A 72,089-nucleotide genomic window follows, 5' to 3' on the forward strand; every position below is an offset into this window, starting at 1 on the left:
AACAGAAGCATATCCCCCCACCCCTTTGTCAACCTGGCAGTACCTTACATTTGATTTTTCCAAGGTGGTGCAAGTTGTGAAACACTATTGCTTTCAGAGCTTCAATCATTCAGCCATTAGTACATTGACCAAAGGAGACATGACCATATATCTCCTGTTCTCTGCTCACTCCATTGGCTACCGGTCCATTCTCGCATTACTTTCAAGATCCTACTTCTGACTTACAAAATCACATGTAATCTTGCACCCACGTATCTTCAAAACCTTGTCTCTCTTTGCTCCCCCTCTTCTGCCAGACCCCTCCGTTCATCTTCCTGTACTCTCCAATTACTTCATGGCCCACGTACAAAAACCTGTTATGGTGACCGAGCCTTCTCCTCCATTGCCCCCACTCTTTGGAATAAACTCCCTCTTCATATTCAGAATGCCTCATCTATTGAATCCTTTAAAATCCTTCTTAAGACTCATCTGTTGAACCAGTTGTATTTTTCTTTTCTTCTGGAGGCACATACAGTGAGTCATTAATTAATGTATCACTGAATCACATGTATTGTTTTTTCTTCTTCTTCTCTCGTGACTGTAATTTTGGTTTTGCATTGCCCTAATGTTATTGTGTCTTCTAGTCTTTTTGTATGAATAGCACCAGTGCGCTTAGAAACACCAGTATAAAGTGCCAAATTACAGTGGACTCGTGTCATAATGAAGTCCTCAGGACTAACGGTTTTCTTTTATTATTTTGAAATTGTGTTACATCCGAACAGTAAAGTAGGTGAAGGTACGTATATACATGTATACGATAATTTGGGGAACTGAATTTTTACTTCATTGTAATGAGAATTTCGTTAAAACCATGTTTGTTATAACAGGAGTGCACTGTATAACAACAGACTGTAACATCATCACTGCTGTACTCCACATGTAAAAAGCCTGAATTGGAATCATCATGCCCAGCATGCACAGAGTAAAGTAACTGAAAGACCAAGCTGGGGTTCATCAACCTATTAATAAAGGAATTTTAATGGCTAATGCAATGGAGGTGTTGGTACATGACAGGCTTGAGAAGTCTGAGGCATACACAGAGAGGTGTTGCCCCCCCCCCCCCCCCTTAAAATCACTGCGCAGTACAAGCTCAATTAGCAAATCATGACAGCTGTCTTTTAACATATTACATGTTTGCAAACTAATTCTGCTCCTCAAGCATGTCATTTATACTTTCAAGACTTTCAATTTAATAGAAAAAAAAAACCAAAACATTGTACGTGATGAGCTAACTTCCAGACACAAAATCCCACGAACCAATTAGAACTTCAATTACCCATCTGCATAATACCTCTAGGGAAATAAAAGAAGGAATAATGTTGGGAAACATAAGCAACAACATATATATTTATATTATTACCTTCACTTTCACTGGAGACTTATGTACTCTATAATTCACACAGATTTTGACCAAAATTCCCTGAATATATTCCCAATAATTATGTCTTGACAGACTTACAAGCTTCACAATTTTTAATTTGAGGCAAGAATCAATAACTTCCTAGGACTCACTATTCAGGCTTGGCACAAGGATAAAAATAGTGTCTTTGTGACATACCACACTACAGCAGGGATCTTACAGAATATTCTTACCTATAATTCCACACTTTATTCAAAAGAGAGATGTCACTCTGTTGAGAGCAGTGTGCAAGTAATATAAATGTGACGACCAATGATGAAAATGTCTCCATGATCATATGCTATCTGATTTTTTTCAACAGTTTTGACAGCTCAAAGGGGCTTTGGTAGCTTCTACTTAGAAAGCACATTTCAGTTCCAGACCATATCAACAAATGGTGACTTTATGGAAACACGAACACTCCCCCTCAGCACACATACACAAACACAGTAATGTATACAAGACCTTCAAACATCTTTGCAATGTTTTACCATTCAAGATATCTTTGAGGAAATCAGCTATGGATCTGGCAGACACATGGCGAGTTCATAGGCGCAACAATAAGCTCATTAAAATCTGTTCCCATCAGATACACGCCTCTTCTGCTGAAATTTAACAAAATAGACACAGCACTATAGGGCCCTCCTGGATGTTCCCACATGCAATATAATTGGAACATTGCATCTGATCTCTTCACCATGAATACCAACCAGTGAGGACACAATGTTAGCCTTGCCCATTCTGTGTGGGCGAAGAAGGGTTACGATCTCTGTCGCCCTGGAAGCATGCAGAGGTAGCCTTTAAAAAAGGGGTCCCAGTACAGTCCCAGTACACACTCCCCTCCAAACTAACCCATTGCACACCATCAAATTTGGCTATTACACACACTTTCCATAGACACCAGTCCCCAGTACAGGTGGGGCTAGCCCTTAAGGGGTTAAGATAGAGAGAGAGAGATAGAGATAGACATGGGAGGTGAGGTTGTCTGCGAGGAGACATCATAGACCCTTGTTGAAGTAGACATACTCAATTCCTCCACCTCGCTTGGCGATCTCCTCTTGTAGGTTCGTCTCCAAACTGCTCACAGCAAGGGAGCTAGAAATGGTAGCAAGATGAGAACATTCACAACACATTACAAAATCTGTCACCTTCCTTCCGCTGGTTCTCAAAACAACTTCAATTCCAATTCAAGAACGATATTTGATGGTTAACTCTTTATGTGCCATGTTCGCACGTCCGACTCAGTCGACGGCGTGCCAACTTCGCATATTCTGCTCAACAAACAAAGCCGCCAAAACCGATCAATAAATCGCTAATCCCGCGGTACAATCAAGCGTTTCTCGCGCTTTTGTTCCTCTAACATACCGGCTTGCATTCTATGTGGTGAATGACTATCAAGCGGTGTTCCCAACTAGATTTTGCATGCACACTCTAAGTTTCTGTCACTATTTTATGTGCAAAAGTAATTCTTTTACAGTAATGTAGCAACTGGTAATTCAAAAGAAAAATTGAAAATAGAATTGTTATACATTGTATATGAAAGCAATAATGTTTGGCATTCCTCTTTAACTTTGCTCACTATTATGTCCAGCTCAACAGAAATTTGTAGAAGTTATACAGATTGGAAAAACAAAATTCTTTCTCTAAGCATGACTATCTTCGTGTCTCAGAATAACATGGCACACAGGGGGTTTCCACCATGGCACATAAAGAGTTAAAAGCAAATAAGCATATAAGCAAATCCAGGTAATATAGAGCAGAACTATAGTCTTAAAATTGGCCAACAAGACCTACATATCAACATTATTTCATATCGACTGAGTTACAAATTTTCTTTTGTATATCTTTGCACTCATCTTTAAAAGATGATTGATCACATAAAAAAAAAAAATGATGCCATTTGCTTAGTACTAGCATTGATAATACACAATGTTCAAAGAATCGATTTCACTCTGGACATTACCAACATACATTTGTTTGAAGTGAAAGCCATCATACAAACATTTTGAATACTGACCTCTTCTGTGGAAACAATGCACAGCACATTGGTGTTGCAAAGGCCAGCCTGTCAATAGGAAGGAAAGGAATGTCTGTAGATAATAGCATGTTTAAATTTTCATTCTTTAAACTTCATACTCTGTTACAAAAAGCCAGCTTGTCGTATAATTGGAAAATGACTTTTGAAAAACCACAAGTACATGAACACTGGGTACCTTAATCGTAGGTAAGAAATGTCTGGTCCATCCACTAGACTATCTTGAGGAGATGTTCTGAAACAGCATACAATGGTCATTACCTCTAGACCAAATCCATTTTCATCTATTGTACGTACAAGTGGGCCATTTGGCACAAGTGATTTTCTCAACTGGGCTCAATATCAGTGAATTTCAATCATTCATAAGTTTGTTTTGAAGAGCATTGACATGTAAATGTCACAATACATTTGTACCTCCCTAAACTATTTCCGTGCTTCTACTGCTGCACCTGTTCAAAAGAGCACTCTGTAAAAATTTCATGTTTACACTAAACAGCAAGACTACCTGACATTTTCATGTCTTTATGGCATGGATGCATGCAAGTCAAGCTCAGAGCTAGCCTTTGTCAAAGACCCTTTTGCTATAGTGATTGCATGAGGAGCAAGATATAAGGTCATTATGTACAACAAGTCAAGCCACCAGCTGAATTCAAGATCTAGAGAGAGAACTTTTTGAGATCAGTTAAAATCTTCATTATGCTACCACAGCTTGGCAGCAAAAGTCACTTAGCTAATCAGCAGTGTCCTATGACAAAGCTCAGGCAGGCACATTTTGGACTGGCAGCTGATTGGCCAAATCGAACAATTTCATTGGTCAAAATGACGAACTGAATAACTGAATAACCGATGAATTAGAGACACAATACAGCTTTGTTGTCAGTTTTGGATCTCTATTACTCTATTGCTCTTCACAAACAACTGTCAATGTGTGACAGCAGCATGAGGTCCTTTATAAAAAAACAAACATTACCTCACGGCTGGCTCCAATCCTCTTGATATGTTGACATTGTTTGAAGCATGCCATGCCTTATCTATTTGCCAGTCAATAATGTTTTATAGCAGTGGTGGCTGCTGTCAAAGGCACCTTCAATAAGCCTTCTATAAAGTCATATTTTACCCACCCATTGTACGGTATGATCTCTTAAACTATGGAAACATAGTAGCTGTCATGCTTAATACTCATGGTAAACATTTAGAGAGCATGGTAGCTTGTCATTGATATCAGAATTATCGTCATAAGCATCAAGACATTGCCCACATCTCTCTCTGTCTAGTTCTCTGTCTCTCTCATTCTTTGATGCAATAATGTTCTCTTCAAATTTTCCCAATGTGAACTCGTTCCTTACGTTTACGTTCCTGGTACACCAAGTTCCCAAAATGTAGACAGGAGTGCTTGCTTTCGTGGCCTAAATTCATGTTAATTTGTGTTATGCTGTCCAGAAAAACGGCTTTAATAGAAAGATTAGAATCTCTTCTATGAACGTCTGCTTTCTTTCTGTACAAAAACTGCAGGTATCACAGTAGAACGTAACTGCCTTTTCTCCAATGTAGTGTGCGACTGTTCTCTGTAAAACTTGTATAGAGATGTACAAAGCAATCAAGGTCGAGCTCAGTAGATATTTCATTCGCTATCCATATTCAATTGCATCTTTTGTGTACAATAAAAGACTTTGTGAGTCCATCAGCACACGCTCTATTCATACTTTGCGCCCGATCGATATTTCCATTGTTCGATGGCACATGTAGTTAACCGTGGAAAGGGGGTACATGTACCGCTTGACTGCTTTCTCACAGGTGGCTTACCACCCTGTCTGTTCTTTGTCGCTCTGCAAAAATAATCTTGTTTGGGGGCATTGAAGGCTCTTGGAGAATTGCAGGAGGAATAGGTTTAATACTTACAAGAGTCCGACCAGCGACACTTGGATGGGTGCATTGAGGAAGGGGTAGCGCTTAAGGAGAGTTCCCTTGTCAAGGCGATTCATGATTATGGCTGGTATAACTGCAAGGAGAATATTAATACGGCTGGTCACCTCATGATCATCTACATTTACCAATGTTAGAAAAAAAATGGCAAATTTTATTTCTTCTCCCTCATTCTTTCATGGAATTTTCAAGAATGTTAACCAGGGGCACTCTACCAAGGCTGCTGAACATCAACATATCAAAATCAAGATGACTACAATATTAAGCTCTCAGGGAGATAAATGCTTGCTACATGTGTCTCACTACATCATAACAATGTCTAAACTAGAAAAGTACTCTTGAGAGTGCAGACCTCCACCAAGCAGCTAATTATTACCATTTAATCTTGTTCTTCCATGAGATTAGTGATTTCCACTTATCGTAATGCATGCCGAAAAATGGCCTAATTTCCAAACATAAAAGTCTTTTGTTTCACGTCATCAGCTTCCAGCAGCGCGCCGCCTCGCCCACGCAGAGACTGAGCTTTAGTGCGCGTATGCAAACTTCAAAATTATATGAGCAGCTTGAACTCCAAAGTTCATTAACCCTATCTGCCAAAAGATTAAAAAATCCTTCAAAAATCCATAAAAATTCCTGGATCACTACCAAAATCAAATCATTTGTTCCTCGTGTCACTATCAACTTTTCCTGCAAGTTTCATTCAAATCTGTTCACAACTTTTTGAGTTATTTTGCACACAGACAGACAAACAAACAAAATAGCAAACATACAATGTACAAATGCCGATGAAAATATACTCACTTTCCTTGGCAGAGGTAATAAGGAAGGTTTTCACATCCTTTTGTGGGGACTCAATAAAATTGTTCATTTTTTCCAGAAAGCCTCCTGCACAATCAGGGAGACTTGGAAGGTCTGCTTTATGGGTAATCTTAGTCAGTCCAAACACTACAAGAGCAAATTTTAGACTCCTAACCCAGTAGTTCTTATCACTTATCAGTGAACATCTGTCCAGTTCTCAGGCTTATTTGTGTTTATATATTGTGAATGGCAGTGCCTTAAGTTCCGTATAGTAGTTGTACCTATATTCCTCTAGATAAAAAAAAAGAAGAAAAAGGGAAGCAGCTTAACATACAACCTGATTACTTCAATAAAATGCACTGTTCGTGGATAACCCCCTCCCCCCCCCCCCCCCCCCCCCCCCCCCCCCCCGGCAATCTTGGAGACAAAATGAAAGAGCAGTTTACTGTCATGTTAAAAGATGTGCTGAGAACTGTGACATTTTCTTAATTATCCAATGACACAGAATTTAGATGCATTATACACAGAACTGCCTTTTGGCTACTGAGAAATGGAATAACTTATCAAGGACGGAGAATTTATGTAGCATTGGGAATTTGTGGGAATTTACCACACAGTTCATAGGTTACCTACTCTCCCTCTACTAGTGAGAAATTAAGGAGTTCACGTAGCACACTGTTCTTAGAAAACCCACATAAACATTGACATGATAGTACACACAGCCTGCAATGCATAGAACAATAGCGACATCAGCCATAGAATTTGTCAACCTAAAAAAACACTGACTCTGTGCATCCAAAGATAACCCCCCCCCCCAAGAAAAAAAGAGAAAACCATAGCAACAAACGACCAGAGCAGGAACATGGAATGTCTTATTCCAAACTCCTAGCTATCCACTTCATTTCATTCATTTCATTTCATTCATTTCATTTCATTCATTTCATTCACCATTACAGCTTTTCACTGTCATCTCTTTTCTCACAATGTTTGCTCACTTGTTTGTTTGTTTGTTTGGTTATTTGGTCATTTATTTTAGTTACACATTTTTTTTTTTTTTTGAGCGGTGGGGAGTTATAAAACTCTATATATATTGATAGAAATATACAGGAGAGTCAGCATGTGTCACCTTTGCAACAAAGAAAGATAGATGAGATCTCACAATTCTGTACATTGATGAAACATTATTACCTTAAAAAAAGAGAGAGAGAGAGAGAGATAAAAAAAAGTCAATTGAGTGTTGAGGGCACTCACCCATTCCCGGCATCGCCATGAAAATTCTCGAAATGACCACCTGGGGGATGGCACTCTTGGCTGCGTTCTTGGAGTTGCCGATGCGGTTGCCGTTCTCGTCAAAGACGGGGATACCATTGACGAGCTCCTCACTCCTCATCATGGGTATGTTGATGCAGTTTGCAGCAGCCACCGCCGCAAAGGGTACAAACCGTCCCACCAGAGGCGGGGCAGACTGGCCCACAAAAGGTCAAAAGGGACATGGAAAAGGGATATCATTGAGGCACCTGTAAACCTCAGGCAATGTTTTTATACCCTCCTTTTAAGGGACCTACATGAAGGAAACTATGACTGGGGAAGCAGAATTCCGCTCTTGGCATCATTATATTCTTAATGTGGGAAAAAAAAACAACATAACAAAACAAATTATTTTGTGCTTGTGTCAGAGCTCTGAGACTTTTTATCTTGGCTATCAAAGTGATGATATTTACAGAATTGACATGGACACTTGATGTTTGTGAGTTCATGCGCAAGCAGCCAATATGATATGAAAGAACTGTTCACCAGTTCCTATCAAATCTCATAATTAGTCTGTAAACATGCAAAGAACAAATATCCTTAGGTGTAGATAACACAGAGATGTTCAAAAACAAGATTAGATAATTGTCATGAGCCAGAGCTCATGAGGTCCAAAAATATTGCAAATTTCAAGCCTCATCTTCTCCCTGCCCAAGGGATCATAAAGCTACCCCCCCCCCCCCCCCATTAAGGAATCTTTCCATATCTTCTTCTGTATCTATAGCCAAAGGTCATAGACAAGTTTTGTCCTATGGGTTAGAACACAAAAATATTGGAATAAGAAATTTTTTGTGCTTACATACGTAATACATACAAAAATGGCTACAAATTAAGTGCAGTGTAGCACCAAAATTCATACAGACCGAGTTTCATGAAGTGAATATAGGCCAAAGATCGTCACATCTCACCTTGACAATACTGTTCAGCCCTACTGCTGTCACTACGGCTCCTGTCGTGGCAAGCACATAAGACTTTCCAAGCTGGCTACATGAGAATGAAAATACAAAACTGTTAAATTTCATTGTCTATAGTGATACACTTAACTTACGTTCTTTAAAATGCAGAGACCATTTTTCGGTCAATCAATATGAGTAAACATGTCTTTAACAAATGCCATATTATTATTCAATTTGCTACTCTTGTTGTCATTGTAACATGGAACCTATTGCATTTATATGATTGCTGCATTCATTACAATATTTCTACCATATCATGAAAATCCAAATCCAAATCTTACGAAATCAGAAGTGACTGACTACTACATTGGCAAATTCTATAACCTATAGCAAAGCCTTTAGTATAAACAGGCCCCGGCTTGAGTCTCAGCATTAAGCAGTGACAACTGGAGAAAGAATTCTGAACTGCAACGAAAGCCCACATACTACTCCAGGGTTTAATTCCTTGACAAGCATACACATCTCTTATAAGCATTTTGCTTCAACAGTGTTAATTTCTAATTCTTGAATATCTTAGCAAAGGAATGATCCTTCTTTTATCTAAATTTAAGTTGGAAAGCATAAAATTAAACAAAACCAGACATCTCTTTCATTCTTGTACACCCATTTTTTCCATTTAACATCTCTTCTCCATTCACCACTCATACTGCCCATGGAAATGTAAAATGATAACCTGACAGGAACTTTTCCAAACAATGCTGACCAATAACTGAGAAAAGCCATCCCAAAGTTGTTTTGAACAGTCAGCATTAGTTTCACTTTTGCATGCCACAGATAGAGAAAATCATGTTGGCAGTCACATCCATCAGTAGCTGCACTGCAAACATTGACAGAGTCTACAGTCTACTTTGATCAGATCAAAGTCACTAACAACATCCACTATTTTGTGCTTCTTTGCTCCCAACCCACAATGCACAACTGTTCAAATATTTGATATGTTTTAGTTATATCACATTTCAATAACATCCCCTGTTGTCCCAGAGCCCTAATCCTCCCGCCCCCCAACCATAACCCTTTTCATCGTATGCACAGATGCTGGTAGGCGGTAGCATGCCCATGGGTTTTGCAGTGCACTCAAATGTGCACAGTGCTTGCATTTCGTAGGACTCTTGAAATGCTCAAGGCTTGTCTGAGGTTCTCCTGAGGTATAACAAATATAACAGTCTGTGATATACCCCACAACCTGTATTCTTCCAATTTAATGAAGCTGTTTGAGAAAAAGCAAACAAACATATCAAATGGACTGATTATTGTCATTTTAATAGAAGGGTTAGTACATGCCCAAGAGGTAAACTCGAAACAATATAGTTGCATATTTCATAAACAAATGGGTCTGGTTGAATTGAAAAAAAAACCCACAAAAAACTAACAACAACAAAAGCTGGTTTCAATAAAAAAAAAACAACAACATGTTTCAGCAACAGACAAGATTGTTTACATCACCCAACTCACTCTACGTACCAGTTTTCTTGGCTGCTTTACTGTCTACAACATTATAAGGGTGAAGAGGTGATGGGTGATTCTTTTTTCCCTATAATCTACGCAAACATTCATGCTGTTGCCATGACATTGAGAAACTTAGATAGCATGCTTTCCACTCACGAGACAGGGATTGGTTTGTCTCCACTGCGATTTGTGTAGTTGACGGCTGCATTGAAGGACTGGTTTATCCACTGCCAGAATAACACTGCTGGTGTTGTCCTAATGACCACAAAAAAGAATGACACATGGAAGGAACAAACTAAATATACACAACACTAGTCAGTTCTATACAAACAATGTTCAATATATGTGTTTCCTTTTTAAATCAATGGTTTAAAATAACACAAAGCAAATCATCTTGACATGACATAGGGAAAGAAAAAAATTTGATAAAGCAACACTAATCAGTTCCATAATAATTCTTTCCATTTTAAATCGATGATTTACAGCAATGCAAAATCATTGATATGAATCTTAGTTTGCTCGGAAACTGCTCTGCAAGAACACTTCTCTCTTCTGTCAGAATCCCATTTCCTTTGCTCATTTTTCCGCTAATAAAATTTTCTTTAAACAGAAAACAAGAGACCCGCGGGCCACGCGCTCACCCGAGTATCGCAATTTCACCTTCCATGCATTCTTGCACACTTTTACCTGAGAACATTGGACATTTTAGGTCTGCATATGGATCCCCCCCCCCCTCAACTCGGGGGGGGGGGGGGGGGGGGGCAGCCCTGGATCTGCAATTAACAAACTTGGAACTAAAGTCATCAATGTACAAACTCATGATATTAACTTTGCTTTATCATTTCTGGTTCTAGAGCAGAAGATTTTAAATATTCCTTAATGTGGGGGGAGGGGTGGGCCCCCTAGGGGCCCCCCAAGAGGGACATGGTGCCCATTTGAAGGAATTGAGATTCTATCCCCCTAGGGATGCTACCTGCTAAGTTTGGTCAAAATTCATCATGAGGTTTTCAAGAAGAAGATGAACATGTACAATTCAGGCTCCATTACAACTGTAGGACTTCTTCCCATCCCTCTCCTGGATCCCCAAGGGGGGGGGGGGGGGGGGGGGGCACCCCTGATTCCGCCATGAACAAACTTGAAACTATGTGTGTCATCAATGTACTAACTCATAGTATCATCCAAGCCCTATCACTTCTGGTTCTAGAGAAGATTTTTAAAGGTTCCTTAATTTTAGGGGGTTTGGGCCCCCTGGGGACCCCCCAGGTAGGCCATGGTGCCCATTTGAACAAATTGAGATCCTGTCCCCCTAGGGATGCTAACTACCAAGTTTGGTGAAAATCAGACATGGCGATCTCAAAGTGAAGATGAAAATGTACAATTTAGGCCCCATTAGAACCCCTCCCCACCCCCCTCCCCTGGGTCCCAAGGGGGGCACCCCTGATTCCCCCATGAACAAACTTGAAACTACAGTCTTCAATGTACTTACTCATAGTATCATTTAAGCCCTATCACTTCTGGTTCTAGAGAAGAAGATTTTTAAAGATTCCTTAATTTTAGGGTGTTTGGGCCCCCCTGGGGCCCCCCAGGTGGGCCATGGTGCCCATTTGAACAAATTGAGATCCTATCCCCCTAGGGATGCTACCTGCCAAGTTTGGTGAAAATCGGTCATGGGGTTCTCAAGAAGACGATGAAAATGTAAAAAGTTTACGCACGACGGACGACGGACGACGGACGACGCACGCCGGACGCCGGACGAAGAGCGATCGCAATAGCTCACTTGAGCCCTTGGCTCGGGTGAGCTAAAAACCCCAACTGTAATGAACTGTTCAGTGGTAACTTGTTACTGTACACCTTTATCATGTCAAGAAGAAGAAGAAGAATGTCCTGCAATGTATGTCAATACATTTATATAATATTTTTTTTTTTCACTCTTAAAGAAGACACAAACAACTAGATTAAATGGACATTCCAGGCGATTTTCATAATTTCACATCGTGGTTCTTGAGCAGAGAAACAATACTTTGAAAAACCTTAAACGAATTACACTGAACAAGGATGATGACATAGGAGGTTCACATATATTCCAGAAATGTAGCAGTGCAATTCCATTACAATACTGCTTGCTTCCGAGTTCACCTGTTTATAATCTATGCATGCCTTCTTCTTTTGTTCTGCTTCCAAGAGCCCCAAGTCATGCAATCTAATGGAACCTGCCATGTCATCATCCTTGTTCATGACAATTTGTTATAAATTTCGAAAATATTCTTATTTTTCATCCCAATTATCATAAATACTGAAACTCTGTCCTCAGTATAACTAATTTATAGTGGTTCAATTGTAAAAATATGAAAATCATCTGGAGGTCTCCTTTAAGGTTTTTGCAAGAAGTAAGTCTAGAAGAGATTCATGAACTCATCTGACATCTCTTCATGCTGCCCACTCAATTTGTCAATATTTCAGCACCAGTAGCCTGAAATATTCCCGGCCCAAATAACGGAACATTTGTCTTTGGCATTTAGAAATCTAGTAGGGATTTCATAGTACAAGAGAACTGAAAAAGATTATTGGGTACATGTATATTCATCAGTAAAAGCACAAGAGCAGATTTGCTTAACCAGTTGAGGACGAGTCCCGAGTATACTCGGGCAAGGGTCTATGGGAAATGTGTGTTGTAGCAAAATCAAACCGTCCTCAACGGGTTAAAGGAACTGTACAGTGCTGGTAGAGATGAGGATTCAGCTTGTTTAGAAACCACTCTATGAAATGTTAAAGAGTATACAATTCTAATGGGAATTAAAAATTGATTTGATGAAAATCGGTTTTGAAATGATCTGAGATATATCTAAAAACAAGGCAAAACAAAGAGATCCTAACAAAAGCTGTGGCCTGCCAATTTCATTAGGATTGCTTTTTTGGATATCTCAGCCATTTCAAGGCCAATTTTCACAAAATGAATGTTGAATCCTCCTTGAAATAAAATGCTCTTTCAGATTTTATAAGAGGTTTCTCATTATCTCACCACACAAAAATGTTAAACCTGGATCTTCACCTCAACCAGTACTGTACAGGCCCTTAAATTGTGCACATAATCTACTTTGTATGTACACAAGTAAACAGAGCCACACAACAAAGATGGCAATTCAGAGCATACAAAGTGCAGGTGGATTCTTACTTGTAGAACGTCATCATGCAACCAGTGATCGTCATGTTCATGGGAACTTGGGCAGACATCCGGCCAATCAGAAGCATCTTCTCTCCTGTGTCCGGGTGGAACGCCGAGTCGTACTGGTACTTGGCCTCCCACACTTCCTCATCGGTCACTCCTGGAGGCTCTTGTCCAGCCCTGGGTGATGCAGAATGGACATGGTTATGTCGTGTAAAACAACAACACTAACAAATAAAAAGAGATACTGATGTGGTCAAGGATTTTTGATTTCTTGTAAAGTCAATGTGAAAGGACAATGTAGATGCCCTGCTTAGATCCTCTTTTACAATGCATACACATGTGCAAGATTATGACACAGCGGCCTGGTCTTGGCAAAATCATAAACATAGCCCTTTTTTAAAATAAATTGTCACCATAAAATCAATGGAACTTTTAACTGGAAAGAGTTTATAAATTGTCACCATAAAATCAAATGGAACTTTTCAGTGGAAAGAGACAACATTTACAAATTTTTACTCTTCTGCATCCTCACTTTCATTTGCAGTCATTAAATGTCCTTGACTGCATTTACGAACATACATGACTTCAGATTACACTCATAAAGTCACATCACACTTTTGGAAAATGAGAAATATGACCCACAGAATGACTCCCATATATTATCCTTCAAGTATGGTATGAACCATTCATTAAACAATTAGGTTGCTATGAAAACTCCACATTACAGTGCTACAATTGTAGCTAACAAAAAATGTGAAGGGGAGAAATGAATATGAGCCAAAGCAAACTCAGTAGATAGGATCCAATGTACAGTTGTAACAAAACAAATTTTCTTATAAAATAGGCTGTTGGTGCATTATCATATTTGTATTTCTGTGTCATTGCCATTGATAACTTCTAAGTACTATAACTATAAACAATAGTGCCATGATGACATCTATTTACTTACTTACATCGTCGTCAAGTACACCCACATATTTCAGTGACTTACTTGTACAGATTGACCAGCTTCTTGGCTTCTTCAAGTTGTGAGTTGGTAAGCAGGAGGTTGAGTGGATTTGTGACAGTAAAGAAGTGGCTGGCTCTACCCATATAGGTACTCTGGTCCCATTTTGGAAGGTCAAGGTTCAACCTTGGTTTGGTAACCTTGGTTACCTCATCTGCTGCTGCTGCTCCATCCATAAACTGCCCTGGGTCAGCCATACTAGGTGTCTAGACCCTAGATACAATTCCTGCTTGAACAGCATTTAGAAGAAAAAATACATACTGAAGCCATGAATAAACGGCAAAGTTATGCTTGCTTAGAGTTTCAATATGTAATAATGGTACTGACTACAAAATTAAGTTCTCCGCTTCTGGAACGATAAAGGATCTCAAACTCCACCCACTTCCTGAATGTCATAAACTCATTAGACTATCAACATTCTGTAGATCAACACGGCTACATTGACAGCAACTAGTCCATTTGTGGTAAAGCTGGAGAATCATACCCAGTCCAACTTGGCACCAAGACTGGCAAAACTATACTACATTTAATGTGATCAGCCCAAGGTAAAGATACCATCCTGATATTCTGTTCTAAACAGCATTTCAGCATAGAACAACAACAACAACAACAAAAGGGAATGCACTGTGGAGCGATAAAACAGATCTAAAAGTCATAGGCCCTAGGCTTAAAGCAAAGGACTTATTGACCGAAAGATCAGTCTGTATCTGGTCACCAGGGATATGTTCCGCGGAGACTGCGTCTGGCTTCACGGATCCCCTCCTATCCTCCTCCAGAGGATCAGAGCGATAACATCAAAAAAATAAAAGACTCGTCCAGACGGATTGATCTTTCTGTCTAAGGCCCTTACAGTGCATGATTGCCTAAGAGGTGTTTGCACATCATTCCAGTAAAGTTCTGGCAAGGGTACACGTATGCTCCAGTCTAGACAGAAAAATCTGTCTGTCCGGTTTTTCAGCCTTATTATTTTCTGACATTAACAGCTCTTCTCTGTACATCTATCTACATTGTACAAGGGGATTCTGTGAAGCCAGACAGTCTCCGCGGAACATATCCCCGATCCCGACAAGATACAGACCAAACTTTTGATTAAGCTCCAGTCTATATAGGGGCTTTCTAGGGCCTAAATAACATTAGTCTTGACAGGAACTTGAGGAAGATCAGTCTGTATATTCATTGTCAGGGATATGTTCCGCGGAGACTGCATCTGGCTTCTCAGAATCCCGAGAGCCATAAATGTCAAAAAAACAACAACAAAATGATAAAAACAAAAAACTCCTCCGGACAGCCGGATTTTTCTGTCTAACATTAGACTAGTCTACGTAGTCTACCGTCACCCGGTGCACCCCGTTAACTGCGTTGTGATTAGCTGAATTGCACATCACACATTACAAAAGTGCTGAGTGATATGTGGATACTCCAGTCTATCCAGAGTTCATATTAAATCGTAAAGTTACTAGTACTCAGTCTTGATCCAGATACGAATAGCAGAGAATATGTGGTGTCAGTGTACAGGCCAGGCCATTCAACTGTGTTCAAAGTAACTTGTTAGAGCTAATCCCTAATGGTTAGGTCTTTAACGATTAGGCCGACAGTCTACTCGCGCAATTTCCAACGTGTGGGACTGACATGATTATCCTGCCCGTTTAGAGGGCCCAGCAATGCTGCTACTGTGCTAGTGCGCAGAGACTCATACAACGCCTGCCCTTAGCATTACTTAGCTGGTACCGTCATTTTCGATTAGATTCTACCGGCATCAGTCAGTCTTCCCTGCTTACCGATGTCGATGGCGGCAGTTATGAGTGAATATGACGACGTCTGTCCGTCTCGTCAGTTACTGGAATGACGTTGTTCACATTCGTGTCCATATACCGGCGCCACCGGTACGTACAATGTACTGTACGTATGTGTGGGTATTGTATTTCAACCGTGACAGACTATTACGATTAGACAGGTACCGGTACAGAGTGGCGTTAGTGGACCATGGCCAACACCGCACCACCTTCGACCGGTTTGCTGTCAAAATACTGTAAACGCAAAGCAAGGTTCACATACCTCTATCTTCCTTTTCTTTTTTTCTTTTTTAAGTGGGGGGGGGGGGGGGGGGGGGGCAACGACAGAACAGTGAGCACTGACAGGTGACAGGATAGCAGTCAGGAAATGTTTTGTTTTCTCTTTTCTTTTCTGTTGCCAATGAGACCTCGTTGAAAATGTGTGTCAGTGAAAATGGCAGTCGATTAGGACTAATAGGAGCAGGGCCGTATGGAAGAAGAGAAAGCTAGAGCAATCAAAGGGTCCATTTTATTTAGATGAAGGAAGGAGAGGGTGAAAGAGAGAGAGGGAAAGGAAGAGGAGTGGGAGGAGGAGGAAGGGTAGAGGAGGCCTAAACAGGGAGGAAAAGGAGGAGGAAATGAGAGAAAGGAAAAGGACAGAAGAATTACTGGAGGAAGAAAATTGTGTTTCTGTTTATCTGTTCATCCTCAAGTGTTGTGGATGTATAGGTCAGCGAACCACTAGGATACAGGCCCGTAGCCAGGGGGGGTGCGTCGGGTGCGTACGCACCCCCCCAAATTCTGAAAGGTCCACTTTTTCATAATAACGGTTTTTAGCAATTCTCAAGATAACAATCCAAATAAATATAAAGACACATTATATGCTACGTAAATGTGGAAGAGTACGTTTAACAATGTTAAAACTAATTGTACGAAACCCTTTTGTTTATGTATGAACCATCGGATCGTCCCCATGCACACAAACACAAATGTTATGTATCAATTTGTGCGAGCTATTATTATATTGGCACTGCATGCCATGGCCCTTGGCGCGTGTGACCGGTGTTTTTTTTTTCCACTGGCCGCCCGAGTACGTGCGATTCGTGGATGACATTGAGGTTGACACTTGCATTTTTTCACAGGAACAGAGGTAAGTGGATGAAAATCTAATAGCCTCAAGTTTACATATATGATAAAAATTAAAGAAATTTCCTCGAAATTACTATAATCGAAAACCTGAGACATTTTATATCTACGTCTCACAAAGATATAGTACATGTATATATAAGTACATGTTGGCATGATAATGCCTGGGGATAGATTATTATGTCAACTATTTTCCATTATGAATGCATGCTCCAATCAAATTGTGAAAAGGTGGTCATGAATTAGCATTTCTTACGAACGATCAGGATAGACAAAACAAAATGAAAGGCCTGTCTTACTCCAGTTCTCTATTAGTTATACATTTTCTCATGTTGTGACAGTTCGATTGGTTCTCATTTTGAAGTGAGCCAAAACCTAAGAACATTCTCACTTATAATTTCCAAAGAGTATTGTGCAGGCACGCAAACTCAATTTAGTTGTATTTCATTTAAATGTAATGGGTAAGAGGGTATGAGAGAGAATGCTGAGCTATGAAGTAAAATGGTAAAGTAAAAAGTTTGTCAGATATTATTACAAAAGCCTGAATATTGCAAGAGCTCCGGAGTAAAAACAGTCAGGGAAAAACCCTATATTATGTATGATAACATTGTGAGAGCGTTAGACTGCATTGTGACGCGTCGTTATTTAATTTACATTCTTTATTCATATTTTTCATAAAAAACACAGGTAATGAGCCGGATTGGGTTTAAATTCTCACTTACAGCTTTGTAGAAGTCTGAGTCAACAGTATCACACAGTACTTCCAGACGTATTAGTACAAACGATTTCTTGAGCCTGCACCGTTTCAGGCTCTGTTCTGGATACGGCGGTAGAAACTCATTCTTTTTTGTTGTTTATTTTATCATTATTTACTAATCTCTTTTCTAACTTACAGGTAGCGGATTTCTTTGCAGGCCAAATTCGGAAATGTACTGTTGATTATTACTTATACATTTTCTCATGTTGTGACAGTTCTATTGGTTCTCATTTTAAAGTGAGCCAAAACCTAAGAACATTCTCACTTATAATTTCCAAAGAGTATTATGCAGGCACGCAAACTCATTTTAGTTGTATTTCATTTAAATGTAATGGGTAAGAGGGTATGAGAGAGAATGGAAAGTGCTGAGCTAAGAAGTAAAATGGTAAAGTAAAAAGTTTGTCAGATAGTATTACAAAAGAAACTCATTCTTTTTGGTTTGTTTATTTTATCATTATTTACTTATCTCTCTTCTAACTTAAAGGTAGTGGATCTCTTTGCAGCCCAAATTCGAAAATGCCTAGAGACAGCTAGTAACCAAATATGCTACTATAATTTAATAAATAAGAAATAACCATTCCAGTATGTATCTTAGTGTGCACAGTAAGACAGATCAAATCAAATAGGAAAACATCTGAGCACTAAGCCTGAGGTCTGAATTTGCACTCAACTTCTTCCAATGGCTAACGGATGTTTAATTTTTGAATTTCACTGACCTCCAAATTTCACAAAGAAAACCTTCTTAGCATGATGGTTAATATGACATTTGACTGATATTGGAGATGTTTGCGAATCGGATCTACTACCTTTAATATTATTAAATCTAAAATGATCATTTGAAAGTTCGGAAATGCTGGAAATATCCTACCACAAGGAGGCAAAATATAAATGGTTCACATTTACAATTCATTTTGTTTTGAAAATTTTCTTATTTATTTTCGTTTTTGACAAACTCGCATACCAACGGCTGATATACTGTATAGTAAAGTGAATGTTTCATCTTCCAAACAGCATCCAATGGGATGGAAAACTCCAACTGAAAGGTGGACACCGTGACCATACTCGCTAAAGAAAACGCGTAATAGGGGTCGTTTTTTCTCACGGATTAGATGGAAAGTGTGATGTACGAGCGTATATAATCAAAGGGTATCAAAAAGGCCGAAATTTGGGAAAATGGTATATTGTTCAATCATGATGAAGTACTTCTTTAGGGTGCAGGAAACATTTAAGGAATACTTGTTTTTAAGGCCCGAAAAAATCATATGATCATTACTCGTTTAGGGGCCATTTTGAAAGTCCATGTATGAGCATGGTGTCCACCTTTTAATTGTCGCTACCCCTCCCGGGACAGTATCAAAGGACCGTTTTGTTAATTAACGCAATCCCCCCTTACTTTAAAAATCCTGGCTTCAGGCCTGCTAACGCGGGTATACAATAGAAAAAATAAAAGTTAAAACAACACCAGGAAAATCACTATTCTCAATTTTGCGGCGCGCTACGCGCGCAGAGTCTCGAACACAATTAGACTTTGCAACTTCCTGGCAAAATGAGTTTTTACTATTTCCTAGATGAAATACCGTAACGCGATTGCATGCAACAGACAAAAATACAAATTTCCTCGAGACTTTAAAACGTCATTAAAACAGTCAAAATTCACAATTTGCGGCGCGCTTCGCGCGCAAATTCTTATACAACTTTTGTAGTTCGGTCGTCCAAAGAATATATATATATATATATATATATGTAATTGTGTGTGTGTGTGTGTGTGTGTGTGTGTGTGTGTGTGATCATTGGTATTGGTACCGAAGGTCCGTTTTTTTAGTGACCGCACCCCCCTTGAAAAATCCTGGCTACGGGCCTGGGATATGAAATCAAACCATAGACCTGTTTTTTTTTTCCTTTTTAAATCTGTGTTTTCTATAGCTCTTCTGAATATACTGTTGAGAAGGTTAGTAAGTATTAAGGTTCTATTTTTAGAGTACTTGGCTTGTATAGTGAGTCGAATCTCATTAGTTTGTGAAGTGACGGATACCGATATATATCAATTAGATATTCTTTCAACAGAATGAGAACTGTAGAAGAGCGGAAACACGTAACGTCTGACTGAGGGAATGTCAAAAGACTGGGATTTTCTCATATCGGACATAACTGAAAACTGGAGCCGAAAAATCCTCCGCATCAATGATTATTTTAGTCTTTTAGGCCTAGAAAACCCACAAAAGCAACAATGAAAACAGGTTCTGAGTTGATATACTACATCTCCCTTTAAAAAAGTCTACCTTGTTAAACCAAACGCCATCGACTCTCTCAATGTGCTTGTAATTATAGTTGCGACAAATATTGACAATACCAAAATGCGAACATTTTAGTAATTTCTTGTGCTCTGTCTGTATGAAAAATTACACAATTCTGTTTCTCTTCATTTTTTCTTCTTTTTACCCCTTTAATACGGTCTATTTGAACGTAATGCAAAATTCTATCATCATACATTAACTTTGTTTGTGAGAGAAAGAGAGAGAGAGGAAAAAAGAACATTCAGAGATCAATGAAAATTTGGGGAAAAACAGGCACACAAATAATTAAAGTTTAGTTTGTCTGTTTCATTTTCCATCTGAGAAGATGGCTGGCTGGTCGTCTATGGGGCCCATGGCGACAGTGGCGTATCTAGGGGGGGCAAGGGGGGCTCGTGCCCCGGGCGCCACTCCTTGGGGGCGCAAAAAACGAAAAAAAAAGAAAGGAGAAGAAAAAAGAGGAAAAAAAAAACGAAGAAGAAGAAAAAAAAAGAAAAAAGAAAAGAAGAAGAAGAAGAACATGAAAAAGAAAAACAAACTCGCCCGGAAAGAGGGGGGGGGGGAAGGGAGAATGGTGGGGGGGGGGGGGGCAGAAAACCAAATCAAACAAGATAAAAACAAGACATGATGATGACACGGACAAAATGACAATGTTTATTGTGTTCACACAAGAATTTCATGTTCTGTCAGCTGAAATACAAAAATTTTCGGCTCGCTCACTGCGCTCCCTCGCCAAAATTTATATAAAAAAAGAAGGTAAGAACAAAACATGATGATGACGCGGATAAAATGACAATATCTATTGTGTTCACACATGTCATTTTATATTTAGCAGGCAAAATGTTTCACGGAGCAGCGACTGCAATTTCTTTCGTTCTGAAGCGATCGCCAATTGGATCAAAACAAAGGCGCCAACGGTTTCGAACATAGGGGGAGGGGGGCGCAAAAAAAATCAAGCAGGATAAGAACAAAACGTAATGATAACGCGGAAATATACAAATTTCGGCTCACTCGCTCGTACAATTTAGAGTATTTTTTTCAAGTCCACAGTTTGTTGGTATAAATCGTTATCTATAAGGCCGTCACTCTATCTTGAGTAGAATTGTAAGATTTAATAAGCAAAAAATGACAACAATTCCATGTTTTGTAAGCTAAAACACAAAATTTTTCGGCTCGCTCGCTGCGCTCGCTCGCCAAAATTTATCAAAGAAAGAAGGTAAGAACAAAACGTGATGATGACGCGGATAAAATGACAATGTCTACTGTGTTCACACATGTCATTGTATATTTAGCAGGAAAAATGTTGTAAGGAGCAGCGGCTGCAATTTCATTCATTCTGAAGCGATCGCCGATTGGGTCAAAAGGACGCCAACGGTTATGAACATGGGGGGGTTGAGGCAAAAAAAAAAAACAAATAAAAAAAGATAAGAAAAAAAAACGTAATGATGACGCGGAAATACACAAATTTTGGCTCACTCGCTCGTACTAATTTAGAGTATTAGTCCTCAGTTTGTTGGTATAAATCGTCTTCTGTAAGGTCGTCACTATATCTTGAGCAGAATTGTAAGATTTAATAAGCAAAAAATGACAACAATTCCATGTTTTGCAAGCTGAAATACAAAAAATGTTCGGCTCACTCGCTGCGCTCGCTCGCCAAATTTATCAAAAAGAGAAAAAGAGAGATAAGAACAAAACGTGATGATGACGTGGAAATATACAAATTTCGGTGCACTCGCGCGTACTAATTTGGAGTATTTTTTAAACCCTCAGTTTGTTGGTATAAATCGTTATCTGTAAGGCCGTCAGTATATCTTGATTAGAATTCTAAGATTTGATAAGCAAAAAATGACAAGAATTCCATGTCTTGTAAGCTGAAATACAAAAATTTTCCGCACGCTCGCTGCGCTCGCTCGCCAAAATTTATCAAAATTCATTACATTCAAATCACCCTCAAAAGACCCCTTTTAAGTGCTTGAAAAAGCATATGGACTTTGTCTGAAGTCCCTACCGGGATGGGGTTGGGGTCGAACACTTTTTCAGAAATTAGAGGCGCAATTTTCGCGCTTGCCCCGGGCGCCGTTTTCCCTAGATACGCCACTGCATGGCGAAGAATAATTTTTGCTACCCGGAAAAAAGTTTTGGTCATGCTCAAAACTTGGCTGCGGGTAAATTGGACTTGCGTGTTCACCTCCGGACAACTACGGGTGAGGTACGTGCTAGGTGCTGTCAGGTCAGTGCCGGCCAACTGCGGGGAGCTCCGGGTAGGAAAAAAAAATTCCCGCAAGTCAACCCGCAAGGCTTCCCCCAGACACGGTATGACAAGGCCTTGAGCATGCTCAAAACTAAGCTTGTTCCGGGTGAGTCGCTGGAGTTTACCGCAGAGGTACACGCAGAACACCAGTACCTTTCCGGGCAAGCCTTGCGTGTTATTTGCGGAGAGCAATTTTTGCTACCCGGAGATCCATGCAGATGGCCCGCACATGACAATACCTAGCACGTATCTCGCCTAGCACGTATCTCGATAAATACTTACAACCCTACAATATTCATTTTTGTCTATTTCGATTTAACGTCTGTTCAAATTCACTAAAAATAATAATATTGACATACGTATCTACAAATAGAACTGCACGGTAATTCTAGTATCCAGTTTGATTGGCAGGCGCGCATAGTCGACGAGGTTGTGCAATTGTCTTTGAAAGGTGATTTTAGGATAATTGAGAGTGGAGATTAATGTATTATCGACGTTTCCCTGTACTTCAGCTCCGAAGGCCAGGGATTTGAATTTCATTGGCATCAGCTGTATAATGTGTATACGTTTGTCAATCGAATGTGATAAATGATGTGGATTTACAGGTGAAATTACTTGAGTGGTTTTATGGATTTTACGTGTTTCGTCGTCAAGAAGAAACACCATGCAATCTTAATGGGTGAGTTCCATGACGTGCCGAGGTCACATGAGCTGGACATTTTTTGTATTCACAACGATTTCTGAGTGGTTTGTTCTTTGATTGTTTGTATAATGTGCTTTCTACCGTATGGTACTAAAACAAACTGAAATAAACAAAGCAAAACAAAAACAAGATATTTTGGTGTGGTTTCATAAAATCCATCTGACAAGCTTGCGCATGAGCATCACATGTAACCATGGAAACAGTTGTCAATATTCTTTCTGTTCGTGCAGCAAGGTTGACCATAATATAGTAACACTAGAGCAGCGTATAATGGGAGAGGTGTAAACGTACGACTGCCGGAGTTGGCAGCAAGATGTCTTTCCTGCAATATTGCCAATTGAACAAAGGTGATTTCCTTTATAAGGAATTAAACCATGATGAAAGTCGGTTAACGAAAACATGCTTCATTTTGTTGTTGTTGTTGTTGCTGCTGCTGCTGCTGTTGTTGTTTGGTTGTTTGATTGGTTGGTTGTTTTATATCCACTCTATGAGCTGCTCTATGAGCAACAAACTCACAATGAGAACTACCCGATCGGCAAAACAACTGGTTTAAACACATCAACTTACATCAATTTTGATGCGATATGTGTTTGCTTTTATCATGTGTGTGCGTGTGTGTGTGTGTGTGTGTGTGTGTGTGTGTGTGTGTGTGTGTGTGTGTATGTGTTTGTTTGTTTTATGGTTGCCTAGCACATTTCTTTGTCGCCTCTGTCTCCAATACAATATCTGTAGTCAAACTAGTTAAAATCAAATAAAAAGTGGCCACGTTGTCTTGGAACTGTAACAATAATGAAGTGACGTCAATCTTACTGAGCCTACATCCAGTATACGAATGGCATTCAGGACTGAACTTTTATACAGTTTTTTTATCCCTTTTGTATGAAAGCAACTGTAACTTTCTTGCTGTGTAATTTCCCTCGCAATAGTACTCATCTAATCTCTGTCAAAGCTGGCTCGTTGGGATCCTGAACAAAATGTAAGTATTTCTATATACGTGTGTGTGTGTGTGTGTGTGTGTGTTTGTTGTGTTGTTGCCTAGCACATAATTCTGTGTCGCTTCTGTCTCCAATACAATATCCGTTGTCAAACTAGTTAAAATTCTATAAAAAGGGGCCACGTTTGAATTGTCTTGGAACTGTAACAACAATGATGTGACGTCAATCTCACTGAGCCTATATTTCTAGTATATCATACGAATGGCGCTCAGGACTGAACTTTGTACAGTTTTTTAATCCCTTTTGTATGAAAGTAACTATGTAATGTCTTGCTGTGTTATTTTCCTCGCAATAGTATTCATCTAATCTCTGACAAAGCTGGTTCGTTTTGATCCTGAACAAAATTTAATTATTTCTACGCTAATTTAGTCAGATCCCATCATAATCAAGGAGAACTGTAAAGACAAAAAGAGAAAGAATGTATGAAGTATTAATAAGACAACGCACACACACACGCGCGCGCGTGCACACACACACACACACACACACACACACACACACACACACACACACACACACAAACATACAACAATTGCACAGAAGAATGCTGCTTAATAATAAATTGCAAGTTTGTGATGGCCGACATGCAATCTTCGTGATTGCAATACAGGTTGATTCATATTTCACAGCCCTGTTATAGATGATGGTGTATTTCGGGTACCTCCCTGTGGTTTGAATCCTAGGAAAGAAAGAAGACATTTACAGGCGATATTGCCAGCTCGACCCAACGTGTACTCCATTTTTTCCGCTTGGCTGTTCATTCTGTGCACGATTAATCATGATGTTGACGTCATTAGTCTGTAATAATCCATTGTTGCAGAGACGAATTAATCAAGGTAATTTGTCTAAATTATTCATTTAGGGGGATAACGCTAGGGCACAAATGTAATTTCTGTCGTCTTTTTCTTCGATTTTTTTATCAAGCAATGATCTCAGCATTGCTGCTGCAGAGTTTCATGCAATAGCGAGGAGACAGTAATGATATGCAGAGGAGCAGGCGTTGGTTTGGTTTCTTCGGGTGCACTTCACGAGTCCGGCATCCACGAATCGTGTACAGTCAACGAGTCATACAGCCCAGCTAGACAGTAATAATATGAGTATCAGTGAGCAAGACCCACGAGTTATAAGGTCAACCAGCTCGACAACATGCAAATAAGACCCATGAGCTCGATAATATACAGGAAAGCAAGCCCGATTCCCCGATAGGCCCACGAGCCAGACATTTCATCACGGGGCTTAATGTACGCAGTGTTCATGGTCTTGTGGGCCCATTTTTGCCCAGTGTCGAACTGGTGGGCCTTTTTGCGTAATGTTGAGCTCATGGGCTGTATGACCCGTGGGTGTCGGGCTCGTGGGATGACTCCGTTTCTTCACGTCCACGGAATGGCCAATATGACCGTCCAAGCCAGTTCCCTTATCTATTTTGTGACAATGTTTATTCAAAACTTCGTAATTAATTATTCATAACTGAAATGCAGTTAGTCTCTGAAACGTTGTCGACGCTCCCGAAGATGCTGTCCTCTTTCTTGCCTTCATTGATGTGTCTCAGTCTTGAAAATATCACTTATTCAGCTATATAACGAATAATCTTCCATCTCCCATCTTCCATTACACACACATTATATAATATATGAGATAAATGTAATGATGCAAATTCCATAACATTGTTACACAATCATTAGTACAAAATTATTTTCACCATCCGGCTTTCGGCTAATTGGTATGGAGTATATCACACGACGGTATATGATAAGATCTTTCAATAACGAAACGAGCATGCTGTATGAACCTGAATACCAAACTATAATACTATAGTATTACGCATCATGGCACTCGCACACACAGATGCACACACAAACAGTAGTTAAATAGTTGAGTTAGATGCTTTGAGCAAGCTATTATTATCTTTTTTTTTCACGTGGTATGTATATTTTTTATGTTGACTCTTAACAGAAAACATTTGGTGTCATTTCTGTAGTGCGTCCCTCTGTAAAAGTGTTAGGATTGTAAAAAAAAAAAAAAAACATCACAAACAACAGTTCTGTGCCTGGAACTTTGTGTTGGCAAAATAATGATTATTCACGAGTGGATATTGGTAAACACGAAAGTTTACTTTTGTGTACAACAAAATAATTGGAAAGTTGTGAGTTGCTAACATCATCACATTAGTTTACTTGTTAACGACGGTGGCAACATGCAATGTCACTATTGACTGTGATGAAAAATATGTGAAAACTTACAGAACTTTTTTTAAAATTTCAAGTCTGCATGGGATGAAACTTCTTCCATACGATTCGTCCCATCTTACGCTCTATTCATTATAACCAGGGAGGCCACCTCCTGTGATAACCAACTTGACCACTATATGAAAGTGTACCTTCGACAGAAAGAAAAGATACAGCATAGTTGAGGCATAATTAAACAAAAGCGTGAGACTTTGGTGGCTGTACTTATAATGTTCACATGAATGAAAAGTAAGAAACTATATACTTACACAAATACAAGTTTTAAAACATGCTCTTACAATAAAGCTATCTATGAACAAACATCACCATGCTTTGAAATTTTTCATTTTTGTTTACCGTTACCATAATGACTACCATTAAACAGAAAGATTGAGTACAATAAATTCTCTCATTGACAGGTTTTGCCTGTCATTTTGAAGAAATTGACAACTTTTTCTTCCAGCAACTCTTTCCCTGAATGCTTTAAAAAAATCGACATATTGGAAGCATGCAAGACCATGCAACTCAGACCTTTTGAAAACTGGAAACACTTCTTAACGGTGTCTTTTTTTTAGACAAGACTGTTTTAGAGAGGGAATAAGAAAAGTAGCATTGCAGCAAGTTGAAAAGTGAGCACCGGTTGTATAAAATGTGAAGGCACGTGATGTCATTATATCTAAGTAGCACAATTTAAGAAATCACTGTTGCTCAAAATTTCAGTTTTTCTTACGGTTGGAAATGCGTACTCATTACGGAATCATTACTTACTATAGCTATAGTGGATGGTATACCTGAATACAATAACGCCAAAGTTCATTAGTGAAAATTTCGAGAAAATAACAAAAATAATAATAACAACGACATCCTAATAATTATGCTTGATTTTTCATTTAAGGAAACGTTATGTAATCAAAATGTAAAGTAGTAATTTGAAGAACTATCTTTCTTTGTATTACTTAATTTGCAGGTGATGTTCAAGATGACATCCAAATTTGCACATGGGCTGTTCTTGTAATCATTCAAGTATTCAATCATATTACTAAGCTCCCATAAAACTTATTTCTTGTTAACCTGGATCGATGTCATATTGCTCAATTTAGGATTAGGGAGAATACTATAATGATCTAAGTGATGACCAATATTTGTAAAAGACATTCATTGCACGCATTTATAAACATATTTTTCTTTGGTGAGTTTTGGCTTTCATGTTTACAACTCATATTTCAGTAGTATTGTTCAATCAGAAAAAAAAAGGACACTATATACTTGCACGAACATACAGCTTTTTTTTTTTACATTTCCTGTGTGTTTTCTATATGTGTGTTTGGTTTCGTTTGGTTTCGTTTGGTTTATATCTTGTTGGAGAACGGAGAGGGGAAAAAATCAATTAATCAACTCTCCTATTTAAACATCAATGTATACTGACTTCATAATCGAAAATGTATATACAAAGTTTAAGATTTTACTGTTATGTATAGATATGCTGTCCTGATGAGCATGGTTTTTGACACATATTGCCAAACATCCAGATTTTGGAGCAGAGATCATTCCACTGCCCACCTAATTCAGTGGCATATATTTCATATGCTTCTCCATCATTTCTCTATGTAGTGTATCTATAGGTATGTTATGAATTAGTTCTCATACTTTCCATATTTATGCGGGAAGTGTTGGGGTACTGGAGAACGTGGCTTGTCTGTTCTCACATTTCTTTTGTTGCTGCTTGTCGATCAAAAAAGACAGCTGTACCTTTCATGACATAAAAGTCAATACATGATAATTATGATTATGACTACTAGTAGCTGATGAAACACTTGAAATTGCACTTCCATGGAAACTTTTCTTCAAATCTTGGCTTTGACTACCAATAAACACTGTACACATCAGAATATTGCTCTTCGCGTCTCGTGATTTAATGTGATATGATTATGGAATGTGAATGTTGTTTTGTGTGAGCGCAGATGTGTAAAATGTGCAGTGATGACTTTAATTATGCCTGTACTTAAATAAAGACCAGCAACATTCAACTAATTCAATATTTAAAGATAACATATACAAGAACATTATTGAGTTACTGTATGATGTACAATAATGTATAACGTTAATCAATGTTAATGATGAAGAGCACAGGGCATTTCGAAAGTTTTTACTTAAGTATGCAACCCAGAGATGAAACTAGAGTAGTAGTAGTAGTAGTAGTAGTGTTAATAATTTCATTCTATTCACAATCCGACCGTTTGACGGCTCCTGAATTTTGTTAAAGGATATGAATTCTTAAAGTTAATGAGTTATATTTGGATAGGCCTACAAATGATTTCATTCCTACTTAGATGACGCTCATTATGATCACGGCCATGAATTTCTTTTCACAAATCTTGAAATCAGATTCAAATGGCAGAATTCATCATAAACTCTATGACTGTAGTAAAAAATACTGTAAATATATCAGGTTCGATACCACAAAGATGCAATAATGCATAAAACTTTACTTACACTTTGTTCTTTTCGTAACAGATAAATATTTTTATAGGTACAAAATTGTAAAGTCTTTCTTCTTTATTACACTATATCATCTCTTTGGTTATCGCCAAGTTATCTCTGCAATTCAAAATCGAAGAAAACTATATCTTAGGAGTTGTCTACTTTATCTATAGCCTCAGAGTTAGTGGATATATATATATATATATATATATATATATATATATAGCAGGCTTATCGGCGTCGCGGCACCTGAAAAGCACAAAGCTAAGCTGATGTCTTTGAATGCAAAATATTATATTATTCATTGATAATTTGAATCTTTCTATTCACAAAATATTGCAAAATACATCCTCCTTAATGTTCTTTTTAGGGGGAGGGAGGAGGGGGATGATGCACCTTTTCCATAATGAGAGATAGGAGTTGGTTTGTGAATCACACGGTATACGTCGAGCAGTGATTCTTAGAATCCGAACTGTTGCTTGGACAGGTTCCGCCATACCAAATTCACTCCGTGCTGGTGGCCATCCACTAAGGCTGTTTCTGGTCTTGGAGTCTTCCAGGCATTGAAATTCTCGGTGGATGATTCAGCGGCGTCTTGACCAGTGGCCATTGGGTTAAGGTCACTCAGAGACAGCGAAGGATCAAGATCTTGAGGTAAAAACAACAACAACAACAACAATATATTGACAAAAAAAACACCCAGAAGACTTTAATAGAGGGATATAGATCTACAATGTAAACACGTAAGCTTATCCTCAGCTGGTATTTGGTGTTAGATTACTTAGTATTACGCTTTATTGGAGCTTCCAATCATGTCTTATGTACCTAGAAGTTATGGGTTGCAGAGATCATGTAATATGTTAAAATTGGATTGTTCAAGCCACAATATTACAGTTGGGATGTAAACTTTCTAAAGATGTAGTCATCATAAACTGAATAGTGAAGATTCAAAACAAAACTTTTCGTCTCAGTGATATCTACCGAGCTTCGTTGGGTGGTAGAAGGCTTAACGGTGCATCACGCATTCTTTCTAAAACTGTACCACCCGTTAAACTTTCTACCATTCAACGTTTCTACCAAGTCTACCACCACGGAAGCCTTCAAAGATTTCATCTACCGAGCTTCATTTGATTAGAGTCCAGTGTATCGTCCCCGGCAAAAGAGGTGACGTGATATTTTCTTTTCTCACCATTTTCCTTGCAAATGCATTACTCAGTTAGACTCTCCTCAGTTAGATGATTCCAGTTTCACCTTCTACCATTCTTAGTATATATATATATATATATATATATATATATATATTATATATATATATATATATATATACGTGTATATACGTATATATACGTATATATACACTCACTCTAACTTCAGACTCACAGTAAAACACCCGTAGCAGAAAACTCGGCCATGACCAGACAAGACCAAATACAGCCTAACACACAGGTCCTGACGAAGGTCCAATGACGGGCCGAAAGCTTGACAAATAAAAGGGAGACTAAGATCGAGAGCAACGTCCCGCCTCAGTCCAATTTCTTTCAATTATATACAACCAACAATGCGGCACCGCGCACGTTCGGGACCCAGGGAACTATCTCTCACATTATATATATATACGTGTATATATATATATATATATATATATATATATATATATATATCTAATATATTATAACTCTTATATCCTTCGTAACTTCGCGCAATGTCAATGACTGTAAATGCAGTTGCATTAGAGAGAATGTAATGACACAATGAGGAAAAATATATTCGTTGGGACGTTGCATTCCCAGGTAATGCCAGGAGTGGTGTGGTAATATCGAACCGTCAACAGGGCGATAAAATTGCAATCAATCCTGGCAGGTACCGATGAAAGTTCGCTTGATCCGCTTAAAAGCAATGGATTATGCGACATGGAACAGTATAGAATCATATTAATTGTCACATCTACAGTCACAGTTTATTGTTCCCATACTCTTTTCAACCTTTGAATGACAGAATGCATTGTCACATATTTTTATTGATTAAGTTCAACATCTCGATTAAAAAAATTCATCAAAGATCAGGGATAAGTATACCTAGGCAGTTAGAGCGTGCCAGTGGCGTTGGACAAGTGAGCGATATCAGATCGGGTGACGTAATTCACAAGAAATGGTATCACTGATATCATAATGGCATTCAACAGAAATTAAATAAGACAATGCAGACAGGTCAGATGCTGCCTTTATGTTTGTAAAGTTTGCTTTTGCTTGTGTGTGTGTAGGGGGGGGGTGGTAGACTTAATCTATAAAGATCATACCTATGAAAAATCTTTCACCGTTGGCATACGACTCGGTATCCAGTTCCATGGTTAACCGCAGCTTCTGGTGATCATTCCCCTCCAAGTCTGCAACAAGGACGCCCAGTAACGCTTCTGCAAGCTGCCCGTTTTCGATGCACTCCTTGAGTTGATTCAAATTAGCTAGGGACACCACGTCTACCATGAAGCAAATGGGGAACATCTCAATGTTGCTCAGATTTCCGAACTGCTCGAAGACTGTTCTAAGATCTCGAATCCGTGACCAGTTTTGATACGGTTTCGTAGGGTTCAGGAGGAGTCCGCAAAGGTGGTTATGGACGCGTTGAAGTAAATCTCCGCCATCGCCAGAAAATATTGCTCGGATCTCGATTTCTGATGAGGAAACAAGCGAGAATGATGTCTTTTTGTTCATACGTAGACGAGTAGTAATTTGAAGAATAGTAACATGTCGTATACCCGTTTCTTTCCAGTGTTTCAAGAAAGCATGTCTATACTGTGCTAAAGGATGAAATCATTGTGTGCAATATGACTAATGTCTTCCGTCATATGCCAAAATAGCCATGTATCATATGATTATGGCATTATCAATTCACGTGGCAAGAAAAAAAAATGACGTCACTGAAGTCACAGTGGCAAAACAAAGCCAAACAAACATCCGAGTTCTCATGAAAATATCGAGTCTAAGAGGAAGAATTCTGCAGGCTACCTTGTTTCCTGTCGGCATCTTTAGCACCATAAGGCAGGGAAAGATTCACGGTGGGCTTGGCGTCTCCCGATTCATTCTCCTTCCTCGTTACTTGAGAGTCTATAATGTTGATGGAAATTAAGATCACACAATTAATGTCTAAAGAATCACTATTCTGATGCCATATCATGCATTGAAAAAGCGCCACTTTTAATATATATATATATATATATATATATGTATATATATATACATATATATATATATATATATATGTTATATATCATCTCTCTCGCTCTCTCTCTCTCTCTCTCTCTATATATATATATATATGACGCTTTATCTCTTTACTCCGTCATTGGAATTGCCACTGATTTTTCTTAATCAGAAAATTAATTAATCCAAGTTTACTTCCGACAATCCTTTACGCTCGGCTAATTTATACGATTACACTTTGTGCGACTTCTTTGGATACATTGTCATTTGATTTTACAGCTAGTAGTTGAACTCCTTCTGTATGCTCTTTGTGTCCTGCGAAGACTTTGATAATATTATGTAAATAATTGAAGTTGTTTCTCAAATAGGCAAGTCAAAAGGCAATTCATTAATTGAGTTATCATAGGGTAAAGCAGTGAACATGTGCTCTAATTCAATTATCTTCAATAATTGCCACTGATTTTTCCTATACGTAATCAGAAAATTAATTAATCCAAATTTACTTCCGACAATCCTTTGCGCTCGGCTGTTTTATACGATTACACTTTGTGCGCAAATAGGCAAGTCAAAAGGCAATTCATTAACCCTAGCTAGGCCGGGCTATTTAGGTAGTTGATAGAGCCGGGGGGGGGGGGGGCCTCCCAGCCCCCCCCCCCCCCCCCCCCCCCTCCAGATCTCGGCCGTCGACCGCGCGATCGCGACGAAAATTGGCACACACATTGCCTATGATGTAATCTAAAATACCATGAAGTTAATTTTTCAAAAAATTATCATTTGTCCTAAATTATGCTAATTCACGCATAATGATGCATGAAAACAGACTATTTGGTATAAATCACAAAATAAAGCTCAAAACAGGCACATTTTTTGTGTAAATATTCTTTTTACTGTCCTTAGCAAATGTTGTAAAAAAAGATTGTGATATCAGAAAAAATTCTTAAGTATTTTAGTGTTTTTTAAATTTCTTATGTATTTCTTTGTTTTTTCGACTTTATGTTTTTCATTGTTTTTTCGATGAAATTTGTCCGCGACATCGCTCCGAACAAGAAAATATGTTATTCATTGATTTTAATCAATAAAACACCAAAATAATCATGCTTTTATGAAATTTGCCTGTAAGCACAGTTTGCTTTGATTTGTACACGAATTCACGTTTTTGAGCAATTTTTGGTCTGACATGCATGTACATATTTATGCGTAACTTCGGAACCGCGCGCCCGGGCGTCGCAAATTTAGTGTCAAAAGATGCGGGAGACTCGAAAGAAAAAAGTTATGAAACGTCGCGGCGATAGCTTTTTGCGATTGCGATACATCGCGCGGAACGTTGAGGGGGGGGGGGGCTCGGAGGCCCCCCTCCCCGGCCTAGTTAGGGTTAAGTGAGTTATTATAGGGTAAAGCAGTGAACATGTGCTCTAATTCAATATTCTTCAATATATAGATATTAAAGTTGCTTATATCATTCTCACTTTTAGCAAAGATTTCTAATAAGAACTTCAAAATATTTGATTATTTCTTTCATTCTCATATAGAAAGAGGTTTTTTTTTTAAGTTGTCTCAAATTATCTTCCCTAGTCATGTGAGCAATAAGATGCTCGTTTTGCATCAACGAACTGGCTTGTTTTGATAACAGACTATTGCTAATTTTTACAAGGACATATCTGTATAATGAGCCCTGCACGAATCGAAATGTATAAAAGCTGCAAAGACCCAGAAATAAAGGTGAAAATGAGGTCAAACAAAATGCAGAGCTCAAACTAATCCTATCTTTCGAGAGACACGCCGTGAAAGGCATAGAGCATACTAAGCCAATCTGTGCCTTGATACTGATGATGATACGAACACCACATCTGGAATTTAATCGTATATATACTTGTAGCCTGCGATATATGTCAAGTCAGCGGCACTATATTATGATAGCAAAGGTTTGCGACCTTAAAATTATTCGTTAGTTGTTTGCAATTCTTTCGTATCAAGCGTAAAATACAAACATCCAAAAGGTCTCTCTCTCCCTCTTCAGTTGCACTTTGTACTGTGTACTTTGCACACTACATTGTAGGTTCTCTTTCATTCAAAATCAAATGCAATACATGTACAAGCAAGTAATCTTCATGCACCATTAGGCACTTGGTAGTTCCGCATATAAACTCTGATATCAAGAAGAGTTAATGTTCATAGGACTCTGTTCCTGGTAGGGAAGAGGGAGGGGAATTGATAGGACAAACATCTTTAAAACTATAGATACTTCTGGACTCTATCCCCTCGGGAACAATTAGTCTATTCCGTACTATTCAACAGACTTTACGACTGATTCTATGACATAATAGAAATAAAAAACAAATCCTAGATTTTTCCAGACTGCTCTAATTCCAGAAGGAATTGGACGTGATAATGTGTCCTACTCTCTACATACCCACGTGGGCTGAAACCTGTTCCGTTTACATAAGAAATCAAAGTTGCTCATTACCTATACACGGTATGCAGTCCTCGAGACCGCTTTGCTGCATAGCCTTTTCCAGCTTCACTCGCTCGGTTTGTCTCCTTTCGACTTTGTTCCTCCACCGGACCAGTACAGGGTCCAGGTTGGTCCGCCAGCGGGCCAAGATCTGGAACGTCTTCTCCGAGGGCTGAATGGCCTTTCCCCCAAACATCTCTTCCATGTCAGTTCTGGTAAGCCCGAGATTCAGCCCGAGGTCATCGGACTTTGACGGAGGGATGTGCTCCGCCAGGTTGCGGAGCTGAAGATCTGTGACATTGATCTCGAAGTTTGTTTCCATGACGACGAGGGCTGTGCTGGAGCCTTCATGGGAGCTGCGGCATACGTTGTTGTGCATTCGCCATCATTCTTGTTTGTCTTCTTTGTTTTTAAATGACACTACACATTAGGGCCTACGGAATTAAGAAAAGGGGGTGGCGTGGACAAAACGTGAAGAAAATAACCATTAAGATGCATTAATGTATTGACAGAACTGATAGTTAAGATATCGTTATATTTTGAAAATTAATTTTCTTCATGTTATCATGCACACAGGAATATAATGTTTAAAGAGAATTTGTTTCGGAACAAATTTCGTTTGTATGAGTGAGTGTCTGGTGTAATGAGCGAAATTTGGCATGAGGAGGCACAGCTTGGCAGATGACGAAATGACTCATTTGTTGATTTACGTGCCTAATTCTGTTCAATAGTTAACTTGTAGTCATGACTGCGTATTTTAACTTTAAAACTTTTAAAGCTTTTTTACGCTACAAAAGATGGGCCGCCACAGTAAGGACAATATGAATGAATAATAGAGCACCTAGTAGACCTTACTGTCGCTCTAAACGATTAACAGCTGGAGAAAAGTATTAAAGTTAACTGTTGTGTTAGAAACTTATTCAAGCCAACAGTAAAAACCCGATTTAGCAACGATGTGAAGCAAAACTATACTAGAGGTAATCAGTTAACACAAATTTGGCAATTCTAAGTTTTCTTTTCATTTTTGTCTTCAACCAAACATAACGTGATATACGAAAAATGCAAATGATATATCCAGTACACAATAATCAATATGCAATGAAAAGATAGTTAACGAATTATTTTAACGTCATGTAAACGTTTATGGTTTTGAATAAATGTGATTCATTATCCATGTTCTGAGGGGGAAAATGAGAGGTCCATAGCAGGGCTTGTATACTGTGGACCACTCATACAATCGACTCGAAGAATTACAAAAGGGAAATGAGAAGTAATTAAAAACATCATGTGCTTCAGATTGCTGTGCAAACCAATTGAACAACAAATACACAAATCACATAATTATACAGAGACAAAAATAGGCCACTGACATCATGCATGTGTAGCGTTCTTCGGTACCAATCAGTTTGCTCACGTACTTAGTAAGCAATGTGACCGTATGTTCCATACATATCAATATAGGCTTCTCGTTCAAACCGGTGCAGTGTCTGTGCCTGCAAACTGTGAGGGTTGTTCCCCCATCAATGGACGTCCCGCAAGTGCAAACGGAGGTCGGTAACAGAGCATATAAAATACAACAATAGAATAGTATTGATTGCGATGATCGCGGCAGTGTAGATTTGGTCGCGGTGTGGAAAGGTGCGGTAGTAGTCTATTGTTAAACGAATGGGGATAAGGTCTTTTAAGTATGCGATGAGAGCTTATGTCGGTGCATTGAAAGACAAATAGGTTGTTCTGACGTTTGGACTCTCATCCGATTTTTCTCGGCAATAAACCTGACTTGCCCAGCTTTCTTTTTAGGAAGTATTTAAGCATTTACACACACTACCCCACCATCTCTCTCTCTCTCGCTCTCTCTAAAAAAAAAAAGAATGAATAACTATATAAAAACGAAGTCATTGACCCATAACATTGGAAATTTCAACACTGTAAACTATTTTACAATATTTTTGCTTCTCAGTGGGGTATAGCGAATTGCGCTGGTGTTGCAAACAAGCGCAAGGACTTCTGATATTGTATGAAATTAAACCATTTATACAGGTATTACTGGGTGCAAAGGTCCTCGTAAAATATCAGATCGTTTTCGCAGCACATAAAATTGCGAACTTTAATGGCGGACAATTCTGGATATACCAAAGATTGTTATTTTATAGAGGGTGATTTAAGAGGGCGATACAGATTAATAATTCGCATTTTTTATCATCATCATTGTTAATCTTGTGCATTTCTTTTTGGTGATAAGCCTATGCAGGTCAACTGATGTAATTATTCAAACCCGGCATAGGATCCAGCACTGATGTAGTTTGCTTGTTTGTTTTGACCTTGAACTTTCAACACCTCGAAATAAAGATTTAGTCTGAACTGGATTTGAAGAATAACATTTATGCACTGTATCGTTTGATAGAGAAAGCTTTAGAACGCATTGGGTTGTGGTAACTCAAATTGTATGCACAATCCAACTTACGTTGACCATGCATGAGTTTCCTTTGAAATATAATAACGAACACATTGTCGCATCCTGCATTGTGTTTGCATGTAGTTTTTCATACGTGTCATCTGTGCAGAGGGGGAAAGCACGATTTCATTGCAGGCGAGTCGCAGACAATACAATCATAGTGCATCCACTATCCATAATTTTGATTAGATTCTTAATTAAAACCCCGCGATCCAGCTGTGCTCAATCACGCCACTGTGCAATATACACCACTGTGTTGAATGGCGCCGAGCAGTGTGAGCAAAGCATCGCAAATGCACGCAACGCCACCCATATCAACGCTATATAGATTCTGTATGAATCAAACACACATGAATAATGCCATGTTTCAGCAGGTGTCTTCTCGGTCAAGTGCCCAGTGCAAATTGTTACGCACTCGAGACACAGAGTGACATGCACAGAGACACACACTGAGCATTTAGCGTATACATTCCTACAGTAGCAAAATCAATGTCGGGTTTTCATGTCAGCCTTACCTAGAAATGCATAACGGGCGCTGGATCAAGTAGCTGACAGCTGGCTGAATAGTAAAGTCAGACCACATCAAGATCGTCCGTATAATGTAGCTGCATCCCTCTCCCCCGTGTCAAACCAGTTTTACAAGGGAAGTTGTACAGCATGAGTTTGGCCATGCGTATTTACCAAGGCGGTCTTACGTGTGTGAGACAAGTTTGCGTATTGACTGTTGTACCGTATTGTTCTTCTGTCGAGCTTGTCTCTTATATCACGAAATAATCCCTACCACAATCATCCTCACACATTAACTCGCTGGTACGTAGGAGCTTCTAGCTCAACGACATAAAAGTGGGTCACACGTGGTTTGTTCGAAAGCCAGTGAACATTAGTCTGTCTTTGCTTTGCCTCAATTCTTACCTAACTTCGCATGTCAGTTTACATCTTAGGCCTAAACATCTATTTTTGGTACTAACAAGTTAATTACACATTTAACTTCGGCCAATTAACTTTATTGAAAATCCCTTCAGTGGGAGATTGTGGTTCATTTCTTGATTATCGGCCTGAGGCAATAAAGAGTATCTTCTCTCTTTTCTTTGTCATTGCCATTTGACAGTGTATTCAAAATGTTGTTTATGTTATGATTAGCATTGTTGATAATTCATAGGAAAGTCACATACACATTATGCAAACAAAGGTACACAAATCACGTGGACTTTATCTTTTGCTCACGCGAGAAGAGAAATTTGCATAATTCAACACACTTAAAAGAATTAAAACAAAACATGCCACACTCGTCCACATTATGTGCACACAACTTGCTTCCAGTTTTACTTTAAATACTGCTGTACGGGGTGGAGGTTGAACAGGAAAATGCTGAATATATGTGTCGTCTTTCTACTGTCATTGATGACGCTTTTAAAGGGTAATCAAAGATACTATACATTTCGTGAATCCGGAGAATGCGCCTATATTGATAGAACACATCCGTGAACGTTTGTAGTAAATCGGACAATCACTTTAAAAGTTAAGAATTTGTCAAGGTCAAGATTAAATTTGCTGGATGAGGAGACTAAACAACACCTTGTGACGGCATGACAGGTATGGAAAACAATAAAGAGAAAATTCATAATATTTTCACGTGTGACATAACGAAAGAGCGCTTATAATTGACTTCCTCGTTTAAGAAGGCAGAGGGAGTAATATTATAACAATTACAACACGGGGAATGTGTACTTTTACCTAAGAAAAAAAATTGGAAATCTCTTCATATTTTCTTTATATTGTTTTCCATATGTGACGTCAAGAACAGTAGTAGTCTTCTCATCCAGCAATTGCGCTGCACCGAATAAAGAATTCATAACTTTTCAAAGGTTTGTCCAATCTTTGTCAAACTCTTACTGGTGTGTTCTGCTGCGTTGCTTCATCCACTCGATCCACATGCATATTTGAGTTTCATTGCCCTTCAATTATCTCGATTTGGAGATTTGCGTTGGTGATTTTTCAGTGTCCAGACCTTTTAAACAGCCACATTTGGTTTCCTAAGACAAAGGTAGGTGAAATATACACATTTTACGGCATCGACTGTCTGTTGTCTTTATTGGTCTAATCTTCCTCCGACATGACAAGAGAATGAATGAAAATGGGTATTGTTCAGTTAAATGCATTCAAATAAACAATGAAATCAAATGTTCTTTCACTTACCATGAGGGTCGATCTCACTGGCGGAAACTTCTTCGCTACTTCTACAACTGATCAGTCGCTCGCCGCCACTCGTGCTACTCAAAAAGGGATGTCATAGTATTGATGCAGATGAGGACTGGGCTTTTAACTTTTTGCGAGATACCAAGAAACCGCTTATGAAATGATACAGTGTATACCATTTAAAGTTTATATATTTGCTGAAAATTGGTATTGGAATGAGGAATCCAAAAATAAAAGTACATCCAAACATCCAAAGCATTACAAACGAAGCGATCCTAACATTGGGGTCCAACTTTTCATTAGGATTGATCTCTTTGGGATATATTCTAAGCTGCGACCCTCAAAAAGTCCTCTCAGTCGCGGAGACGTCTCCACAATGTCTCCAGTAGGTCGTCAATGGGTCTCCGCGAGGTCACGGAGACCTCCGTGTGACGCCGCGGACAAGATTAATACCCGCAAATTGGCCACGATGTCGCGAAGACGTCTCTGCTATGACACCAGATGGAGACTGGAAAAAGTCTCTGAACAAAATCGAACATGTTCGATTCTTTCGTGACTTCCCGGAGACCAGGCTAATCAATTGATTCAACTCAATTCCAGTTATTTTATTTCTACATAAACTATTACTAAGCCACGCACATTCCGCTTACATGAGTGCATGGTATATTAAGGAACTTTGAATCACATAGTTTCCGCAAAAGCTGTTATCAACTCTAGCAATAAACTTCTCAATAACTTGCATGAAACATAAAGGTGTTCTAGATCTTATGATGATATGCGATTTGGATAAGATTCAATGACATCGTATTCCTGGAAGATATGAACTACATCAGACATGCCAAAAGTGAGAGAGGCAAGTTAGAGAAAAAAAAGTGTTTTGGCTTTAGCAATCATCAGAAGGTTCTACTCCGTTTGGAAATAAATCAACGAGATCATAATGATCATAGAATTATAATTGTAGAAAATACGATGTTTCATGGACAATAATGTTAGAGCAGTAATGATGATGATGATAATAAAGATGGTACAGTATTTTCATAAACAAGATCTCAAGTTTTAAGTCAATTTTTTTCTCGAATCTTGATATTCATGTCTGAACGAACCACGAAGAAAGACATTTCTAGCGCAGCTATAAATTCTATTACTGTACATGTGTGTATGTATATATTATATAATTATGAATATATATATATATATATTGTATACATATATATATGTGTGTGTGTATATACAGCTGTATATATATATATATATGTATATATATACATATATGAGTGTGTGTGTGTGTGTGTGTGTGTGTGTGTGTGTGTGTGTATGTTACATTAATTACAATGACCATGCAGAGAGTAACTACATTATTTTTTTTAATGACAATGCTATTCTGATCTTGAACAAAATTATTTGTCAAAAAGCCGTCATAATCTCTCGTACAGAACGAACAGATTTTGTTTAATTGCAGACAAAATGCAGTTGAGAATAATCTTTTGAAAGCTATTTTCATTTTTTTACCCTCGGATGATAACCCCACCCCGATTTTGCAGGTTAGAGGCTAATGATAATTTTAAAAAAAAAATGGTATATGCAGTCATATGACGGGGGAGAACGGCAATTCATCCAAGATTTGCGCGCGCCGTTTGCTCCGCAGTTTGTTAGGGGTCAATCAACGGCAGAGATCACGCCCCATTGTTACGCGTTATCCTCTTACACAATAGTAGTCGTAGATTTAAAGTCGCCTCAGAATAACGGACTATAGCGGGTTTATAAGTGCCTCTAATGAATATTAGCAGCCACACCTAGTCAGTGGATCGGGGAAAACGGGAAGTGCATCCACGAAGTTGGTTCTCAGATAGCTGTATGTAGTTTGTCGTTGTTAATGACATTGATAGAATGTGACCACAGTCATAAATAATGACAAGTGCTATGCCTGGCGAACTTCAATTTTACGTCATTCTGTTACTTCATCTGATGACGCTGACAGGTATTGTAAAATCTAAAATGTGCTTGATTTGTTTTTCGCATGTGTGATTTTGCGTTTGCAATAGTTTTGTCTTTCCTTAATCTGAAACACAATTGAGCCCCCATTTCCCACACTGAACTTTTAACATATGTATTTTGCTTCTTTTCTCTCAGCTTAAGATTAGAGCAACACACTCGTATAATACTATAATAATATAAATTTATACCTGAAAAATTCGTAATTTCATCTGTTTGTTTTTTTTTTTGCGTTTATCCCAGAGAATGTAAATTTTCATATATCTATACTCTGCTTTACAAGCAGGCATAAGAAGGCTTGGGCTCAGCAATACTGCACTGGTAAAAAGATATGATGAATGCATGCTTACGTATACATACACATAATATGCATATGTTAATAAACCAACAACGATGGTTTAGACCTACAAAATCACACTAGGTTCTTAATAAAATTGTATTTTAAACGTGTAGCCTCCGTGTAATAGCAAGCTTTGCATATTCACGTGGTGCGATAAATCAACGCGAAGTCATACACTATGCGATTTATTGTGTTTTAATAAATGATCTTAAAGAGCTATTTGATGAAATCAATTATATAAGTTGACATCCCTCACGAATGTCTCTGATTATATCATTACGCATTCCTGTTAGAATAAGTCAGTCTACTTTGAAAAGATAATTAGATTTAACCACATTTCATGAATAAAAAATACGACTGGTGAAGTGTCACACGTCATATTTACGGCTAATTTCATATTGTACTCCTTGCACAACCATCGATGATGTAATGTTAGCCTATTGAATATAAATGACCTATCCTACACACCCTATACAATCTATGTATACAAAACTTACTGATAGTGTTTTCTTTTTGTTTGGTTTTTTTACTGTGAGATGCATGAACCGGCCTTATATGGTTATACCATTTAAAACAAACTCTGCAAAACAACAGAATATGTCGCTAACAACTAAAAAAAAAAAAGAAGAAAGAAATAAGATTACTGCATGACTGTGAGCGCGACAACCAATGTGGATTGGTTACAGTCCCTAGCTAGCCCAACCGATTACATTGGTTACTGGTTGTCCAACGAATTGGTTAGTTTATAACCAATATAATGGCTGAAACAACCAATATCGGGTTAACCAATGAGAATGGTTACTGGTTGACCAACGAATTGGTTAGTTTATAACCAATATAATGGCTGAAACAACCAATATCGGGTAAACCAATGAGATTGGTTGATTTTTTGACCAATCTGTTTTTAGGGTGTATGTATTTCAAGTTTTCCGGTTTATATTTACTTACAAAAAGAGCCACCTGGCACCCAGAATAGTCATGCTCACGCACAATAATTGCACACGACGATCCAATGAATTTCCTCTTCCCTTTATGAGAACTGCACATATTCCCCCTCCCCCCCCCCCCCAAAAAAAAAAAAAAAAAATCTGTCCTTATTAGACTGTTAAAAAAAAGAATCTCCTGAATTCATGCTTTCTGCATGCAACACCAGATAACTGCTTGTGTGATAACTTGATGCTTTTACTGGTCCTAACGATGCAGAGGCATGTTCACAGACGTCTTTTCTTTCTCCTCTCCAGCTCCTTGTTTTTTGTTGTTTTGAAATGTCATTGTGTTCTTTCCTCTTGGTAGAATATTTGTCGATTATCGGTCGTTGGGATATGTTTGTATATCTTTAAAATGAGTGGACAAGTGTGTGTGTGTGTGTGTGTGTGTGTGTGTGTGTGTGTTTGTGTGTGTGTATATGTTTTTGTTTTTTTTTTTTGGTCAGATTTTTCTGGTACACACTGTTCAATGAATCGTGCCATTTTATAAGGTTGGTATCATTTTTATGTGTATTTCCTCTACATTTTAAAACAAGTAGCAGTTTATGCTTTTATATAATTAACCTGCATCATTTATCACTTAATCTCGACCTGTTCACAGATTGGTTTTGAGGAAAATTGTTAATTACGTTGTGTTAAATCCAGTGGTCCATCTTTCACACCTCTGCTTTTCAGCAAATCAATTCTACCATTATTATATTTAATCTTCTGGCCCTTTTGAAAAGTATGCATTATTTCTCTTATCATTCAAGTAATTTGAAAATATATCTTGCAATATGTTTCTTTATTTAGTGAAGGGTATTTCTTTCAAATTGTTTAAACAATATGATTTTGTCACTGAATGGAACGGAATGGAATGGAATAGAATGGAATTGAATTGAATTGAATTGAATTGAATTGAATTGAGTTGAATTGAATTGAATTGAATTGAATTGAGTTGAATTGAATTGAATTGAGTTGAGTTGAGTTGAGTTGAATTGAATTGAATTAAATTGAGTTGAATTGAATTGAATTGAATTGAATTGAATTAAAAAAAGTTACACAGGTGATTACATTGTCGGTGGAGAGTGTACAAAATGTTTCCATAGTCTCATCAATTTATCTATTGACGCTCTCTGTGCCAAAGAGTCAAATGCACACTAATTTCACACACATATCTATGGCCAGAAAATTAATGTGGCACACCGAGGGTTAACCTCTGAGGGGAGATGTAAGGTGTTTTAAAGGGGCAAAGAAATCGTTATCCTGATTGTTTATTATATTTCATGTTTACTTACATGATGTTTATATAATATATAATATACTTATATAATGTTTAATGCTCAGATGATTGCGGAATTCATGAATGATTAGGACTGAGGCTAATATTGACATGGCCTCACGAAGTCCTTTCCCCACTCACCCCTTTCGCTCCTGTCGCGTTTGGATTCTTAATCACAGCAAGACAAAGATTTTAAATACGACAAGTATAGCTATAAGCATGAATGGACTTTCAGCCATCACGTATTTACCATATCGAAAGAAAGAGAAATTAAAAAACGGAACAAAAACAGAAGAATCATCAAATTATGACCAGGAGCACTTGAAAGTCAGACAGTGAAATTAGTGTAAAATCCAGTGAAATTGCAACGCCATGTTTTACTTTATTTCCTTTAAAAAAACACACAATAAAAACCAAGACATAAATTCTATCGAAAAGCGCAAGAATAAATCGAACGCTCTTGTCTACAATGTATACCTTCAGCATTCGCATTCCATTCTTTTCGTTTCTCTTTCAAGAAAAGCCATTCGATGATAATTTTCTCATCCTCGGACGACGAGTGTTATAAAATTCTCTGAACGAACCATCTGTATCTGTCCGTAAATCAAAATGTCCCTGGATATATGTATATATATAAATACACTTGTGCATATATACTGCCCACTTCATTAATTGCGAGCTGTAAGATCAAGGTCTGGCTAACACAATAAGTCCATGAAGCCAATCTGCAGATATTGGTAAAATGGTTCATTAGATTTGATTGATATGACTATTCACAAGGTATTCTACCTCCCTGTGATTGACGCGAAAGTGGAGATATTGTGACAGGACAAATTTGAGTGCATGTGAGAACATTTTTTAGCCCTCCAATTATGTCCACCATTTCGACCAAATTAAAAGGAGGAAGTCTTCGTGAAAAAAAAAATGATTGCACGATGTTTCCAAGTATATCTTCGTAGTGAGCTCAAATGTTCTCCCCATATATATATATATACGAACATGTGTGGGGGAGGGATTGTGTGTGTGCGCGCATACACATGTACGTATCTGTTATACATGCAGCGCCTTGGCAACGAGTAGTTTGGAAAAGCTGAATAGTGCAAGCGTAATGCAGTGCAAGATCAGTGAAATTGCAATACCATGATACGCGTGCCTGATGTGAACATCGTTCACTTATTAACTCGATTAAAAAATTCTAATTTAAAAAAAAAGAATTCAAATGCTCTACAGAATTCCAGATCTCTACTCTAGTCTTATAGAGTAGATTATATACACGATATACAACTCTCAGATTCCGTGGGATGGCAAGCGATCACCGCGTCCATCGGACTGCAATTGTCAAATTTACAATAATTCTCTGAAAGCTTATTTCATGTTTTTTTTTTCTGTCAATTGATCTTTTCCAACAATTGATCTTGATTAAGATTATGAGAGTATTGGAAAAGAGATGGCAGTACAGTTTTTTTTTGGTAACCATTGTTTAAGCATCGCAAGTTTAAAAACAGCACAAAAATTGCAATTGACAAAATTCAGTGTTTGTTTGTTTGTTTGTTTGTTTGTTTGTTTGTTTACAACAGTGGAAAAGCAGTCTTTTGTTTTTCAGGTAGACAGGTGAACTAAGAGCCAGCAATATATACGGGTATATGTACTCTCAGCCAAAAAAGAAAGAAAGAAAGTAAACACTTTTTCCAGCTAATATTTTTCATAGCAGATTTTGATAAAAATGAATGTGTAATATACCATATCAAAGATTATTTAGTTGGCTATCAACCTGGTAGGTTTATACAAAGGGAAATTTCACGCATGAGTGAACACATTTTTTTTCCTTCAAGGCAGAAAAGTAAAAATTGCAGAATTGGACATACTGATATTCATTTGCAAACGCCCTCCAAGATAGCAATGATAACAAAAGATCAATTTAACGCAATGAGAGACATGAATGAAATAGCAGAAATAAGTTTCCGTTACCTTTTTTCCGTTTATATTCAAAACAAAAACATAGTGGGGAAACTGAAGGTGGAACATAAGCCTTTTTCGTCAATTCAAACTTTAAATGACATAGGGAGTAAGCCGTAAAGGTGATAAAATCGACAGAATTTCATCATTTTACCTTTTAATTAAAGAATTTAAGAATGCATGAGACAAATTCAAGACCCAAAATATTATTTCAAATTTTCTTAAGTTAGAATAACGTTTCAAATTTAACTTTCTTTGTTGCCATAATTTTTCTCTTAAATGTCTTTTGACTGCGGATTTGACAGAAGATTCTTCATTTTCCTCCATAATTTTTTTTTTGCCTTTCTTTGTCTTTGGAGGGTTGCAGAGACATTATTGAGATCATATAAGGTTGATGTTTTCAAATTAATTTGCATTTCTAGTGTGTTGAATTTGTCCCTTTTTTGTTCTCATTATCATATGGAAGAGCAAATACGCTTGAATAACAACTTGTCCATTTTGCAATTTTTACTTTTGTGCCTTGGAAGAGAAAAAACGAATGTGTTCACTCATGCGTAAAGTTAACATTTTAATTGACCTACTAGGTTGATAGCTAATTAAATTACCTTTAACGTGGTATATAAAACACCATTTTTAGTCAGATAGTCTATGAGAAAGATGAACTTGAAAAAGTGTTTACTTTCTTTTTTGCTTATATATACATTGTATATATATATATATATATATATATATACATGTATACAGTATATATATATGTGTGTATATATATATAAATACATATATTTAGGGTGCATTGTATATCGCCACTTCTTTTTTTAATCACATTCAATCAGCGAAACAGTCATGTTGACACGTATACAATATAATGCATATAAAGTAATATTGTTTATAGGAGACGTGTGATTAATGATTGTGTAATGCATGTTTACTCTGTTCATGTTGTTTTACTTTTGTATCCTTGATATTTAGACAGAGGTGGTAGTCGTCTTTTAAACCATTATAAAATACACACACACACACGCACACACACACACACACACACACACACAAATCAAATGAAAAGTAACTAATTTTGTCCATCACCAGAATCATGCATCCTTAAAGATGCGTTTTTCCATCCCAGGTGGTACGTGCCCCGATGGGTGGGAAAGCATAAGCACGGGATGCTACAAGTATGCTTCCAGTCCCGCCGTGGATTATGACGGAGCCGTGGCAGCCTGTAGTGCTATAGGGGGTTACCCGTGGGTGAACGACCACAACAACGACGAGAAATTAGCGATAGATTCGTCAACATACGTTAGAGCCGGTAAGCAGCCCTATGAATCCATCTGGATTGGCTGTACAGACAGAGAGGTGGAGGGAACCTTCAAGTGTGAGGATGGATTGCAATATCAAGCGACTGATGGTAAGAAGTAAAAAGGAACATTCGTTTTCATTCATTATTTTTCCAGCAGAAACATACAAATAATGTACAGAAGTTTAATGCAAAGTAAAATAATTGCCGTAAGCGACAACTAAAAAATCCCCTGAGAGAAAAGCCCTATTAAAGACCACGTGTATAGCGGTCACCTATCTAACGCGGCCAGCGGCCACAAATTTTGTTTCCCGTGGTACAGATTTTAACGTGTCTTTAGCGGCCACAGACCAACGTGGAGCCGTATATAGCCAGGCCAATAATTCAGCGTGTTTTTGTACTTTGTAGCCGTGCCAGTCATTCATGGACAACGTTCTGTACAAAAAAAAAAAGAAAAAGAAAGGTATTCGGAGAACGATAGGTCCACGGTATATATACTCAATACTGTCACCCCCAATAACGCAGCGAACAGCACTTAACTGTTGCATTCCCCACACACGTTAACACGTAAACAAAATGATATAAACTTTCAAACAAAACACAAAATTGAATCGATATTATCTAGGGTAGACATGACACGTTTCTCTAGTAAAAAAAAAAAAAAAAAAGTTCTTGGAAAAAAAAAGAGGCGAGTGCAAAAATGTGTTTGAAAATGAGCAAATACCGTATCTGCTATCACATATATATTGTAGATGCAGGCAGAGGCGCATATTATATCGATATGGGACAGACAGAAATACAGTGACTTTGACAATTTTTTCAGCAAATGCGAAACTGGTCAACCACAACATAACATTCGGGTTCAGCTTTGAGAATTTAAACAGTAGTATGTCCTTCACTTATCACTAGTACTGTATAATGAATTCAAGAGAAGAAGTTTTAAATCTGGGCTTCCCACCCAAAGGAACAATTTTTACATTTCAAAAAACGTTTTAAGCGGAAGAGAATTGAAAGTCAAACGAATATTACAAAATAACAGGTATTTGTGAGAAGGTGGTAAATATTCAGTTTTAAAGACATTACATAATGACGTTATTAAAAAATAGACCAGCGGGATCTCTGTGTCCTTTGTTTGCTGTGCTTTCTTTGTCTTTGTTTATAATCGGATATTCCATTGTTCCACGTTCCTTTTATTCACAGCTGACTGGAAAACACCAGGATGGAGCTCGGACACAGGTCGAAACTGTGCAGTGGTGTATCCAGGTACTGGTCAAGCTCCGGAGTACAGTACCTGCGGTATTGGTATTGGTTATACCTATGCTCTCTGTGAAAGTAAGTGCAGGAACGAATGATGAGGTGTCATTATTTCATGAGGTAGTACTCAAGTGACGTGGCTAAATTATTTACACTCCACCTCCCCCCCCCCCCCCCAAAAAAAAAAAAAAAAAAAATCTTGACACTATGTCACACGTCATAATGATGATATTGATATCAGTAGTTAGTAGTAATATCAATGAAACAATAATGATAACATCAAGGATAATGACAATGAAGCGAAAGACAATGACACTGATATTGCAAACAACAATGGTAAATGATAGCCAAATATATGACTGATCAATGACTGATATAATATGTCAAACAGAACCAGCAGCAAATGGCATCATTGTGTATCAATGATTTCTCTTCCTGTTAATAATGTTCTAGTAATAAACATAAATAGACAGGCAAAAAACGTATCTTCCATTCAAAACAAAATCACCAAAGTTCCTATATACATATTGAGAAAGGCTTTAAGCAAGCTTTAATTGTTATGTAAAAAGTATATCTTTGGGAAAACAAAGCTACAAAAAAAATCCTTCCCCTATTTTTTTGGTCTATTTTTCATGTTTCTTTGTGTGTCCCCCCCCCCCCCCCCCTCCCCAGTTGCACCATTGCCTCCAGCCTCCAACAGCATTGCCTCCATGAGATCTAATCTTTATTCGTTGGGTGAGGGACGAGTTTGGTGGACCAGTGAGGGATAAATGCTTACGAGGAAGTGTGATGGCGACCACAACAGAGAAGAGTAGGATTCACTGTGCAGGGGAGTGTTCAAAGAATCTTGCTTGTTTGTCCATGAACTTTAAAGGTGGAGTATGCGAGCTGAACAGCGACACGAAAGACAGTGCGCCTGGAAATTTCGAGGTTGACCCAGGATGTAACTATTACGAGCCTGTGCCGCAATGAGTAACTAATTGTATAGCTGGTATACTCATTTAGTAATAACTGCGCTAACTCATCAACAATGACGTTTGCCCAATGAGGTATGCGAGTTTATTCCGTCATTGACGAATTCAATTTTTAAACAGGGCCTCATATTGGTTGTTTTTGTTTGTTTGTTTGCTTTTGCTTTTTGAGTAGGAGAGAAAATCTGTAATAATAAGCTCACAATACAGCCTCCAAAATTGAAATTTTACCTGCATTTTACCTCTTGGTTGTTTTGATCTACTCCGTGTCACTGCTGTTTCTGTGGTTTTTACTTATTTTTTTTTTCATAACGCATAATGCTGCATGCAGGGCTAACACTTTCCCTGAATTTCATGCCTTGCGACGTTCAGATGTGAGAAACCACAATATCTGAATAAGTGGAAATTTATTATACCCTTATATTCCTGCCAAGATATCACAGAAGCGACGGTGTTCATTATAGCATAGTACATGTTAACTGTTGAGAAAATCGTAAAATCCTATAGACTTTCATATACTAATGACTAATTAAACAATTGGCTTTTCTCTGATTATTAAACAACATACAAAAGAAAGGAAAATATTCGGTATACATTTTGCAGAATAATGAAGAAAGTGCTTCTATCTGGTAAAGGTAGCAAAAATCAACAAACATAGTTCTATTATTAAGTAAAGTGCGATGTCTAAACGATAATACATCGAACCAAAGTGCTGACATTTTTAAGCACTTCAGAAACACAGCTTAGATTGATATTAAATGAGTAGATGAAGTAGATGATTTCTTACACTTAGGATTTTGTTTTTAAATTCAGAGATTGTTTAATATACATATGCATATGTAAAACCATGCTACGATTCTAACTCGCATTTGGATATAGGCACAGGGCTACATGTCTTCTCCTTTTAACTACTATATTTCGTCTACTTTTGTTTTTACGAATTAACGGTACATGTGTGTAATTGTAGCACAGGTCTGGAATCAAAATTATGTAATGAGTCAGTTTCGTTTGAAGTCATGAGGACTTAATGAATAACATAAGAAATTAAAACTGAGAGGACGTATGGAAACCCCATTTGGAAAAGTGCCTTTATTAATGCTACTTTTTATTTGTGGGGGGGGGGGACGGTAGAACGTTTCAATAGACAAGTTTAGATTAATTTTCTTTTGTGAGAACAATTTGATTCTTTCTCTGGTTACGAAGTCATTTTCTGACAAATGCCTATTGCGGATGCATCTGGAATTAGCCAATGGCGCCATTTTGGTTTTTTTTTTACTTTGAAACGAAAATACTTATCGTGTACGTCGTTGCCAAAATGTATATTTTCTGACCAAAAAAAAACATGATTCCATAGAATGTACAAAATAAAAGTTACTCAGGAATCACCTATTATCATTCAGCAGATATCCACAAGACTTGCAAAAAATCATTTTGAGTGTTCATGCTGCATATTATGCCATTATCTGCATATTCTTTAACAGTTGAGAATACAGAGTATACGTTAGGCGTCATGTAAAATAAGTAAAACTTCATTTTAAGGAACAGATTAAATCAGCTCGTGTCGTTTTCATGCATACGTTTGTTAGTTTGTTTGTTTTTTCTTGAGTCATCTTGCTTTATTTCGCTTTTCAGTGGGTCACCTATCTCCATCCATTCATCCATAGATTCATCTGTCGCTAGTGCTTACATCTGCAATTCTTATCTAAATTATAATGTACCACTGTTTTATTGATTGTTTATCTTGATATTTCTTAACTTTCATGTACATTGTGCGTATATGTAATTGATTCTAATAATTATTGAGATGTAGAGATGAAAATGAATTTGAAATTATACTCTATTTATTGAATCATTCCTGTCCATTCTTAAAATTGGATGACTGCACACAATGATAACTTTCAACAGTTTTGCGTGCGTTCTTGTGAAATTCAAAGCTCGCAAAGCGCGGCTAATACCTTGAAAATTTACCATCGATAATCATTTTTTTTTTCTTCTATCTAACAAATATAAAAAATCAAAAACAGCAAGTCACTATTGACTCGGTTTAAGTGAAACTGATGTGCAATGGAGTTTAGGTGTAGTCAAGATTCTGAAATTCGAGCAATCGATGTATGAAGAGCTTGCTTCCAAAAGGCGCTGAATCAATTATTTTGCGATGGATTTTAGCCTTTTGGAAGCAAGCTCGTCATATGAAGATATTCTTTTTTCAGTTTTAAACTCCAGCTTAAAGGTGAATACGCACAGTAAATGAATATAGATTCAGTGAATAAAGAAATGTTGGTAATAAAATCAAGCAAAACTTGAGAAAATCTGAAAATCCGTTCAAAAGTGATGATTTCTGAAGAGTGCATGGACATCTGATGGCAGAATCTTCGCACAACTGAAGACACAACGGGGTCAGCCATCTCCCAGACCATGCGTCATCTCCTCAGCCAGCGATTGTACTCGTTTGCAGTTGTAATGTGTATGTGATATGCCCTGAGCTAAATCGTTGACCTTGTACATATTGTATTTTGTGCTCTCATGTCATGTCAGTACTCTTTCTTTTTGTCATCATATGTATTGATTTATTGTATCAGTAAGGGTCCTGACGTACATGTAGGTCCCTGGCAGGTGTTTTTTTATGCCTGTTTTAGCAAATTTTGAACTCTTTTACTAGTTCTGATTAGTCTGTGTTATTACAATTGTATATTGCACAAAACTTGTACATGCTTGTGCATTTAATGTACATTAATTATTATTTTTTAATTAGTATTCAGTGTAATTGCCCAGTTTTTATCCTCTGCGTCTCTTGCCCTCTGTAGTTCTTACAATGAAGGCATATATCTATGATTTCCATTGTGCAATTCAGTGACAGGGTACTGTACAGAATATTACTTGCAGGCAAACTCCTATGTTTTACAGCATACATTTTTTTCATTGCTTTAATTCTGTATATAGCAGACTTCTTTTCATTCAGGCATGGGTCATCAGCTCTCCTTGTGACATTCCTTCAATATGAATGAATCTCGTATATACCCGCATATTTGTTCGGAATATTATGATCTGAATAATGTACCTACAAGAACCTCTTCCTCCCTCAATCTTTTTCATTGTAATATTCGTAGTCTTAAAAGAATATTGATAGATTGTACTCATGTATTTCGAATGTTAATACTAGTTTTTCAGTGCTTGGGATTACTGAAACTTGGTTGAATAACAATGAGAAGCTTTTACCTATACATGGTCTAAGTGGTTATAACTTTGTTGGAAAGGGAAAAAGGAACCGTCCCGGTGGTGGAGTGGGTCTTTTCATAAAAGGACACTCTAAAATATAAGATACGTGATGATCTGAATGTATTTGTAGATTCAGTGGAATTGTTTTGTATTGAGTTATACTCCGATTCAAATGTCATCATTGGAGTGTTATATAGACCACCTGGTCAGCCTATTCTTGCCTTCAAAGACAGTGTTGAGTCAATTCTCTTCAAAATGCTAACGAGCGTAAATCCTGTTTTATGATGGGAGATTTCAATATAAATCATTGTAATCAGGATGATACAAATTCCAAAGACTTAAAACAATACATGAATTCATATGCTTTTTTTCCTGTTATTTCTAAGCCAACCAGAGTCACAACTGAATCATCATCTTTGTTAGACAATATATTTGTTAATAACCCGTGCAATATTGATGTGTCAGGTATAGTCACTTACCCTGTAAGTGATCATATGCCAATTTTTCTCATATCTATGTAACTTTACACACACAGAATGTGAATGAGCCATGCTCATCTCTGGTACGACATATTAATGAGAGTAATATATTGTTGTTTTATGAAGAATTAACTGTGATTAACTGGGATGACATCATACACAATCTTACAAATGATGTTAATCTGTTATATGATATATTTTCTACAAAATTTTGTTCTTTTTACAATACATGTTTTCCAATGGTATTGACCAAGGGTAATAATAGGACAAAAATGAATCCATGGTTCGATAAGAATTTAAGGAAACTTTGTCGGAAGAAAAATGTTTACTATCGTAAACTTGTAAAAAAATCCTACATTATATAGAGAGGCTGCTTATAAGAAACAGAGAAATATTGTTAATGATGCAATAAGAAAAGCTAAGAGTGATTTTTATGGTAAGAAATTCTTGGGAGTAAAAAATGACTTGAAAGGTACATGGAATGTTATTAATGGTATTTTGGAATATAAGAGTAAGATTGATTCCCCATTATTGGTGAAAGATAACAAGTCTGTATCAAATTCTGTGGAAGTGTCAGAATTATTTAATGAATATTTTGTCTCTGTTGGTGAGAATATTGCAAAAAGTGTTCCATCCTCAGTGAAAAGTCCATCTGATTTTCTTATTGGTGATTTCCCAAACTCATTTTTCTTCACACCCATAACCAACTCTGATGTAATTAATGCAACATTAAGTCTGACATCAGCATCATGGTTTTGAAAAAGTGTATACATATTATTGCTGCAGTATTGACCCATATTTTTGATATATCTTTGCAAACTGGTTGTTTTCCCGAAAAACTAAAGATAGCTAAAGTTTTGCCTATATACAAGAAAGGCGATAAGTCTCAGTGTGAAAATTACAGGCCAATTTCTTTGTTGTCAATTTTTGGAAAGATATTTGAGAAGCTTGTGTATGCTAAGTTCATGTTTTTTATTGATAATATACTTTATAATAAACAATTTGGGTTTCGATCTGGACACTCAACATATATGGCTTTACTGGAATTCATTAAACAATCTTAATATAGCTTTTGAGGCTGGTCATGTAGGAGTTGGGATCTTTTTAGATCTGTCGAAAGCCTTTGACACCCTGAATCATTCTATTTTGTTACAAAAATTATATTTTTATGGCATACGTGGAATTTCTTTGGAATGGATTAAGAGTTATTTAAGTAATAGACAACAATTTGTTTGTATTGATGGCAATAGCTCCACGTTTCTAAGAATTACCTCAGGTGTCCCCCAGGGATCTATTCTAGGCCCATTATTATTTTTATTGTACATAAATGATATACAAAATGTTAGTAGTAATTTGAGTTCAGTTGTTTTTGCAGATGATACAAATGTATTTATATCTGGTAGAAACGCCACCCAAATAACATCTATTATAACAACTGAAATACCCAAACTTGAACAATGGTTTTTATCAAATAAGCTGTTGGTTAATATGAAGAAAACAAACTGTATAGTATTCAAACAGAAAAATAAGAGAATAGCAGATGATATAGCTGATGTTGTTATAAATAATCAAAAGGTATTACGAGTGTCTTGTACATCATTTCTTGGTGTTATGTTAGATGAACATCTTAATTGGGCGCCCCATATAGATGATGTTTTGCATAAAATATCCTGTGCAACAGGTGTGATTTATAGGATAAGACATCTGTTATCGTTGAGGATTTTATTGTATATCTATAACGCCACTATATTGCCACATTTAACATATTGTACAATGATCTGGGGCCAATGTGCAAAATCTCTTTTAAATCGTGTGTTCACACTTCAGAAAAGGTCATTGCGTGCAATAACAAATTCTCACCCTTCAACACCTTCCCAACCTTTGTTCAAAAAGCTGTATTTTAATGAGAATTTGGAAATAAATGAAATGAAATGAATGAAATGAAGTTAAATCTATGTGTCATCATCGTTAGATTACAGCAATGTATGATGCCACAGGAGGGCAACGACATAAAGAGAAAATGAATTGATTTTCAATATTCTAGCATAATGAAAAAACACCTAATTTCTCTCTTTCAGAAGGGTGGTGGTATGTACGTGCTCTTAATATGTGTCAGCAATAAGCAGAAGGAATGTGTGATTTTTATTTTTAAAAAGGAGACATTTTGGGCATTCTGCATATTTTGTTTGATTGTCCTACCGTTGCATCACAAATTGCTGTAAGCTTTATTGTCCAGCAATGCCGGCTCTAAAGTTTCCAAACTTCATAAACTTTTTTTTTTTATTAAAGAAATTGTCCAACTTCGTCTGGCATATCAAATTGCCCGATGTCCTTGGATGTGTTTTATCATTATTACTCCATGTTTACTCAACTCACATCCCAACTACGTCAAATTCCCCTTTAATGATTTTCAGCCAAATCCCCTTAATACTCACTATGAAACGCACTTCTCTTTGATTTTGTCTCTGCGATTTCATGAGCGTACCTTTGTGAATATGATCCATCACATAAACGCACGTAAACACGTACAGACACATACCATACACACGCACGTTGAACGAATAATAATATTAATGTATAACACCAAGCGACTGCCATCAGAATACTTCCTTCCCCCACTCCTATTTCGTTTTGCTATTTGAAAGCACATGACCTTCCAGTGCATGGTCCGAGTCTATAGCAATATTGGATGTAATCCATTTTCAATATACCGTAATCCTATAATCTTTTAATGGGTTGTGGGCACGTTGGAACAAGCTAGGGTAACAAGCTTACTCCAGTTTATCTCATAATGAAAGAAAAAATGCGAAAGAACAAAATATTGCAATATTATATTATTGCTGAGAAGCTGCAAATTCAGCATAATACTAAACAGTGCTTTTGTGAATGAAGATTCGGTGAAAGCGTTTAAATGCGTATTACGGCCTCTGTGTGTAACCGTGTGTGTGTGTGTGTGTGTGTGTTTACGCGTGTATATGAGCATGCCAAGTCCGTATGCGTGAAATTGTTTATTAGTTTGGTGATGGTATTGTATTAAAAAAAAAACCAATTATGTGCGTTGAAACTGAACAGGGTAAATTGATTAAAACGTTGAACAGACACATTACGCAGATTGCCGACAAGATAGGAACTACCAAGATGAAAGACTACAAGACGAAGAATTAGCACAACGGCCCGACCCAGAAAGCCAGACTGACAGTTTGAAATGGGTCTAATTACATAACACATAAAATAATATTCAAACAAAATTGTAGAAATATATACACGATTACAAACATTACAAATCATATCTAGTGTTCTCTTTCCGGTTTCTCTTTTCCTTGATAGCAAATTAATGATGCGTTTACTCAGACATTATCACATTTCTGAGGCAAATTATTTGTATAGGGCCCCATTTTTCTCTCTCCTTTCTTTCTTTTAATGAACAACAACAACATTATCACAAGTTACAGCAATGAGAAGGATAAAGCCTTGTACAGGGGTAGTTTGCTCTGTCCCCCTAAACATTCGTAAATTATGATTATAGAACAGATGAATATATATATATATATATATATATATATATATATATATATATGTATACTTTTATTCATTCATTTTATTTCCAACTCAAACAGAAATATGCAGCTATGAATTTTTAACGGAAAATAAGTGTATATAATGGATTATATTGACATTACAACATAGAATAAACGAAATGTTTAAGTGTGTAACAAATTGATAAGGAAGGTAAAAATTTGAATGAAAATGGTAGAGATGGGGGATGCTAGAATAAAACAACAACATTGTAGGGTTGTAGGGCATTGTAGGGTGCACTCCCACCCCTCCAACATAAGAAAACACTTTGCGGCATGCATTTATATTCAATATCAACGCAAAATAAGGGGCAAATAGTATTTCCAGAACAAATAATGAAAATCAAGGCAACAAATAAAAAAGCAATCAAAACATTTAGAGTAATTAAAAGTGCTGCAGACGGGGAGAAAAAAAAAGTAAGAAGTCATTTTCCATATAATTACACCATTCATAAACAAAGCAAAATAAGGGTAAAGAGTACTTCTAGTGCAAATATTGTTGCCACCCAACACCTAATCGCGTCATCTTTTCATTATTCATCATATTAAAGTTTAAGTACACTTTATATATTACATATGTATATATATATATATATATATATATATATATATATATCTATTTATTTATTTATTTTTTTTTGGGGGGGGGGGGGGGTCTGAGCCAGTTAGCCTAAAACATGAATAACCACACATCCAATTAATGCTGTTGAAACCATTCACGAAAAAGAAACATTTAGTAATTAGAGCTTGTCTTTTTTTTTGGGGGGGGGGCGGGGGGAGGGGAGGGATGATGTTGTTTTCTTTTTCTTTTCTGGGATGCGTATACATAGGTTGGATATTCATTGCAGACGTTTAAGACCTCAATAAGTTAAGGGGAGTTGCACTCACTCGGTATGGAAAGCAACGTCGCATGGTGGCGCTCGTTATTTGTTATCGTAGCCTCACACTCTGAAATCTCGTCACGCTGTTTGTTGACAATGCTCCAAAAAGAAAAAAAAAATCATATACTGGCATAACACTGAACCTTTCTAGGGCATAAGTAGCCGTGAACACGAGGACCGAACCCGACCATTGCCCGAGGAACACCGACGGTCACGGTGGTGCTGTCAGGGTAACGATCTTATCTTTTTTAAACCAAACTAATGGACACTTTTTTTTTTCTCTCTTTCTTGTAAGCTACGAGTGACGCCATTTTCACATCTCTATTCACGATAAACGAACTCCTGTGAAAAAAAAGGTAATGGACAGTAACGAGTGTCCTCTTTAAGTGTAACAAGTCAGACTATTCCCTGACGGTGAGGACCAGGGGTCAAACACTATTACTCAGTTAAGTGGATTGACACAAATGCCCTTTTCGACAAGCGTAATGTGTTTTTTTGTTTTTTTTTTAAACTAAGGAGGATGTTCCGCTGTAGATATTCGATAAAATAGACACGAACCGTCTACCAACCCGTCTACAATATTGTTCAGTTTATATACAGGAATTGGTCATCAATTAACAGAAATTAAATATTCTTAGCTAATTTGAATGGATGTCTTAGCATGAAAACACAATAATGCACGGAAGTTTAATTGTGGGTGGTTATATCATGAATATTATCGTGAAAGTTGAGACTTCAGCGATAAGACTAATAACTACGCTCTTGTCATAATATGCATCACACTTCCATATTTTATCATTAATAAGCCAACAAGAAAATGCCAATGTCACGTACCCTTTGGAATGATATATTTTCCCCCTAAAAACATGAATGTATATCATTTTATAATGATTTAATTATCATGACATGTATTACATCTCATGTAGCAGCACTACTTATTTTAAGATGAATCTTCCTATTCATCAAGCTCTAAGTACGAATTGTCCCCCTCTACGTTCTGATGAATTTCACCAAAAAAAAAAAGATTACGCTAGTCTTTCCTCTCTTTAGTCATTGCTAATTCAGTATAAGATAGCGTAATACGTTTACTACATTACTTTATTTTTATTTTTTGTAACATGTATAATTAAAGAAAGATTATCTACATACCAGCACTTTGTAAACATGGTTACAGTGTGTTAATAATGGAATGCAGAAACAAAACTTATCTGGTCTGAATTGATACTGAAAACTATAAAGGATATAAACCCAGCTGCACATCAGCTTGCAAGAGTTTGTCATTGATAAACTGCAACGTCGCGGGAGAGACGCCATCTAGAGATCGCGTGCTGACAGTGATAATGTTTGCCAGCCCTGCAGTGCCTTGCTGCACATCGTCATTCGAGTACATGAACTTGTATTTTTCAGCAGTCAGCAATCACGGGTGGCGATGCCAATCTTAAGTTAGCACACTGTGACTAGCCAGAATCAGGAATAATTATAATGTTGGCGTAAACGACAGTGAATATGTGATCACTAGGGTCATTTAGTAACTCAAGTGTGAGCAAAAAAAAAGTAAAGAAAGAAATAAAATGAATATTTCTTATATCGTAATTGGTTTATATTTTAAATCGAGTCAAGAAAAGACGGCTGGATAGCCAGATTCAGATGCACTATCATACTGCCGATCTTCCATGTAATGTGATCCACCATTATGCGCTTGGGCAGTGCAATTTACTGATGGGTTATGCACCCTGCGCTCTGCGATGAAGTTGAATCTTTTTACGTGCCTGGGTTGCGACTCGCTGGTATACACGGGACTTCAAGTTTTGTCTTGTTTTGTTTTGTTTTGTTTTGTCCTATCCAAGGAACAGAGCATTTTTGCCTCTACTTGATAACACATGATATTGGTCAGCAAAACTGATTGAGATTTGAATCCCGGGCGGGACGGAGCCATTTTGATTGTTAAGGTAGATACGCTGACGACTGCTTGAGCCACCTCGCCGCCCTGCATATTGCAGAAAATATACTCCAACTAAAAACAGCTAGCTAATATTTCTATGAACCGACTATTATACAACAACTACTGCACAACACAACAAGTATTTCTATACTTCTCCGTCTTCTTTTCCAGCCACTACTGCAACTGCTTCTTCCTTAACCCGACCATCACTGGTACTATATTCTTAAAAGAAATGATAATGAGAAAAATAGAAACAATCATTACAACAATAATAAACGTAAATGCATTTTATACTTACCGGTTATTGATTTGTGTGAAAATGTGTTTTTACAAAGTGTTGCAGTTTTCTTTTGTAACAAAACAAAATGAAACCCACCCAGCAGAGATTACTGGGGAAGAGGGAAGGATGAACACGCGGTGGTAAAAAGAAGTTATAGGCCCATATGTGAAGAAGAATGAAACATTGTCTCCCATGGCGAGCATAAATCTAAGGCAAAAATAAGACAATAAAGAGCAAAGTAGTCTTTATGTTTACTTTGAGTCATACCTACCTCCCTGATCACAATCATCCATCTTCAGGTGAATGGGGAGAAATAACTATAGTATACTATAGTCACCTTTGAGTGTATTAGTCGCATAGTCAGTTTATTACGACCTTTACTATGAAAATGTTATATTCCTGTAGAGTTAGCCACCAGCACAGATACTCAGATTTCGATCAAGGTAATGACTTAAACTACAAAGAAATACTTCTCAAAAAGTGAAAATTGAGAGTATGATAGTGAATACAAGAAAGAAATCTGTCGTCTTGGGTACCTTGTTTATCATATGACTCATTCAGCTTTTTAAGCAACAGGTATATAGATAGGGAGTTACACAATGATCTTATTCATGCATTTATAGATGCTCTACTTCTTTGTCAGAACGATTGAAAATAACAATAGCAATGATGAAGATGATGATGGGAATAATAACAATAATAATGATAATGATAATAATGATAATAATAATGATAATAATAATGATAATGATAATGATAATAATAATGATAATGATAATGATAATGATAATGATAATAACATCACGAATTCACGTCACGAGAATAGAATTGAGAGCAAGAGATGTTTGGGGAAATTAAAAGTGTAACATTTTGATTACCCTCCGTGGCTTCATGCTATTAAAAGTTTCCCACTTTTTTATCCATATTTTAGCCAGTCGGTGTTCAGGAGAAGCGCGTTTTCAGGACTATGGATCGAGCAGAGGAGACTGGCTAACCAACATTTAGAATGTTGGCATAAACTAATGAATGACAGTTACCTTCGTTGGCAGCAAATCATTGAAACTTATTCTTCCATGTTAAATAGATAATATAAACGGGAAAATGTTTAACCTTTTGACATGATGATGTGAAGACACTTGATCTATAGAGGGAAAGAGAAATGAGGTGATAGCATAAGACACTCCGATGAGACGACGTGGTAATCTATTATGACACAGAGATTTGCCGGTCGGTCAAATAGAGACAAACGGTCGTTTTAAGATAAATTTAATTCTTCTTTTTTTTTTAATTATCTTTGATTAATATGCGGGGGAAAGATTTGATCTAATTTGATTGATTGGTTTTTCTAATCACCATTGTACATGCACACAATTTTGACAGCATACACACACACACACACACACACACACACACACACACACATATATATATATATATATATATATATATATATATATATATAATACGTACATAATTTTGTTTGCAATGTTATATAACAAAAGCGTGTGCGCGGTACTATGAATAATACAAGAAACAGACCAAAAAAAAAGACGACAGAAATTTCATCAGATATCAGACTCACGAAAGTTGTGTTTTAACATAATTCTTAACGATACAAAGATGCCTGCTGAGACCAACTCTAATGATAATACAAATCAGTAGAGGAGGTTGTGGTTTATTTCCTTTGTCTACAACAACAATACCAAATTAATGATCCCCGTGAATGAAAAAAAAAATCTCGCTCGCTGTTCCAGTTATTTACGGAAATGCAGGCGCACAAAATTAGATGTATACACTGATGGTCTTTCAGATTAATGATTATTGTCTAACAGACAAACCAATCAATGTCTATACATGTGTACCTTAGAGGTAATGTAGTGGAGGGAAGTGTGTGTGTGTAGGGGGGGGGGGTTGTGAAATGGGATTTTGAAAAATGAATCTCATGCAGATCCTGTATACACGAACACGAAGGAAATAAGCCATTTCCTACAGCCGATTTTCCTGCACACCTAACATGACGAAAGGCAGTGAAGAGTTTTAAAGAGGCGGAACTTCGGGTGCAGATTAGTGAACAAATTTAAAAAAAAAACCCTCTAGATATGTATTTCGTTCAATCCTTCATTAATAATGAGAAGATCTATTAACGCGTAGGCAGAACTAAATTGAGTACTAGAAGGCTCTCACAGCACCGGGATAAGATATCAGAGGGCCTATTAACCCTTTGTGTGCTTTGAGTGTTCATTGGCACAGAAACCTCCATTCCATTGTACACACTGTCCAAAGTTACTGGCATGGAGAGGGTTAATAGATTTTGTCTACGCGACGATGGATCGGGCCGGCCATCTTTTCAAGCAATGCTTATAATGGCGGCCCTCTGCATAATCGTTTCTTAACTATAAATGTTATTCTTGTCACTGCTGCATAGACATGCATATTGTATATTATATTTCTTTCATATCGTTGTTTATGCAAGTCAAAAGACTGTGTTAAATTTATTTTATATATTTCCTACATGTTCATAATTATGTACTTATATGTATCGTGGTTTATGCAAGTCAAACGACTCTGCGTTGAATTTACTTTGTATATTTCCTGCATCTTCATGATTATGTAACTTATGTATATTGATTTGCAGAAAATAAAGTATCTATCAAACAAAAACACTGCGTCATTTAGGCGTTGTTCGCAGCAGCTTTATGTAGGCCCCTACATGGAGATTATTTTGTATCTTTCTTTCTGTCCGTATTTCCTATCTCTCCCCTCCCCCCCCCCCTCTTTCTCTCTCTCCCTCTCCCTCTCTTCAAAGGAAACTGAATCCTAAAGCATCTCTTTGCAGAGTCAAATGTGAAAGAGAACGCAAAATTAACCTTTTTTTTGGGGGGGGGGGTCGGGCTAATAGAAGTGTTTCAATCCACTAGTCCTATCTAATTAAAAAATATCTTTGTTCATGAACAACGTCCTTTGTGAAACGGCTCTAAACAGAGATGACATACTATCTATATCCACACACACATCATGCGCACGTGGATTATATGATTTTGTCAAACTTAGAAACTATAAATATGGCGTATATGTATATGTATATATGACGTATGTGTATATGTATATGTATGTATATATATGTATATATATATACATATATACTCATATACATATATGTATGTATACATATATTCATATAAAGGTATTGAATGTACTCACACGCGTTTAATAGGTATGTATACGTATGACATATATGTATAAGGAAATGACTTGTGTAGAGATTATTTATTCATATATGTATATACAGGCCTACCTTATTTTATGTGTATCTCAATATAATATATTCTCAAAACATATCCGTGGAAAGTGCATTGTGTCCATTGAAGGAAAGCAATATGTAGCAAAAGTTCAGATGAATATCTACACCACTGAAACATTCATTTCCGTCGAATTTGATTTCACGTTTGTTCAAATCCGCAGTAAAATGGTCACAAAGAGAACGGGACATTATTACTTTCGTTTTATTGCCTTATTGGTAGGTACATCTTTATAAAAAAAAAAGAAAATCGATCAGCGCTGCTCTGCCGTCTAAGAGATTCTATAGAGTAAATATGTTTTCTTTTGAAAAAATTAATTTAGTATAATTGAAAACAGAGATTAAGGCATTAGTGACGTAGCCGTGTCCTTCCAACTCAAAGGCCAGGGTTTTGAATTTTATTTACATTCATTGTTCATGCAGACATTCGCGAATGGAAAATGATTTATCATATGGATTTACAGGTATTGCTCGCGCTTTATATATGGAAGATAGATTCCATATGATTATATGTATGTCGATAATACGAGACGCCATACAGCTTAGTGGCGACTTCCATTATGTTTCGAGGTTATGAATGGGCATTCTGAATTGATTACAAAATGATACATTGGTTTTTTGATCGTTTATATTATTCGTGAGGCATGTGACAAATAAAATTGCAAAGAACAAAGCAAAAATAAAGCTAAAAGCTTTAGTGTGTTTCCATAAAATATATTGCAACAGCGCATGTAGCGTCTGTGTATTCCTATTGGTCAATATTCGTCTTGTTAATGCAGCAAGGTTGAGCATTGTATTATTGTAATACCGCACTGTTCAGAGGTGTAAATATACTACTGACACAGTTGGCAACAAGTTATCTTGCCTACAATGTAACAAAATGATCTGCTGATGAATAGACAATTTCCTCCAGATGCCTAGTGCAGTGACCCTAGAATTACAAATAATCCATAAAAGGATGTTAAAATAAAGAAGACATAGTATCATGTTTCGTTTGTAAGTGTTGTTTTTTTGACCCATGAGCACTAAAAATAGCAATACAGCAGATCTGTTTTTCAAAACAGTATGTAACCTTCATACATTATTTTCCTTCTTACCTCTTTGTCTTTATAGCTGGTCCCCATGGAAGACCGGCGGCACCAGATAAGTGTAGCAGATTATGGGCTATTCAGCAGTTATCTTTATCTAATATCCTACACTTCTATATCAATGATGTGTCATATGTAACCTTTTTCTTGTACCTTATGATGTCTTTTATATCTGTATGTGTGCTTATGGTGGAAATAAAACAAACACACAAACAAACAAACACACAAACAAACAAACAAATAAACAACTGAACAAAACAACTCTGTGCGAACACATCAACCTACATTTTTCTGTTGATGTTTGCTTATTTCACGTATGAATGTATTGTTTTTTTTCTCTCTCCTATAAGTAAAGATTGCCTATATCCAGGTTGAACTATAAAGTTATTAATCCTCATAAGATTATGATATCAGAAGAGTGTCTTGGAATAATTATTGTAACGATAACTGAGTGACGTCAATTTCACTGGACCTAATTCGAGTTCAGCATTCAGTATGAGTCTGAACTCTTACAATGTCTTTCCTCTCTATAAAAAAAAAAAAAAATGAAAGTCAGTATGTCCAACTGTCAAATTGCCGTCCTTGTTACCTAATGTTTAAGGTAATCCTCATAGATGAGATCCTGAGCAATGACAGAAAGCCAAAAGACACACACACACACACACACACACATACACACACGCACACTACCAATGCAATGCAGGTAGATTTGTATTGAAACAATGAAATATTACCGGCAATATTACTGGCCAATGTGTACGCTTTAGAGAGTCATTTCTGTGCATTATGATTATTACAGATCATAATGTCGACGTCTTCAAGCTGTAATGATCCAGTGTAAAGAAGGCAAACTAATGAAGATCTTCTCTCTAAACTATTAATAGTGTGAAAACGATAATCTCATTGACTTAGCTTAGGATGAATTTTGGCAATAGATATTATTGACCAGTCAACAGAATCCATCGTTTACCTAAATCTGCTAGGAATAGTTTCCTATACATCAAGGAAATCAGACTTATACCCATCATGATCACTTGTTAGTTTCGCTCTGAGGAATCACATTGTATATGTCGAGCAGTGCTCCTTAGAATCCAAACTGTTGCTTGAACAGGTGCCGTCACACTTCATGCGGCCGGGATGGTCACCCATCAGGACTGTTTCTGGTCTTGCACAAGTCTTCCAGGTATTAAATTGGATGGCTCAACAGAATCTTGTCCGGTGGCCATAGGGTTAAGGTCACTCAGAGACAGCGAAGAATCGAGATCTTATACCACGAAAACAAAGAATTGGAAAATACATACACAAAAGCACAAAACTAAAAGATTTACAGGGTAATAGCACTAATAACCAGGGTATTTCCTCTCAACTAGCATCAGCTGTTAAATACATTAATTAGATATTTTCAGACATGCATCGACTTTAAAAGAAAAAGGATTTTCGGAGGCCAAAGAAATTGCATTTTACGGATATGGTTCTGTTCATACGAGGACTTTGATACGTAATAGTCGAGATATTAGACTTCTGGAGCAACAGCAATCAAAGATATACTGTATTTATATATATATATATATATATATATATATATATATATATATATATATATATATACATGTATGTATGTATATACTTTCTCCACTGTTACTCATTAACATCACAGTCTAGTGTATTAATCCGGGAAGGTGACGTGCAGTAAATGATATTCTTTTCACCCTCGGCACTCAATTAGAATGTTTAGGTCCAATTTGACCGTCCCCATTTTGAAAATTAAAACATAAAACACTTTTTCAACATTGCTATACATGGAACTGTAAATGCAGTTGCATTTGATTAATGACAAAATAGGCAAACAGTTCGTTTTGTACAGTGCATTCTCAGGAGTTGAATGGTTATATCGGACAGTCAAAAGGACGATAAAATCGCACCCAGTGAGTGAGGTAATACTCTTAATACACTTAAAAGCATCGGATTGTGCGGTACATAACTGTAGAATCATATTTGCCACCCGTACAATTACGCTTTATTCATCCCGTTCTCTTTTCCACCTTTGAATGACTGGTAGCATTGCCTCATTTCATCAATTACGTCTAACAACTCAATAAAACATTAGCATATTTAAGGGAAATTCAGGCAAATCCCACTTTAATTGTTTTGCATGAAACAGTTTGATGCTCTGTTGAAAGGATTTGGTATTTGATCTTTTATTTGATCTCATCAGGTCTGTAAACATACTTTCAACATAAACATGAACCTGTACTTGATCAAGAAGCTTCTTTTGGAACAAAACACGTATTCTGAAAAGAAGAGGGTATGTGTGTCACGTGTTCACAGTCGTTCCCCAAAATGCAGCGAAAATTAAGGAATAGTCTACCAAAGCATCGAGAACCTGCCATGAAAGTGACATTAAGTCAGATGCTGAAATTCATTTTAAAAAGTTTAGTTTTATCACCTGTAACGTTTCTCAGTGGTATCTTGAGGAAAACAATGCAGATGGATGAACACAAGGAAGTTATGAACTTTTTCGCTGTTCGTGTCACTTTTTTGTTTTGTTTTAAACATCAAAAACCAGACTCAATAAGGCTATAGATATTGCGCAGCTCCATTAATCTGCAAATCTATCAAATTAATTGTCACGGATTTTTCCCAATCAAAACATTAATACATGTTTGCTTTCGAAAAGGTTACAATGCGTTATTTCATGCGGGTGTACGTCATAAAACCAAATTTTATACTCTGAAAACAAAAGTTGCGACAGCCCGTCTTCATAAAGGGAGAGAACAACAGCTTTTCGAAAAATCTGTGCGCATTTGGTGCTGCGCAGTTTTTTAGCGTTTAATCGACGACTGAGATCACACCCCATTGTCACGTGTTATCCTCTGCACAAAAGTTTCCAAAAATATGTTGCCAACGGAGATTTGGATTTGCCTCAGAACAACATTACTGAGCATAGTGGTTATAAATCCTGAAATGAGTTTCAGCGGTCATATTAAGTCAGCGGAGTGGGGAATGCTGGCAGTGCATCAATAAAGTCGAGAGCGAGGTGGAGGCACATACACTGTTGGATTGTTCTTTCAGTGTTCCGTTAGCTGAAGATTGTGTCACCATAATCATTCGAAATGACACCAGCTATGCCTGTATATGGGGGACTTCAGATTCACGTCATTCTGCTACTTTACCTTTTGAAGTTGACAGGTATTGTGAAAATACGTTCTTTTCGATCTTTGTGATGAAATTAGTTTCTCGTGAAGGAATGTCCGTTTTTACTAGCCTAGGGTGTTCTTTTATGAGCGACTCACTCGAGCCCGCGACAGTCTCTCTTAATATCATAGTGCAAATGTTTAGCTTCCTTGTAAACGTAACAATATAATTTGAAAAGAGGAATTTATCAAGATGTCGTGCACAAATAAGTTCGCTTTTATTCGTTTCTTCATCTATGTTTTTGAGGTTTTTAGGTAATTGGAAAGAAAGACCATGCATTTGAAATCTAGCCAGGTGGTACTAGTATGATATTTACAGAAACCGCGTGCTTCATTGGTCTTATGTTATTTAAGATCAAGGTTGAAGATGATATTCGCATGTCTCCTTTTTCACGTAAGGAAGACATCCTGCGTGTTTCCACAATGAAAATTGCATTTTCCAACACGACAACATTCGAGAGAAACCTTTGAACACACTTCTTTATTTATTCCTTACGAAGTTTCAGTATTTTTGCATTTCGATTATGTGTTATCTGTAGTTAGCACTTTCCAACTTTTGAACATAACATTCCTTTACCGCATGGTTGCAGAATGAGAAATGTGCATCTAAAACTTGATTGCCTGAGCGTTTATATTCTATACGTGCAAACGCATACGTGAGTACACGCTTTGGGAAATGACAAACTTGTGAAAACCATCATTACAGTTTAAAACAGCAGAAGTGGCCTGAATGAGCTAGTTTATCATCGTTATTATTATTATTGTTATTATTATTATTATCATTATAATTATTATTATTATCTTACTACTTTCATGGTTTATCGAGAAAATAGAGACATCTCTATATATTTTAGGCTTTATTACATAGTGTAATGTTTCATAATAAAACTGACCAATACGTATGCATCAATATGATAACTCAAACATTTTTACATCACCACTCCCAATAGTAAACAAGACCTTTAAGCCAATCTTTCCTGATCTTTTAATCATGACCACCAAGAACAGACAACTGAGTGTAATTTTCAGGCATGAAACTCATCATTTATAGTACAGTGGCGGATCCAGAGGGGGGCGCAACAGGCGCACGCCCCCCCCTTTAATTTTCGTAAAAAACAAAAGAAATAAAAAGAAAAACAATGAAATGAAACCCGGAAGTGGTACTAAAAATATTAGTCACGCCCCCCCCCCCCCCCCCTTTACAGAATTCCTGGATCCGCCCCTGTAGTATACAGATGCTGGTACTGAATATGGTTTAGAATTGCGAGTTTCAAATCATCATGACAATGACTACCTTACTGGTGAAATTCATTGTGAGGGTGTTGCCTTTCTTTGACACAGCTGAAATGCTACCTTACTTTTCCTCGAAAGATGAACCACGATGAAATGAATTTGCTGTTAATTCTAAAGTTCATCATATAGTCATGTAAATAACTTTAGGGGAAAGAATGATAGAATGCACCAAAACAGCAAGCAGCATATAGTTTGTTTTCATGCAGAGTACCGAAGTAATGAGGTTACAGTCTTTTGTTCGAGCATGGTAAGCAGCCGTTGTGGTCATTTCAAATTCGTCCTACGTGATGTTGCTAAATAAAATTTGTCTGGCAGTGAATATGACTATGACATCTGACGTCACACCTCCGTACTCTATTAGCTTAGGCTTACGAGAGGGGTTAGTTCTACACAATAATCATTCACAGTTGGTCTACGCTGATGTGTTTGCCTCATTATTGCTCCTGTGGGCAGAATGAAACTTTTAGCGAATGGCACACTGATTGAGGGACTTCAGAACAGGGTTACGACTTCATTCAGATAATCACTTGAATAGACGATCACCCCCATAGGACACCCTTTTCATTCTCGAGTCGGATTTCGTGTTTAAAGGGGAATTCCATGCGTTTTTCGTGTTTTCACATCATGCAATACATAAATCGATAGTGCCACGTATAGATTTGTGGAATTGTAAAAACTAATACTTTGAAAAAACACAAAGCAAATTACATTGAACAAGAATGATATATTAGGTGTTGCCAAAAAACCCCACATTTCTCACTTTTGACCTTAATAGTTCGAAAACTATACATCAGATAACACTGTCATTAATATGAGTTAAAGCTGAATAGTGTACAATTTAGTTGGAGGTGATTTGAATATGAGAGCATGAATCAGTTTCGCTAAATCCATGATTTAAAGTTAAGTTCTAGATTTTGGTCAAATTTGAACCCTCTGTACAAATTGAACTTTACATATTAAAAGAGCCAATGATGTGTAGGTGAGTGTGTGCTTACAATGACTCTGAACAATAGACATGAATACCACGAATGCCACTTTTTCAGAGTTCTGCTGACTATGCTTCTGGACTCTTGCTCCAAATCACATGAATGCTTTATAAATAATTTATGATAGATTGCCCTAGGCAATGCTAGTCTGAACTCATGGTAACGCCCCCGTTACACTTTGCCGGATAAGGCAAACACATGGAAAACGAAGGTTGATTTTTGGCATCCGTTGATATCCGTTAAAATGCGTTTTATTATTATTATTATTATTATTTATTCGGCAATTCAATATACAATGTACAATACAAGCTGATATAAAGTACAAACAGAAAATCGTAAATACATGATATAAAAATTGTGGTGGTTCCAGGTGCATGCTGCTGGTTGCCAGGGGAGGAAAAGGCAAACTTAATCACCGAGGCTCGAGACCTTCCTCCCCGACCAGTGCATGCACCCAGAATCAGCTATATCAATGTAAAACATATGGAAGAGATAGGACATGTATTCACTGAGATACGGAATGAAACATTTATAACCTTTGACCCTAATTGACATACCCAAAATGGTGTCTGATCAAAAAGTTGTTATTTTATGAATTAATGTATGTGACATGAACTAAGCATGTGCAAAATTTAACGGTGATAGAAACTGTTTTTCTTGAGTTATTGCAAAGAAAGTTGCAGAAAGAAAGAAACATCTCAATACATTGCAGATAAGCTTTAAATTCAACCAAGTTTTTTAACGTAATCCCGACATCGTATGAAAAAACGAAGGGTACATTCACGATAGTCCAAGATCTCAGCTACAACATATTAAAATCTGAGAGAAATTCATTGAAGCATAAATGAGCTAGTGCTCGAAAAAGATAATCATGTCAATTTTCATTTGCAGAAAAACTGCACTCCCATAGAGATAACACGTCGTAACGAAGATACAGAATGAAGTACATGTATATTTGACCATTGACCCAACTTTGCACAGACATGGTGGCATCTGAGCGAAAAGTGGTTATCTTGTGAAAAGATTCTTATAACATAGTCTTTGCGTGTGCAAAATATGGGAGAAATAAGACATGGATTCACTAAGATACAGAATGAAACATTTATGACCTTTGACCCTAATTTACATACCCAAAATGATGTCCGATCAATAGTTGTTATCTTATAAAATAATGTACATGACATGAACTAAACATGTGCAAAATTTGGGGGTGATGGGGCTGTTTTTCTTGAGTTATTGCAAAGAAAGTTGCAGAAAGATAAAAACATCTCAGTACATTACAGATAAGCTTTAAATTCAACCAAGTTTTTAACATAATCCCGACATCGTATAAAAAAGGAAGGGTACATTCACGATAGCCCAAAGTCACAGCTACAACATATTAAAATCGGGGAGAAATTCATTGAAGCAGAAGTGAGCTAGTGCATAGTCATATCAATTTTCATTTGCAGAAAAACTGCACTCCCATAGAAATAACACGTCATAACGAAGATACAGAATGAAATATATTTCACCATTCACCATATTTTATGTCCTTTTTGTCCTTTGGATGGACATTTATCTTCCGGTGAATTCCGTCAGAGCGGCCAGAAAATTTTGTGCATGCACAAAGTTTTTCCTGGCCAAAAACGGATAGCGCGATCCGACCCTTGTCCTATAGCTGCACCTTTTCTCCTGCATCTGTAGGCCTACTGTACACTGTCGTTTTCCACTCGTTTCGATCCGCTAGGCCTCCTTTAAATTATATTGCTATAAGAGATGGAACGGATAGAACGACTAGGTTCAGTACATCGAATACATATCCACGGCAAAGCCACATGACAATTACCGGACAAAACGCACGTAGTAACGGATGACAAACGGATAGGACGATCATAAGTGATAATTACAGCATATCTGCAGGATATCTACAGCACATCCACAGTATATGAACAGGAAATAAACCTGATGTTTAAACTTTAGCGAATACATACCAGCCTTGCTATAATTGACTCATGTAAGGACATAAAGAACGTCGTAAGACCTCCCTTTTCATTTAATGCCTCTCTGTCTCGATGAACTGCCACCGGCTCCAAGCTATACATCGATACAGGGCAGCCTCTTATAGGTAGATCTGAATCTACAGAATGCCAACATGGCCCTCCAAAAGTATACTGCCGCCTGGGGGAGGCAACTCAAGCAACAGAGAAGGTAGATGCCGTCCAAAATGGCAAATTTGTCCTGAGAGACGCAGACAATTTGGTTTGTGTGACCAGACTTATTGTCATAAAGACACAAGGGAGAAACAAATTCGCACTATACTCTGATAAGTCTCCACGAATTTATGTGCAAAATAGTGTATTTTAGGTGAAAAGGTGAGAGGCACATCAAAAAGAAAGCAAAACGCATATTATATTGTTTCAAGGTCGGAAAGGTCATCATCTTCTTGGGGAAAGAAAAATCTCACCCCTCTGTGAGAGGACAACCAGTCTTTCAGAAAAGCAAGATTTTCAGTCAGTTTACTATCATGGCTGTTGTAAGATTTGTTGTAAACAATGAGGAACTGCAGAGATCTGAACAAATTTAGGGAAGCATCATTATCACCTATAATACACAAGTTATAGGTTTTACCACCAAAAAGGGCAGCCCTGATCAGATTCGCTATCATGGGGCAATATTCGATATGACTGGGCATCGGTTTAGATAAACTGTTGGATATTCACAGGTCTAAAGTTGTGAGTGAACTTTGAGTTGAAAATGAGACAATGAGAAGAAGCCATCAAAGTTAAAACCCATGACGTCTAGGTTCGAATAGCATTAGGAAATT

The 72,089-nt window shown here is 37.3% G+C and overlaps 2 protein-coding genes across 2 annotated transcripts; both read right to left on the reverse strand.

Moving 5' to 3' along the window:
* Positions 1 to 2,028: 2,028 nt before the first annotated feature.
* On the reverse strand, positions 2,029 to 15,984 carry LOC139715631 (sideroflexin-1-like). Its single transcript, XM_071627187.1, has 9 exons — positions 15,855 to 15,984; positions 14,062 to 14,302; positions 13,077 to 13,247; positions 10,061 to 10,159; positions 8,411 to 8,486; positions 7,446 to 7,659; positions 5,373 to 5,472; positions 3,456 to 3,503; positions 2,029 to 2,533 (listed from the first exon to the last, which is right to left on the reverse strand). The coding sequence occupies exons 2-9, from the start codon at positions 14,271 to 14,273 to the stop codon at positions 2,437 to 2,439; spliced, it is 1,017 nt and encodes a 338-aa protein (XP_071483288.1). The 5' UTR covers positions 14,274 to 14,302; positions 15,855 to 15,984; the 3' UTR covers positions 2,029 to 2,436.
* A 13,071-nt stretch (positions 15,985 to 29,055) lies between these two features.
* Positions 29,056 to 37,497, reverse strand: LOC139715632 (uncharacterized). Its single transcript, XM_071627188.1, has 5 exons — positions 37,317 to 37,497; positions 34,359 to 34,780; positions 31,700 to 31,798; positions 30,994 to 31,365; positions 29,056 to 29,345 (listed from the first exon to the last, which is right to left on the reverse strand). The coding sequence occupies exons 2-5, from the start codon at positions 34,723 to 34,725 to the stop codon at positions 29,158 to 29,160; spliced, it is 1,026 nt and encodes a 341-aa protein (XP_071483289.1). The 5' UTR covers positions 34,726 to 34,780; positions 37,317 to 37,497; the 3' UTR covers positions 29,056 to 29,157.
* Between the last annotated feature and the right edge of the window lie 34,592 nt (positions 37,498 to 72,089).

The sequence above is a fragment of the Diadema antillarum genome, unplaced genomic scaffold (assembly GCF_040938485.1).
Source record: "Diadema antillarum isolate AM-2024a unplaced genomic scaffold, OU_Dant_1.0 scf00000053, whole genome shotgun sequence".
NCBI lineage: Eukaryota > Metazoa > Echinodermata > Echinoidea > Diadematoida > Diadematidae > Diadema > Diadema antillarum.

Bases quoted from the DNA above. Each gene is read 5' to 3' on its own strand.
- LOC139715631 (XM_071627187.1), bottom strand. From the start codon at position 14,273: ATGGCTGACCCAGGGCAGTTTATGGATGGAGCAGCAGCAGCAGATGAG. The intron at 10,160-13,076 runs GTAAGAATCCAC...TGTGGTCATTAG, and splicing joins TGCATGATGACGTTCTACAA to GACAACACCAGCAGTGTTAT. The intron at 3,504-5,372 runs GTAAGTATTAAA...TCCTATTGACAG, and splicing joins GTGTCGCTGGTCGGACTCTT to GCTGGCCTTTGCAACACCAA.
- LOC139715632 (XM_071627188.1), bottom strand. From the start codon at position 34,725: ATGCACAACAACGTATGCCGCAGCTCCCATGAAGGCTCCAGCACAGCC. The intron at 31,799-34,358 runs GTAATGAGCAAC...TCAACATTATAG, and splicing joins GGACTGCATACCGTGTATAG to ACTCTCAAGTAACGAGGAAG. The intron at 29,346-30,993 runs GTATGATCTTTA...TTTTACCTCAAG, and splicing joins CGGTGAAAGATTTTTCATAG to ATCTTGATCCTTCGCTGTCT.